Genomic DNA, 72,089 nt, shown 5'->3' with positions numbered 1-72,089 from the left:
TGGTTTCGATCTCGTTATTAATTGCTTGTTTTTATCGTTTACTTGTTTATTTTCTTTCTTAGATTAATCTTAGTTTAAAAATCCCCCTTTAAACATTAATAATAAATAGTCGTGTCGTAAGTCGAGTCTAATTAGTTAATTAACGTAATTTATAGAGTCCTGTGGGTTCGATATTCCGGACTTACTTAGCACTAGTACAATTGACCGGTTCACTTGCCGTTGTTTTGTGTAGTTGAGTCTTAAGTCTAGTTTTTATTACTTGTTTAGTTTAGTTAATATTTAATTGACTGTTTCCACCACATCATTCATACATAACCTGTACTTCATTCATCCATACACATTTATAGCTAGCCTTACGTTATAAAGGGCATTTCACCCTACATACCTCGGATATTATTAGGGTCTGGTACCCTCCATCCTCAGATATTATTAGGGTCCGGTCTCTCTTCATCCTCGGATATTATTAGGGTTCGGTCTCCCTTCATCCTCGGATATTATTATGGTCCGGTACCCTCCATCCTCGGATATTATTAGGGTCTGGTCACCCTTTCTTCCATACCTTTCTATATACTTAATTGTAAGTTTTTATACATACATACATCATCCATTCTTCATATACAACAATTTTATCATCAAACCTTTACTTAGCAGTACATGCAATATCCGAAGATCGATCATGTACCTACAAGCAGTCAATCATACCTTTCACATAAAACATATATGGCATACACTTATCACTTAGGATAAGCGTATTAACTAATCACATCGAGTATGCACACAGCCCCGAAAACATAACAAGGAATGAGGCTAGAAACTCACCTGAAGTCGGTTACGTTGACCACTAATAGTTATTCCTTTCTTCAGCTGAGCACGACTTACTTTATAATAATTACATGCATCAATTAACTATCACTACTCATCTCGCGTTTCTAGTCTAATTATAACCCTCAACGAATAGGGGTCCGGGGGCAGCGCCCCTGGCAGCGGGGTCTAGGGTCGACAGCCCCTAGCAGGGTCCAAGGGGCAGAGCCCCTGGATGGGGTCGAGCTGCCAGGTCAGCTTGGAAAAATTTTATTTCCATTAACTGTCTTAACACATTTTCCATTAGAATTTTGAATCATCATTAAATTTGTTAACTTAGAAGTCCAATGGCTTCTTTGTAATTAAAACATTCTTTTATAAGTCTAGGGACTGTTGTGTCATTTCATAAAACTTCTAGTTCGTTACTTGGTTCTTTAACGAATTGGTTCGTTATAACGAACCGGTCCCTGTAACGAATTGAACCCTCTAACGAACTGGTCCTTCGACGAATCAGTCCATATAACGAACCAGTCCATATAACGAATCAGTCCATGTAACGAATTGGACCTTCTAATTCGTTATCTTTGTTAACGAATGACTATAGCGAATCAAGGGTAATTTGTTATCTTTTCCCTTAACGAATTGGATACGAACTAAAGCTAGTTCCATAATCTTTCCTTTGCGAAACAGCTGATGAATTGCCTCTAGTTCGTTAATCCTCCGTTAACGAACTAGGGTTAGGTCAGAGAATGTCAGAACATTCTCTGACATTCCCTTAACCTCGTATCTTTTCCGGCGCCGTTGCCGGAAAAACGCGGTTTCGCCGGAAAAACGAGTTTTGACTCGTTTTTCACCGTTTTTTCGCCCCGTTCGATCCAGATCTGAGCTAGGGTGATCCCTAAGCCCATCTTAGGTTCGGTTTATACCCGATTTCATCCAGATATCGTGACTTAAACGGTTTAACGGTGTCGGCTCGTCGTTTCGTGACCATATCTAACGGGTTTGGGGTTATACAATATCATACTATCATTACTTCGGGTCGGTGCTCGGTTTCCTTCTTGGTTTCAGCTTAGGTAAGGAGAAGACTGGAGAGAAAGCTTAAGTGTGTGTTTTGGGTGGTGTAAGGGATATGTGTAAATGAGGGATTAAATGGTGATTATGGTTTATATATTTAGGGATTATGGGCTTAAGCCCATGGTCTTTCCTTCTTTCTTTCATAACCCAAGTCTATAACCCATATCCATTTAACCCAACACTAGCCCAATTCATATTCTATTTATCTAAACCGATAACAACCGAACCTTCTTGTCCAATGTTTCAAATGTAGTCTCAACTAAAGTTCAAGTTCATTAATATATTTTATTTCTTCGTTTTCAATTAGCTTTCAAGTCGGATTCGTTCGTTTCGTTTACAAGCTTTCTATATGTCGATCACTTATTAGTTTCTCAATCCGTCAATCGAGGTGAATACTTTCATACCCCATTTTCCATCTTTCGTTTTGGGGTGACATTTCATACTTATCAAAATAAATGCTTTATTTACTTGAATCTTAAACCCACAAACGTGATTGTATACTCTACTTAAATAAATGCTCGATTTGGTGTTCTATGCTTACTTGCTTATGTGTTTATCACTTCTGGATGGTGGAACTATAAATCCTAAACCATTTGGCAACCCCTCTTGGAAAGGTGTCCTTAACGTAATGAAATTAACGATAACTATAAAATCCTAGACTATTTGGCATCCTCTTATATCTAGGTGTCGCTAACTTGTTTAGTGATAACTATTTTATCCAAGTTTATAGCTTTTATTTATTGTTTCGTATACTAGTTTTGTGGATTTTTCTTATTATATATCTATATGTTCAAACTTATGAATTGCTCACCAACATTTGTGCTAACAAACTTTATTTTATGAAATGTTACAGGTTTGACTTTTGTTGACTCGAGGACTTGACGAAAAACATTATCAAGACTATTAGGGTATTAGTAAAACGAACAATATGATTGCTACTTGTTTTCAAATTTGTTTATATGAACGAGATGTGTTGTTTATTGATTTATGAAATAAAATGAGTTGATTAAATATTGTCACTTTAAATAGTGTCTTGTGTATTTGGGCAATCGGTTGCACCCCGGCATGTTCCGCCGCCTTTAGTCGGGTAGTGACAGATTGGTATCAGAGCCACAAGACTATATGATAGGTGGTTAGACGTAACGACCTAGTATAGTCTTTACTTTAGGGTCCTTATACGTGTTGCCTATACGTGTTTACCCTACTTGATTGTTCAATACACATGTCTATTTATATACTTATTTATTTTATCAAATCATAAATATACACATACACACACTTTCATAGTACTCCAATGTATCCTTACCTTAAAACACAAAAACATTAGTTTTTATTGTGTTTTATGGATCACGAGCTTAACTTGGATCCCGTTGTTTCAAATCTCCTTAAAGATTGTCTCATATGAGATTACCACTTTAGGTAGTCGAATGCGAGCGTTCCGCTTGCCATCCTAATTTTCGGTGTCAAAACAATAGAACTGCGGTGGTTCGTGGACTGGCGTTTTGACATGACGTTGTATTCTGATTTATTATTTTTGTTACAATCGTTATTTGTGTCGAAAACATGAAAAAGACGCGGTGGTACGTGCACATGTTTAGACCCCAACATGGTAGTTTTGAAAAAAGGTTTTTAGTGTCGGAATATCAAGTCATGGTGGCTTGTGCGCGATCTTTCCACCTTTAAATCTTAAAACATTATTATTACGTTTCAAGAATTTAAACCATTTTTCCTTCATTTATAAATTCTTATCACAAGTCTTCATTTATAAATGTTATATTTTTCTTATTGTTAATAATTCTTTTATATCTCGATTTTATATGGTAAAGTTTTACACCAATGTACTCATTTTGATTTCACAGGGATTTTTATTGCAAATTTCGTTCATTAAAATCTCTTCATTATACATAAATAAATATATGTATATATAGAGTTTGATCTATTCATAATGATTTATAATATGCCATTTATTTTCATTAAGATGATTTACAAACAAAAATCTTATTATACAAATTTCATCATATTAAGAAGGTTTTATGATAAATTTCACCTCAACTTTTCAAGTAAATTTCCTATTGTATAAACTTTATATTGTCTTTAAAGTTCTTGTACAAAATTTTATAAAAATTTTATTATTATAACTATGAAGTTTATTTTGGACGATCACTTCAAATTTTTAATTATTTAAATCTCTCACGACATTTTTAATTATACTATATTTTATAATATACATGGTTGAATTTTCGTTACCCAAATTTATTTTCATAACAACTTTCACCATGCAATCCTTGGTTCATCATAAATTTTCACGAATAAAATTTGCATCTTACGATTTTTCTCGTTTTAAATTTCTTATGGTAGTTTCGCCATGATTTTTCAAGAAATTCAAAAACTTATAGCTTGTAATTTTCTTGAAATACTCATGCAAAACTTCATGGAAAATTTTCTTTAAAAACAAAAAATAAATAAAAAATTTCATGGACATTTCAAACATTATTTATAAATTATGATATTTTCAATTTAATATTTATTATGAGTCAAAAAAATCTCCCTAAACGCAACCACAAGTTCCCAAACACCCGTATCCCCTCTCAAACTACCGTCTCAAATCAAACCATATTTCCACTGCAAATGTTTTCCCACGTACTCAAGTCTTTCCTCAATATGAATGAAATCCTAAACATCCAAAAGTATACCCTCACCAACTCAAGCCCCATGCAAAATCCAAGATGTACAACATTAACCCAACAATAAGCCTTAAATACCGACAGAATATAGCTTATAAATATAGTAAATAAATATATTGTTAATTTTTTTGTTAATATCCTAACGGTCTTTGATAGCGTTTTCTCCAAGTCTCGAGTCAACCAAAAGTCAAACATGTAACATTTCATAAAATAAAGTTTATCAACACAAAGGTTGGTGAGCAATTCATAGTTTTGAAACACTATGTGTATAATAAGAAATGTCCACAATCTTGTATACGAAACAATAAATAAATAGCAATAATTTGGATAAAGGGATGAGATCGCTAATAGAAATACGTTAGCGACACCTTGCTATAAGGGGATGCCATATAGTCTAAGATTTATAGTTATCGTTAATAAGAATACATTAGCGACACCTTGCTATAAGGGGATGCCAAATAGTCTAGGATTTATAGATCAACCTACCAAAAGCGGTAAACACATAAACACATGAGCATGTAAGCATAGAACACCAAATCGAGCATTTATTTAAGTAAAGTATACAATAGCGTTGTGGTTTAAGACTCAAGTATAAAGCATTTAATTTGGATAAGTATGAAGTGTCACCCCCAAAACGAAAGATGGAAAACGGGGTATGAAAGTACTCACATTCAAGTATAAAACTTGGTTGGTTAAAAGACGGGAAATCGGGAGGATGGAGTCTAACGAGCAAGGCCTAAATAAAAGTAAAAGCGTTGAATTAGAAGGGTTGTTTTGGGAAAGCTTTAAAATAAAAGAAAACAATTAAAGTTTAAGATTTATAAAGTAACTATTTTAGAAATTATAGAAATAATCCTTTAAAAATGTAAGTTTGCTCGAAATCGGTTAAAGTATCTAACCTTAATATTTACTCAACCTATGTTAAGTAATAAGGTGGGTAAAAATGCAAGAATGCAAATCCCTTTAGAATAAAGATACTAAAACGGGTTTTAACGAGTGTTCGGGTTGTTGGTTCGGGTCTTGATAATTGGTCAAACCCAAAGTCAACTTTCTAAAATATTAAATGTTATGAGATAACTCATAAAAATATATTAACACTTAACGAAGTATGTAGTTATATTGTTTTAGAACTAAAAACGCACGTTAAGCGAGTGTTCGGTTTTTTGTCGGTCCAAACTTTGTTATAAGATCAAGTTGGATTCAACATTCAAAGTACTTTAATAAAATATTTCAAATCACTTTGTAGAAGTATTTTTAAATAAAAATACAAGTCTTGATAGCTAAAAACACACTTGTGTGTCTTAGGCGAGTGAAAATCGGTTTAATTCGGTTTGGTTCGGTTTCCATCTCACAATAATTTCATAGATGGGTTCCACATGTCCCAATATCAAAGAACTTGTATAATAACTTATAAATGATGAAAGTTAAGTTTTACAACAAAAACGTTAACAATAAAGTCTTTAAACAAAAGTTTGGTATCCGGTTCGGATCTAGTATCGGGTTAAGACCGAGGTTAGAATCTACATACCCATAACTATAGAACTTATAATAATGATTTTAGAAACTTAAATCCTACATAAAGCATGTTTAGACAATTATTTAACAAAACTAGTAAACAAAGTTTGGTTTACGGTTTGGAGCTATTTACGGTTAAACCGAGGCATAGACTCTTCAAACCCATAACCTTGGAACTTGATAAATAAGTAAGATAAGTATAAGTTAGCATGGTTAGTATGCAATAATAAAGTTAGATGGTTAGATGCGGAAAATATACAACCAAGACTACGAAAGTCCTCCATGTAGCCTTGCCTTACGAGGCCTGAAACTTAACCAAACCGAGGCCGGATAAGTAACTACCAAAGGTAACAAGGGTTGTATTATATATATGTTATGCCGTATGATTCAAGTATTAATTTAGACTAAGATAAACATACAAAAATGTAAAACTTCATCAGTTTGACTTTGGAAGTCAAACTCAACAAAATCATGAAAATAACCTTGTAATGTCTTCGAATTTGAGAGAGGAAAGTGTTTATGAGCAGGGATTAATGTTAGGGAGGGTCTTATATTTATAGGAAGAGCTAAATTTGGTAAAACAAGTGATTTAGTGGGCAAAAACCGATTTTTGGATAATAATAAAACCAAGAAAACATTTCTGGTCTGCTGGTCTGTTGTTCCCATCGTGCCACGTGACTATAGAGTGGTCTCCCCATTGCGTAGCGCAATGAGGGTAGCTAGTGGATTTTTCAAACTTTCAAAATTGGCAAAACTGGCCCCTGTAGTTCGTTTTAAGTGATTTTAACGCGTTTTAAGGCTCGAAAAGGATGTTTTCAAGACCCAACAAGTGTAAAATAATATTGTAACATAAAATCTATCATTTTGATTATATCATAAGTTTCGTTTACAAAATGGGTCGGTTTACGGATCATAAAACGAATATAACGAGTACAAACGGGACCCGATTTTGACGAATGTCACATCAGCCCTAACATGTATGTTAATGGATCAACATAGAGGACCCAACCATGTATAATTAATTCAATCTTAGGTTTATCAGGTCAATTTGCCTCGACTCTGAGTTCGGTCTGATTGTTATGAAAAAAATGATCAATGTGATGTATATGTTGCATATATGTATGTCGCTTGAAGGTAATTTGATTACAATCATTTATCTTGACGCTAATCTAACAACCCGTATAAGTGTTGGAAAAGTTTTTATTTCAATATGTAATGACATAGAGAAGATTAACATGACCCACTGTTACACCATAGGCAAATATCACATTGGCTTTTGCCGTTGATATGAGAGATTCTTGGTTCATACGGAATGTCCTGCCTCACCAACGCATTTTGGGCTTAGTTGTTAATGGCACAGATGAGAACCCCATGGTAAAGCATGCTCAAATGAAAGTGGTATAATGATGGGTAACCTCCTCGGATGTCTTCATCTAGGCAACAAAAAACAAATCCATGAGTTTCTAAATGGGCAATCCATTGGGCACAAAGAGGAAAATATTGTTGGAAAAGGGGTTGGAAATTTCTTGCACAACCAAAGCAATGGAAATGTTGTTAACATTTATACTGTGTACTATGTTTCTAGGAAGTGTTTGTTTATCATCCATTTACTTCATGCATTTGGTTTCGTAACCAGACATCATCATATGAGTAACAAGGAATTGGATTGAGATCAATAAGCCAATAAATGTCACACGCTGATTCAGGGCTAGAAGTATGGCACGAATTGCTACCTGCTTTGTAAATATTTCAGATTTGCGGGTTTATTTTAACGAAAAACGTTAATTACGGAAATATTAATTTACATTGAAATCCCTCGGGAAGTTAATACCCAAATATTGTTTTACAAATATCTATTTCATACGATTACAAGGATTTTAATTAACAAAATCGAGCCATTTTCGTATTGCGATAGCCTAACTTCATAAATGACTCTTAATCCTTGTATATGCCTCTTAATCATAGTTACCTGAAATGTTTATAAAAACGTAGTGATATGCTGGTGAAACGTTGACAAACTCGATAAAAGTTTAATTAATCTTTCGTTAAATACGAATATAGTTTTCTATACAACTCAGCGGGGGATATCTTTTTTCGCCATAATGTGTACCACTGCCCTACACACATAATTCAACGGTCCTAGTTGCACCCGCTGGAGAACTGGTTATGACTAACATAGCGTACCAGCTTAGTCAGTTATGTTTGAGTCTGGGCATACGTATAATCGATCTGAGTTGCTTTTATTTATATCTTGTATTGTAAGTTTTTAGAGATCACGTAATCTCATGTAAAACGTTTGACTAGCCCTTTAAGAAAAACAACATGTTCATCTTATAGAGAAAATTTATTTGACTGTTTGTAAAGGTTTAACGTATTCACATGTTCTATTATGTGGTAGTGACTTGTTGGAAACCTTCTGTGTGACATCTGCCCCGATCCGACTCGACCCAGGTACCCGTTTCTCTGACCCGATCTCTTTCTTTTATGATCTAGTATTTATTTATACTTATATTTTACTTTTAATAATAATATATATTTTCCTTCCCGCCTCTTTCTCTCTCTTTCTTTCCGCCGTCCCGTCCCTCTCCTTCTCTCTTTCCGCCTTCTTTTCCCTCTTGTCGCTGTCCCGCCCTTACGCCTTGTTTCCCTCTTTTTCTTCTAACTCTTTGCTTGTCCTTTGTTCCTTCCCGCCTAAGGTTGTCTGCGCAGCTCCACGCGCCAGACCCCTTACAAGGAATCCTGCGTGAAGACCACCTGTTTCAGCGTTACGCGAGACGAACTCTTCTCGCAGCGCGCTAAGAATTATAATTCTTCTCGCAGCGCGCTAAGAACGGTAGTTCTTCCCGCGACGCGCTAAGGATTTGTAGTTCTTCTCGCAGCGCGCTAAGAATCGTAGTTCATCCCTCGACGCGCGAAGAATTATAGTTCTTCCCGCGGCGCGCTAGGAATTTTAGTTCCTCCCGCGGCGCGCTAAGAAATGTGATTCTTCCCGCGGCGCGCTAAGAAATGTGATTCTTCCCGCGGCGCGCCTAGAAATGTAGTTCTTTCCGCGACGCGTTAAGGTTGGTTCTGTCTGCCTTCGCGCTCGCGCTCTCTTGACCTTCTGTGTCTGCCTTCGCGCTCGAGCTTTCTCGCGCTAAACCCTTTGAGTTTTCTTCTGTTTAATCTAGCCGTTTGCTTTTGTGTTGTCTTATCTTTTGTGCTGTTGACCTAACCTGCTTTATGTCTGAAAAGTTACTTTCGGCGCAGCATGCGCACCAACCCCATTGGTTGGCAGAAAAAGTGACTGACATTATCTTTTGAGATCTGCTTTTTCCATGCCTGACCAGTACCTTTATCTGACCTGCCCATGCCTTTTTACTGTTCCCTGTCAGCTTTTTCTCTTTTTCCCTGCTGCCATATCTTTTGATATCTTTTGCTTTTGGAATCTTTTGCTTTTTGAGATCTTTTTCCCCTTTTCTAGGGATTGTGTTCCCTAGGGTTTCTCTATAAATAATAGTATTATTTTTCCTAACACTACACACACAAAACACTTAATCTCTCTTATTCTCTCTTGCTCCTTGCTCTCTCTGCCGTCCTCCTCTCTGCCTCCGTCTTCCTCCCTGTTCTGCCCTGCTTTTCCGGTAATATATATATTATATATAATAATTTACTTAAGCAAACTTATAATCAAGACTTAAAGCAAATCGTTAAAACAATAATCTTATTTATAGGTTAACTTGTGCTTGTTTAAAGTTGGTTCTTGCTTTATCTTACACCGCATCGTTTATCAAGTGAGTAATCTCGTACCTAATCCCTTTTTGCTTTTAATGTTTTGGGATGTTCATGTGTTCATACAAACTTAGAGTCTTAAACTTGTTTATGAGCTTTAGTCGCGCAGTATCCCATGTGTTGAGGACGTTTACTTGGCTGTTTATTTGTATGTGTGTATCATTAACCGCTTTGTTCGGCCTATTCCGCAGTTTTCATGGATCCATTAGATGAACACGGGAGACCTATCGTTTACGGTTTTCTTTGTTTACACTTGCACAGATGTTTTCTCGTTTTTGTGCTCAATTGGGAGCACCGATTGAACTATGAACTATGAGCTATGATCTATTTAGGCTTGATCACAATCTGATTGCACCCTTGTTAAACACCAGACATACACGTGTTGCGCGCAGATTTATTGTTATCTATGTATTGTATTAAACTTGATTTCTCACCAACGCGCAAGTGTTTGACGTTTATTTTAACACATGTTCAGGTTTGCAGTAGCTGTTTTGGAGCTTGTGGACACATAGGAAGTTTTCTTTATTTTGGACCTAGATTAAAATGTATCAAGACAAGTTTTTGCTGTTCGAATATTATGATTTATGATGATTTATGTTATCTTGTGTTTACCTTGCGCGTGCGCGAATGAATGTATTTATTAAATATTGACACCCAATAGTGTCACGAGTAATGAAACAATATGTGGCGCCCCGATGTATAATCCGCCCTTGGTCGGGGTGTTACAGATTGGTATCAGAGCTCGTTGACTTTAGGATAGGTGGTTAGACGTAACGGCCTAGAATACCTAAGAGTCCCTTCTCGCGCATGAGAGAAATCTCATGTTTGCGCGCTTATTGTTAATTACTCGTTATTTATGAATATGCTCGCGCTTGCGCAGTATATGATTTTATGATTTATTTCGCGATATTTCGACTTTTGCTGAATTTCGATTTTTATTGATTTTTCTTGCATATTCGTTTGTTGGGATTTGAAAATCCGAAAAGTCATGGTGATGCATGAATAGTTGATTTTCAATTTCCATTTACGATCATGTTCTGATGTTGGAGACTTGAAAAGTCATGGTGATACATGAATTGTCAATCTCCAATACTCATTTTCTTGTATATTTTATATTGAAGATTGAAAAGTCATGGTGATACATGAATCGTCAATCTCCAATACTCGTTTGCTCGTATATTTTAAATTGGGAATTCGGAAAGTCATGGTGATACATGAATTGTCGATTCTTGATTCGAATTTGCTACCTTTATTAAGTCTGCATTTAGGGTCATTTATTTTACTTTAACTTTTGATAGTATCTAACTCCGTGAAACCAAGCTTTTCGAGGTTATACTTTGTGCTAAAACCAAGATATTAACTAAAATTAAAACTTTTATAGAATGCCTCCGCTATCTCGTCGCCATCTCAAGAAGAAAGAAGCCGCGCGCAGACGCTCGCAGCAACGTTCCCAGGAAATGGCCGCCGCAATAGCCCAAGCTTTGAGCCAAAACAATACCAACACCTCTGGTTACAACATTAAATCCTTTAACGCGGGTAACCCTCCAAAGTTCACAGGTCTTGAAGGAGCCACCGTGATGCTCCAGTGGCTTGAGAAAATAGAAAACACTTTCCTCCACACCCAATGCCCCTCAGACAGACGAACCCTGTATGCTTCCAGTGTCCTGGAATCTAGAGCGCTTACATGGTGGAATGGAGTAGCTCATGCGCGTGGCGCAGAAACTGCTTCTAGCATGCTCTGGGAGGAATTTAAGGAGATTCTGACGCGAGAATTCTGCCCTCCCAACGAAGTTAAGCGCCTGGAGGAAGAATTTTGGAATCTCAAGCAGTACAGCGGTGAAGCGCGCGAGTACGCGACGCGTTTCCATGAACTAAGCCTGCTTGTCCCTCACCTTGTTACCCCTTCCCGCCGAGCCATAGAGAAATTCCTTGGGGGTCTCCCCATGGAAATTCAAGATTCTGTATGGGCCAGAAACCCAGTAACCCTCTCTGACGCCATCGAGTTGGCCGCTGTGCTCAGCGACAACCATGTCAGAGCAGGAACCCTGTTCCTGCGGGGAACAGAAAAGACCAAACTCACCAAGACTGCCCTTGAACCAACAGAAACCAAACCTGAACCCTCAAACCGTAACAACCTCAAGCGCAGGCGCAAAGCCTATGCGCTTACCAACCCGCCCATTGTCCAGCAACCCATTTATCAACCTCCAGTTTACGCGCCTAACCCACTGTCAACCTACCCAACACCTCCTGTAGTCCACAACTATGCCTTAACCAATCCCGCACTCCCTGCCCCGCCACCTAAGAAACCTTACACAGGAAATCAACCCTTTTGCCCAACCTGTAGACTTCACCACCCAACACAAACCCCGTGTCGACAATGTAACCGATGTGGCCGCGTTGGTCACTCTGCCGAATACTGTAGAGTCCCTCTCGCCAACCCAATTGCGCCAACACCACCAGTCTACCCGCAGAATCCACAACCAACCTACCAAAACCCACGACCCAGATCGTGCTTTAACTGCGGTGATCCCAGTCATTTCCGGAACGCGTGCCCATGACTACAAGTTCAGATTACGCAAGCGAATCCGGTAAACCAGATTTCAAACCAAGTGACGCGTGGACGAGCTTTTAACATAACCGCGCACCAAGCGCAAGCGAATAATGACGTAGTTAATGGTACATTTTTGCTTAACGGATTTTATGCTTCTGTACTTTTTGATACTGGCGCCGATCGAAGTTTTATCTCTCGCGCCTTCGAGCAGAAGCTTGCGCGACCGCGCGATAACTTAAAAGAAGATTTTTCAGTTGAATTGGCTAACGGCGAAACTGTTTTAATTAACTCTGTGATTAAAGATTGCACACTTAACCTTAACGAAAACAATTTTCTGATCGACCTCATCCCCATGCCTCTTGGGAGCTTTGATGTTATTATTGGTATGGACTGGCTCTCGAATAATCGCGCCGAAGTTATTTGCGCCAAGAAGTTGATTCGCATTCCTCGAGAAAATGGTGATCTTCACATCTACGGCGAAAAACCCTCCCGCGGTCTTAAGCTTATGTCTTGCGCCGAAGCCCGAAGACTCATGCGGAAGAAGTGTATTGCATTTCTAGCCCATGTGGTCAAACCTGCTGAAGAAAAGAAGCTTCGCGATATCCCTGTTGTGCGTGATTTTCCTGAAGTTTTTCCTGATGATCTTCCTGGTATCCCTCCCGCTCGTGAAGTCGAGTTCCGTATTGATCTTGTCCCTGGTGCTTCCCCCGTAGCTAAATCTCCTTACCGTCTTGCGCCCGCTGAGATGCAAGAATTGGCAAGCCAACTTCAAGAGTTGACTGCTAAAGGATTCATTCGCCCTAGCTCTTCGCCCTGGGGTGCTCCGGTGTTGTTCGTTAAAAAGAAAGATGGATCGTTTCGCATGTGTATTGATTACCGCGAGTTGAACAAACTCACCATTAAAAACCGGTATCCTTTACCGCGTATTGACGACCTCTTTGATCAACTCCAAGGTGCCTCTTGTTTCTCGAAGATTGATCTCCGCTCTGGTTATCACCAGTTGCGCATCCGCGATGAAGATGTTCCGAAGACTGCTTTTCGAACTCGTTATGGCCATTTTGAATTCTTGGTCATGTCCTTCGGTTTAACCAACGCACCCGCCGTTTTCATGGATCTAATGAATCGGGTGTGTAGGCCTTTCTTGGATAAATTCGTGATCGTGTTTATCGATGATGTTCTGGTGTATTCTAAGACCAAGGCCGAGCATGAGCAACATCTCCGATTGGTATTGCAAAAGCTTAGAGCTGAGCAACTCTATGCTAAGCTTTCCAAGTGTGAATTCTGGTCTGATGAAGTACAGTTTCTTGGCCATGTTGTGAACAAGATGGGTATTCATGTCGACCCATCCAAAATTGAAGCAATCAAGAACTGGATTACGCCATCCTCTCCTTCTGAGATCCGTTCCTTTCTGGGCTTAGCTGGTTATTACCGGCGTTTCATTTCGAACTTCTCAAAGATCGCTTTGCCTTTAACAGCTCTAACGCACAAAGGTAAACCGTATATTTGGGGCTCGAAGCAAGAAGAAGCCTTTCTATCGCTCAGGCGATTGTTGTGTGAAGCTCCTGTTCTTGCGCTACCTGAGGGTAATGATGATTTTGTCGTGTATTGCGATGCATCCAACCAAGATCTCGGTTGTGTTCTTATGCAACGAGGCAAGGTTATCGCTTACGCATCAAGGCAACTTAAGGTTCACGAAAAGAATTATACAACTCACGATCTCGAACTTGGTGCAGTTGTTTTTGCCTTGAAGATCTGGAGACACTACCTTTATGGTACTAAGTGCATCCTCTACACTGACCATAAAAGCCTTCAGCATATCTTTGATCAAAAGGAACTCAACATGAGGCAACGCCGATGGAACGAACTCATCAGCGATTACGATTGTGAGATCCGGTATCATCCTGGTAAGGCTAATGTGGTAGCCGATGCGCTCAGCCGAAAACCCTGCCAACTTAACTGTATCTTGCCGCGCACCCAGCTTCACTTCGCGCCGATTCAAAGCAACCTTGAATCGCGTATTCGTGACGCGCAGCGCGCATCCATCAGTAATGGTAACCTTCGCGCCGAGTTAGCGTGTGGCGCGGAAGCGCATTTTGTCCCTAATCTGGGTGGAATTCTCTGCTATCTTAATCGCATCTGGATTCCCTTTGATGAGAATCTTCGCGCTGATATCCTGAGTGAAGCGCACAAATCTCGATATTCCGTTCATCCTGGCGCTGATAAGATGTACAAGGATTTGCGCATTACTTATTGGTGGCCCGGTATGAAAAAGGATATTGCTGTGTTCGTAGCTAAATGTCTGACTTGTTCTAAAGTGAAAGCTGAACACCAACGCCCATCTGGTTTGCTCGAACAACCAGAAATTCCTACGTGGAAATGGGAATGTGTAGCGATGGACTTTATTACCAAGTTACCTTTGACAGCAAGCAAACATGATAGCATTTGGGTAATAGTGGATCGTTTGACTAAGTCTGCTCACTTTCTGCCCATTCGTGAAAACTACCGTGTTGAGCAACTCGTGCAGCTTTATGTCAAGGAAATTGTCTGCCGCCATGGTACTCCTTTGAGCATCATATCCGATCGCGATGGCCGTTTTATATCTCGCTTTTGGAAATCTCTCCAATCTGCGCTAGGAACTCGCTTGGACATGAGTACGGCATATCATCCTCAGACTGACGGTCAGTCTGAGCGAACTATTCAAACTCTTGAGGATATGCTCCGATCTTGTGTTCTTGATTTTGGAGGTAATTGGGATTCGCACCTGCCTTTGATCGAGTTCTCTTATAATAACAGCTATCATTCCAGTATCGGTATGGCCCCATTTGAAGCACTTTACGGTCGTAAGTGCCGCTCCCCGATTTGTTGGAGCGAAGTGGGAGAAGCTCAAATCACAGGACCCGAACTTGTTCAAGAGACAACCGATAAAATCGCCAAGATCCGTGATCATCTGCTGACTGCCAGAAGCCGACATAAGAGTTACGCAGATCGTAGGCGGAAGCCTCTCGAATTTCAAGTTGGTGATCTTGTTCTCCTCAAAGTGTCGCCCTGGAAGGGTGTTGTCCGCTTTGGGAAGAAAGGTAAGCTTGCTCCTCGATATGTTGGACCATTCAAGATTCTCGCACGTGTAGGAAAAGTTGCTTACAGACTTGACCTGCCGCCCGCGCTCAGTAATGTGCATCCAACGTTCCATGTATCCAATCTCAAGAAGTGTTTAGCTGACGAGAACCTTCACATTCCACTTGATGAAGTTCAAGTTGATGAAACTATGCATTTCGTTGAGAAGCCTGTTGAGATTATGGATCGCGAGGTAAAGCAAACCAAGCGCAGTCGTATCCCTATCGTGAAAGTTCGCTGGGAGTCCAAGCGCGGAGCCGAGTTTACATGGGAAAGGGAAGATCAAATGAAGATCAAGTACCCGCACCTGTTCTCTGCGCAACCTACTTCGAGATAAATTTCGGGACGAAATTTCTTAAAGTAGGGGAGACTGTGACATCTGCCCCGATCCGACTCGACCCAGGTACCCGTTTCTCTGACCCGATCTCTTTCTTTTATGATCTAGTATTTATTTATACTTATATTTTACTTTTAATAATAATATATATTTTCCTTCCCGCCTCTTTCTCTCTCTTTCTTTCCGCCGTCCCGTCCCTCTCCTTCTCTCTTTCCGCCTTCTTTTCCCTCTGTCGCTGTCCCGCCCTTACGCCTTGTTTCCCTCTTTTTCTTCTAACTCTTTGCTTGTCCTTTGTTCCTTCCCGCCTAAGGTTGTCTGCGCAGCTCCACGCGCCAGACCCCTTACAAGGAATCCTGCGTGAAGACCACCTGTTTCAGCGTTACGCGAGACGAACTCTTCTCGCAGCGCGCTAAGAATTATAATTCTTCTCGCAGCGCGCTAAGAACGGTAGTTCTTCCCGCGACGCGCTAAGGATTTGTAGTTCTTCTCGCAGCGCGCTAAGAATCGTAGTTCATCCCTCGACGCGCGAAGAATTATAGTTCTTCCCGCGGCGCGCTAGGAATTTTAGTTCCTCCCGCGGCGCGCTAAGAAATGTGATTCTTCCCGCGGCGCGCTAAGAAATGTGATTCTTCCCGCGGCGCGCCTAGAAATGTAGTTCTTTCCGCGACGCGTTAAGGTTGGTTCTGTCTGCCTTCGCGCTCGCGCTCTCTTGACCTTCTGTGTCTGCCTTCGCGCTCGAGCTTTCTCGCGCTAAACCCTTTGAGTTTTCTTCTGTTTAATCTAGCCGTTTGCTTTTGTGTTGTCTTATCTTTTGTGCTGTTGACCTAACCTGCTTTATGTCTGAAAAGTTACTTTCGGCGCAGCATGCGCACCAACCCCATTGGTTGGCAGAAAAAGTGACTGACATTATCTTTTGAGATCTGCTTTTTCCATGCCTGACCAGTACCTTTATCTGACCTGCCCATGCCTTTTTACTGTTCCCTGTCAGCTTTTTCTCTTTTTCCCTGCTGCCATATCTTTTGATATCTTTTGCTTTTGGAATCTTTTGCTTTTTGAGATCTTTTTCCCCTTTTCTAGGGATTGTGTTCCCTAGGGTTTCTCTATAAATAATAGTATTATTTTTCCTAACACTACACACACAAAACACTTAATCTCTCTTATTCTCTCTTGCTCCTTGCTCTCTCTGCCGTCCTCCTCTCTGCCTCCGTCTTCCTCCCTGTTCTGCCCTGCTTTTCCGGTAATATATATATTATATATAATAATTTACTTAAGCAAACTTATAATCAAGACTTAAAGCAAATCGTTAAAACAATAATCTTATTTATAGGTTAACTTGTGCTTGTTTAAAGTTGGTTCTTGCTTTATCTTACACCGCATCGTTTATCAAGTGAGTAATCTCGTACCTAATCCCTTTTTGCTTTTAATGTTTTGGGATGTTCATGTGTTCATACAAACTTAGAGTCTTAAACTTGTTTATGAGCTTTAGTCGCGCAGTATCCCATGTGTTGAGGACGTTTACTTGGCTGTTTATTTGTATGTGTGTATCATTAACCGCTTTGTTCGGCCTATTCCGCAGTTTTCATGGATCCATTAGATGAACACGGGAGACCTATCGTTTACGGTTTTCTTTGTTTACACTTGCACAGATGTTTTCTCGTTTTTGTGCTCAATTGGGAGCACCGATTGAACTATGAACTATGAGCTATGATCTATTTAGGCTTGATCACAATCTGATTGCACCCTTGTTAAACACCAGACATACACGTGTTGCGCGCAGATTTATTGTTATCTATGTATTGTATTAAACTTGATTTCTCACCAACGCGCAAGTGTTTGACGTTTATTTTAACACATGTTCAGGTTTGCAGTAGCTGTTTTGGAGCTTGTGGACACATAGGAAGTTTTCTTTATTTTGGACCTAGATTAAAATGTATCAAGACAAGTTTTTGCTGTTCGAATATTATGATTTATGATGATTTATGTTATCTTGTGTTTACCTTGCGCGTGCGCGAATGAATGTATTTATTAAATATTGACACCCAATAGTGTCACGAGTAATGAAACAATATGTGGCGCCCCGATGTATAATCCGCCCTTGGTCGGGGTGTTACATTCTGTCTGTGTGACGCTGAACCTATAAATAAATAGGTTTAGGTAAATATCAGAATCGTGTCTCTTGTTCTAGCTGTAATATCACTATTTTAAATTAATAGTTATTAATATTTAGAATACTTTAATATCAAAATTCTTTATTTATATTGATATTCACGTATTTTATATGTTATTAATATTAATTTCATATAATTTTCCAAAAATTAATCATTAATCTTTTTATAGTATACCATGTTCGGGCATTCCTAAGATACTCACCGCCTCAACCGAGTATTCAGCGCTCCTCAGTCGACTAATCTAAGAGAATCCGACGACTTCTATAACATTGTTGTCGTCCAATAAAACCCAAGTCAAACACCTTCTTCGCGATGTCGTTTCACGGGAAGAAAAAAACAATTTCGTTGCAATATTTTTTTTATTTTGTTTCTAATCAATATTCAAGCTGTTAAATATAAAGATAAAATTGAAGACAATATTGCAGTAAACTAAACATGGAATAATGGAATTGGTGGTAAGTTGAATGGGAACTGCTAGGCTTCACGATAGTCCTCTCCATCTTTATTATCTATATATAGTAAAAGCCATGATTGGCATCGTAATCCTTCTATTGGGTCAAGACGTCAAGTGGCAGCTCATTATTGGGTAACACTAATTTGTTTTTTATTCTTTATTTATGGTACCGTAACTAATGTAACGGAGACCGACCGAATTGGCGTACACTCATTGTTTCGATGCTTAGGACCGACAACACTCAGGTTTTATCAACGTGTGGGTTTTACCAACCGAGGCATATCCCATTGGACCACCTCAATTTTTATATTTTTTCGTAATGAAAATCAACCGAAGTTGCCCACCTCGACGCACGGGGCCGACAAAGCTTGGGTTTACCGACGTTTGAGTTTCACCAACTAAGGCTACCCCATCCGTCCATCTCAAGTTTTGTATATATTTTTTGTTTTCATTTTGTTTTAGTTCCAGAATATCATAATGAACGTGACCAAAGCCTACTGCTTCACCGTCTTAATGTTTGGGAATGGCCATGGGTGGATCTAGTTACATGGGTGCGGGTTCACGGGAACCCACTGAGTTTCAGATTATATATATATAACGCCTATATAAAATATGAGAGTGGAACCATATATGAATTATAGTGAATCCATATACAATATGGCATCATGGTCTGATGGTAAACTCCATACCTTATTATTGTGGGAACCCTAGTTCAACTCTCTCTTTCAACATTTCTTTTTTGTCTTTTTTCCCAACTGGTTACTTAATTAGGGCCAGCCCTCTGCAGTCTTCACACATCGGAACAAACACATCAACACTATTGTCAAATCATTAGCACGGAATTTGTTACTTAAAGTTAAATATTATTTGAATTCGCTTTAATTTTAGAGTCTCATTTATTTATTTATTTATTTATTTATTTATTTCATTTTACTTTTAATTTCTACTTTGTTGTTCTGTTTGTACAACAACAAACCTCAAACATAAAGTTACATAACTTAATTTATGACTTGTTGGGCCTTCGTTTGTGATTAGTTCATTGTTACGTAACTTAAATGTGAATTTCCAACCTCCGTTTATACAGAATGTGGCTTTCTTTTCTTCGAAATATACTCTAATTTACCGCAAAATCTAATTTACCACATAATCTAATTTCTACATATTAGTTGTATACTTTATGTTGTTGTGCAATACTTAGTTTTTTATTATGGATTATTAGACTCTAGTTTAAATACAACTATTATGGCAACATGTTTTGGATGGTTGGTTATTACCAATGATCATTTATTAGTATCTCGCAAATGACTCATGGAAGCACTGATGTATTCAACTGATATTGTATTTTATTATTGTGCTACGCCCCTACTTGACCCGATCGGCCTGAAAATTCTAATGTTGGTTCCGAGAATGTAAAATTTGACAATCAAAAAAAGGTGAACCCATTGAAAAAAATTATTGGATCCGCCACTTGGAATGGCAACATTTGGTTTTACCTACGCCCGAGTTTTACCGACCGAGTAAACATCGTTTTAAATTTTCTAACTTTTTATAAGTTAATTTGACGAATTTATTTTGTGAGTTTTAATACTCGGGTTTAACTAACATTGTATATACTAGAGGTGTTAACGGTCCGGTTTTCACGGTTTTTCGTCAAAACCATAAACCAAACCGTTGGTAACGGTTTTTGATTTATGTAAACCAAAACCAAACCGTATAACTTTTAAACCGAACCAAACCAATCCGTTAGTAACGGTTTGGTTTCACGGTTTGAGCTTGTTAGGTTTTTCTACAAAATATCCACAATAAGAATTGACATATTTATGGTGAAGAACATCAAAATTACTATCCAACCAAACTCCAAACTATTCAAACTAATTAGCTTCTAGGTACATCAAAAAGATGTAAAAATACTTCAAAATAAAAGTGTTGCCTTATTGTAGTTTGTGGTTTGTGTTACTTTGAGTTTGGGATTTTCATTAACAGTTTTAGTTTAACACATATGCAACAATATATATATTAAAAATAAATTCAAAATGTATATTTAAATTATACAGTCCGGTCCGGTTTATACGGTTATTTTTCAATAAAAACCGTAAACCAAACCGTTTGGTACGGTTTGATATTTTCAAACCGACCAACCAAAATTTAAGAAAAAAAACCAACCATGAAACCGAACCGATGACCGGTTTGGACGGTTTCACGGTTTTAAACCAACCCGTGAACACCCCTAGTACATACCATAACAAACATAACCGATACTGCACAAATTGCGTTGACTCACCATCGTAACGCTTGGGAATTACTAACGAGCAGGTTTTACCGACGCCTGATTTCAACATTTGGGTTTTACCGACCCATACACCAACCAACTGATTTTGTCACGCAACGCACTGGTAAATAACTAGTTATTATATTATTATTATATATAACAAATGACGATTTTGGTGCCGCAAGGACCCACGATATTGGGCCACTTACGACACCTTAGTGGTCACCGAAAATTTGTTTGTTTGTTTTGTTTCTCTTTTTGTATTTTATAGTTCAAGTACAGTAACGAACATAACGTAAACCGACCAAGTGACAATTTGTTTTCCTTTTTTTTGTAATCCGGTATCGTAACGAACGTGGCGAAAACCGACTGAATTTGCATAAGCTCACTACATTATGTTTTAGTTTCAGCATCGTAGCGAATGTAACGAAAACCGCCTAACACTGGTGACTGACAGCGTTTGGGTTTTACCATCGCCTGAGTTTTACCTACCTGCCCTGACGCAACGCGCCAGGTGAGCTGCTAATTTAATAATATTAACTTTTTAATGCCATATGTAGTTTAGGCCGGCGATTTTACTTTTTAGTCATTTACCAAACGGCAGATCGGGTAAAAGATTTAATTTTTTTTTTATTGCATTTTCAATAACCGCGTTTTATGTTAATGCTTAGAAGTTGCCAAAAAAAAAAAGTCAACAACAAGCTCGACTTTATTATGCAATCCGAAAACACATTATTTACTTTAATAATAACCAAATTTCAACGACTCTTTCTGACTCGTCAATCACCATGGAAATGATCGGTAGCTTGTCTGCAACTCCAGATATCACCCAAAACACCTCATCTGGCTCACTATCAAACTGGGTAGCTAGCTTTTTGATTAATCGTTTTAATAATATCTTTACATTACAATCTTTCTTTCCTCACGGCTCATTAATATCTTTTCTTTTGTTTATATACAGTTTGGTAGGCGATGGACAAAAATGCAGGTTGTGACCAGAAAATTTTTCAAGCCTCTAAGAACAATTTTCACCAAAGAACATAAGATCCGTTGGATAGATGATCCATCTGTTATCAAGGTATAATATCTTTGTTGATCTCATACTGACAAACAATAATGTTACATGAAAGCATAATACTTTGTAAGAGAAAATAATATATCAGTTTCATTTTATATATATGTCTAGTTTTTTAATTTAGAACTTCCTTCAGGACTGTCATAATCAATATAATGCAGCTTTAAAGGTTTCCTCCGATGAAGATATAGATAAATGTTTTACGCGCTTAACGTATACCCTGGTTCACTCGACGCAAGTTGAAGATGTACTTCATGGGATAGAACTCTTGGAAGAAGGTGCATGAACTTTTAAACTGAATCTTGCTATTATGATATTATCTTTAGGTTTTAATGAATTACTGAATTTGTTACATATATAATGGCTTGGAAGTCGTTAAGTATACAGGAATCACATGATTCATAGTTTGAAGTCAATGGATTATGTGCAATGGATGGTTGAGATCTATTTAGTCTCTCTCATTTGAACTCGCATCTATTGATACAGGTTTCTTAAAGAATGACAACAATAGCAACAACGAGCGAATGCCAGATAAAACGTATCAACTAGCTCTCGGATACTATAGATGTGAGGAGTACAACAAGAGTCTGGAACTTCTTAATCGTTGCATCGAGGTATGACCGGACTTTTTTTTTCCAACATCAATAGATTGACTCAATTTCTGCTGCTTATGCTTGAAGCCAATTTGTAATTAGTCAATGTTAAGGAAGTATTATGTAAAATGGGTTAAGTACTCTATCTTGTAAAACCCTAGTTAACAATACAATCCACATGTACACCATCACTAACACAAACTTAAGAGTTTAAATATGGTACCAGAGCCATGGACTCCGTTTCGGTGCATATGGTCGTCACATTCATACTCGTCTATGAAATCCGGTCACAATCATCGGCAGTGGCGGACCTACACTTTACGTGTAGGTGTCGGCCGACCTCTGTGAAATTTTATTTTTAAAGGTATATATATGTAAAAATCCCTACCGACCCTTGAAATTATGACACCGACCTGTGAAATTTTTTCCTTGGTCCGCCATCCGGTCACTCTTCTATAATATCCTTTAGCTATGATGTGTTGTTGTTTTCCTATAAGCTTGTATTCTTTGTTTACGCCTCTTTATGCTTGGGCGCTTCATTGTACGAAGTTGGTTTCATTGAAGTGAGTCCCAACTTGACATCTATACTTGTGACAATACTCCTTTTAACTGGGTCATACAATCTATACGCCTTGCAGTTTAGAGAATAGCCAATGAACACACACTTGAATTTGGATCCAACTTCTTTATGTGTTTCTTGGGTGTTACTGTGTAAGCAACACAGCCAAATAATTGGGATGATCAACTGATGGTTTATCATTTTTCCTTTATGTGTTTATGTGTTTTTTATGGAACGTGCGCTTTACTAACGGTCTGCTTTACGTAATAGAAGATCAGATTACACACACCAAACCGAAATATCAAACAATACTAGATAAAAGGAAACAGACTGAGCATGTTACCAATTAGGCCTTATTCATAATCATAGTAACAATATATACTTAGATAATAAGATAAACTTGAGACTTTGAATGTCAACAAGTTCCAAAACAGTTTAACTAAATACTATGACTGGATTATTTTAGTTGAGCAATATCCCTTACCTGGATTTAGAACATTTCTTCGGTACTAAAATCATGTGATTATGGATTAATTTGCAGAATTCACACAACCACGAAAAGGCATTGACTCTTCAAAAGAAAGTAGAAGCTCAAATTCGAAGAGGTTTGTAATATATGTATATGTGTGTGGTGTGTGTGTGTTTTCATATATGCATTCGTGTTTATAATCCAAACTATACTCATCCAACTAGAAATTAACGATCTTATATAAATAAATACTACTGCAAAGAAGAAATGGATAAATTTCTATGTAATGAAAACTAATTTACTTATAATTTTGTTTTTATGTATGCAAGAATATATGATGGTAAGTTCATTTATTAACAAAACTAGTTAGAGACATCGCGGGGTCTTGTACTTGATTCGTGAAGGAACCTTTACGGCCCCGCCGGTTATTTCGTCAGAAACCCAAAATGATCCAAATTATCTTTGTAGCTGCTTTATACCGGTACGTTGCGATGGGGACACGGTGGAACACGGTTGGTATTCGTACGGTTCATTACAGTACCGTCAAAAAAATATTTTATAACAAAAGTTGAAAGTTTGATGGCCAAAGTATAAAAGGAAAAAATTTAGGTTCGTTTTTATAAGTTTGATGGTCAAAGTATAAGTTTGGTTTTTATTGGTTTTTACAATCCTAATAATCGTATGGAGTTAATCTAACAACCGTTTTATAAGTGCAGATGAATTATTGTGTGCGGGTTGTGCTTGTTTCACTTGTTGTGCTGGAGTTTTGGGCACATATGCAGCCACAGGACAATCAGACAAGCAAAAATACGAGAGGTTGAGGGAGTAATAATTGGCTATAAGGTAACAAGTATATGATGGCTCGCCTTGGTTATATCATTAAGTTGGGCAATTTGTAGGAAAAACAGTGTTATTTTCGTCTCTATGAGATTAATAATATCAAACTATAGCCATATTTGTTTTTGTTGTTGAGCGTAGTATAACTTTTAAGTTGTATATGTTAAGTGTTACGTTTGAACAAGTGAATTCAGTAATCAAATACAACACTCAAGGCACAAACGATACTAAAACACGCGAGCATCTCTTTTCTTATTAATTGGCAAACGAAAAAGATACAATTAAACAATTAAAATCATAGTTGGGTTTATATGATACCCGCAAACATACTTGATTCTAAACTTGAGCCTAAACTAAATTCACAACAAAGATAAAATAAAAAAAATTAATCCCTTAATCTCCTCCAAGTCATACTATGAGAACAAACTGAACCACCCTTATCTAAAAGTATTATACTTGATTAATACTCTCTCTCTCTCTCTCTCTCTACGCTAGCATTCTTCATCATGATATCATAGTCAATTATTTCACCATCTTCACACTCGCCAATGGTTTGGTGAACATATCGGCTTCTTGATAATTTATTTCAATATACTCCAATTCGATTTTACCGTTGAGTACCGTTTCTCTAATGAAATGATAGTGAGCTTCAACTTTACTAACGACGCACACTCTTGAGTTGCCATTGTTTCTGTAATATATTCAGCTTTGGTATGAGACACTTAGCTTTTGTTGCATCATGTTATAGCTCATGACCCCACCAAAAATACATACTCGATTGTTGATCGGCGAGTAGTTAAGTCTCATGCATAATAATTTCGATGCCCACTAATTTGATTTTTGATTCCTTCTTAAACATGACACCGAAACTAGGTGTTCCTTTAACATACCTTAATGCCTTTCAAAATGCTTCGAGGTACGAATTCTTTAGATTTTGCATCAACCGACTTAATACTCCACTCCTACTATATACGCAATATCCGATCTAGTGAGCATTAAATGAGACTTCCGACCAACTTTTGATATATAGTTGTCTATTCACTTTTTTCATTCGTCGAACCAAAGGTGTAAATTGGTCTCTATTGGAATCGTCGACTTACAATTCGCCATTCTGAATTTGCTTAATAGCTCCACCGAATACTTGTGTTGATGCAACAGAATCCCATCTAAATATTCTAGTAAAGGAAATAACTGTAGACACTTGTCATCTTTTGGTTAATTCTCACAATTTTCCCCTCCAAAACTAATATCTTAATTGACCATAATATATGTGTAACATCTCGGGTTTGATCATTTATTACTTTGTAACTGATACTTGACCCATTTCTATGTTCGGGTTATCCTATCAATAAAATACCGCAATTATCGAGTTATATTTACCATTTTAATATTATTGTTTAATATATTTATTTATTAACACAATAAATTTCATATATATACAATTTTGACCCTAAAACTATACTTTAACCCTTTTGTGTTCCCATCTTTATACTACAGGAACTAAATAGCAATTTCTGCTTATTATAACTTCTAAACCCGTCAACCCATCAACCATATCCATACTCGTGACCCATATCACCACCCGTATGCCCAATTATTATTCTTGGACCATCGTAAACATGGAAATTGATCAATGCATTTTGTTATACATACCTTAATCGGCCTCACCGACGAACCAATTTGGTAATAGCAATCAAGTTTGATACGAAATGATTATAATATCAAACTGACATAACTCGTTTAACAATATACCCTATACAAATCATATTAACATAATTAAACCTACACACACGATCCTTTTAGCATGCGGTCAAAACCCCTATAACCAATTAAATTAAGTGTTGTTTGATTCGTGTTCTTGATCCACTTCTGGTCGGCTCCTTTTTTATCAATTTAGCTATTAGTTAAATCGTGTTAGAGGTAATTAATTATATGGGTTTATTCGTATTTATGACAGGAACATTAACCCCAATTTTAATCGGCCAAATGATTAACGATTTGGCCGATTGAATTTCCAGGGTTCTTGTATGAATTGAGTTAATTATATGTTTACATTTAAATTTATGTTTCCATATCTTACTTGAGTTAGCCACCAGCCCAGTTGGCTGGTGCACTATGTTTAAGCATCTGGACCGCAGGGGGGGGGGGGGGGGTTGTTCGAACCCCCCAGCCCAATATTTTTTGGAAACATTTTATTTGTTGGTTAATTAATCATATAAAATCATTAATTAATATTATAAATATCATAAATGATCAGTATCTTTACAGAAACCGACATATTAACTAGTTTTTTCGAACTTTGGTTAAAACCATATATATATATATATATATAATAGTTATTAAAATCGATAAAGGTTTTAATATTTAAAAGGGGTTTTAATTTAAGATATATATTTAAAATTTATCACATTAATTAACATATTAAAATATAGTATAAGTTCAAGTATTTTATAAAAGACTATATTTTATATAAATATTACTATTTATTATCTATTATTTATTATTTACAATATTAATTTAAAAGAGATTTTTATTAATATTAATAATATGTAATAATTTATTATTTCACAAATAACGATCGACCTCAAATCATTATTTATATATATTATTTATTACAACTATAATACTTATTAAGTAAAAGTATTTATATATTAACGCTAATATAATTTTAATAACCGTTATAAAACAAACTTTAAATAAAATATTTTAACTCTCCAATACCCGTTCATATCTCAAGTCCCCTTTAGTCCATCTATTTAATCGTAGTATTTCTCCGACTATCACTCTTGCTTAGGATTTGTTCTTGCTGATTCTCGGGGAGCGTAACTCATAGTATTCATTTTCTTATCATATTCAAATCTCCGCTTATTAATAAGGTGAGTATTCACTCCCATTTTTACTTATTTTCAATGTTTTGGGACATGTGTGTATCATATTATATTTACCTATTATATAGTATTCACATTTGCAAACTGTTTAATCCGTGTGTTTATATCAGTTAAATACATAACTTGCTACATGTTAATTACTTTATTTGATGCATTCGGAGAGGTCCATCATAATCACAATAATAGTATGATCATACGACTGTCGTAGTAGCCAATAGCCACTTCGCAAGGCAACGATTTTACCGACACTCTTTATTTACTCATTGGCTTAATTGTTTGTCTCACAGGAACATTTTTTTACGTTTTTATACTATATTGTATCTCAAATTAATTGATGTTTTACTCACTCAACCTTGTGTTGACAAAACTATTTTATTTTATACGCATATGCAGGTTTATCGTTTGAACTGATATCAGGATTTTGGTAAAGAATTTATAGATTTTTATTGTTAGAATAATGAATTAAGACGTAGTTTTAAATTTAAACTTTTGAATTATCTTGTTGCATTATTTTTAATATTATGTACTTGGTTGTTTGGATTTATTTGAATAATTAATTAAATTTAATAGATATTATCACTTTTTAATTTTTGCATGATAGTACCTTGAGAGTTGTGAGCAATCATCTCACGCCCCGGCATTTCCTCCTTAGGTTGGAGTGTGACAATATGAAATAAATTAATAAGTATTCACTTTTCTTTTACACTTTATTTATACTATATTTATACATTTTTTATAAACATAAATAAAAACATATTATTTCACTATATATTCCAAATATTTTGGGAAATCCAAAAATCAACAACAAACCATATCATTAATTTAGTGTACTATTTATATTATATTGTAAAGAAAAATAAAACTCGAATATGCTTTCATTTTACAAAGTATTTTTTTAATTATTAAATTTTAAATATATGCTTAAAAGTCGATCCATTTTTTTTAAATCAATCCATTTATCTATTATTATTATTATTATTATTGTAAATTGTCATATAAATTATAAATATATGCTTTAAATCTATCCATTTATTTTTTTAGTTAATTTAGTAAACTATACAAATGTTAAAATGTAAGGATAGTATATACGAACCACTTTCAGACATAAAAAAGTTTATCATATTTAATTTCTTACTTTTTTTTATCAAGGATTATTTCGGGATTTTTGTGGAATTTAAATGTGATTTTTATTGGTCAAAAGTTGGTAAATAGATTGTTTGGTACAAGTTAACTACATTTTATGTTAGAATTTGTTACATATCAAAAAATAGGAAAATTGAGTATTTTTTAAAAGTTTGAGAATGCAAATTAATTTATTGTCAAATTTGTTATGGTTTCAAAGTGTTGACTTGAAAATATCAAACGAATGAAAGTTAGAATTTTAAACATGATTCGGGTTTCAAATTTATTTTCAAGGGCATTTTTGGAAATAAAAATGTTCGGGATTTGAAAAATTGACTATGTTTCCCTCGACTATTAAAATATAAGAAAAGATTGCGACCACTTTTGACATGCCACCCCCATGCATATTAATGCTTCTAACGTATATCAAATTTGAAATATTTATGGCAACATTAAATTTTCCTTTAGTTGTGATCAGAACATTGTATGGAGAGCATATCGTGCAAAACTATGCTCAAATGAAACAAAATATTCACATAATTGAATAGGTTAATATGTTATTTTTCTATGTTGTCATTATAACAAAGTCGAGAAGCCCCCTGAAACTTATTAAAATCTTTTTCATGGTGTAGCTCAGAAAAACATAGTTCTTGAAGAACATCTGTCGTTACAATTTAAGTTCTCCTTTCCTTCGATGGGTGGTAAACTAATAAATATATCAATAAAGATAACGTTTCTTCTGTATTTAGACCGAGTAGTTAAAATTACTATCGTATGAGAAGTCTTATTTCCAAAATTGGTTTATAACCAAAATTCTTTCAATTATACATATATGACACTGAGGATGATATTTTCAATAGAAAAAAACATTTTCGGGTACATTTTTGAACGTGCATTTTTTTATTAAGTTCATTTAAAAAAATTATTTTGTGATATAAATAAAATCAATTTATGTACACATAGTATAGATACAAGCATAGATGTAATACATTCTTTCATATACACTATGTAATTATTTGTTTTACTTGTAATTTTATAATTTGAATTATCTCGTGTGTGACACGGGCTATAAAACTAATTTGGTTTATATTTTAACTCCATCCCGAGAAAGTACCTTTGTCTTTCTATAACTTTCATATGAAACCGGATACACAAGTTTTCTTTTCATTGGTCGATTACACTTCTTAAGTCTCCCGTGATAATCTAGTCATTATATAATAAGACCACAGCCACCTTTGTTTTTTTCAATCTGACTAATAGTTAGGTTGGCCTGACCGGTTAATACAATTATGTTTGTTGGTTTGATCGTTTTTCTCTAATTTTAGTGCAAAATCAGGCCTTTAAAGTTTTAAAAGTTCAATCAGGCCTTTAAACTTTTAAAAGTTCAATAGCCTTATGGAAAACCAAATGTTTTACTTAATATAATCTTTTTTCTATCATAATATATTTAACTATAAAACTATACTTTTATAAATCTCATGTTGACCTATTCAACATGATAAGTTAAACTTGTCATGCATGACATAAACAGCTTAAATGATTAAATGACTATTTAGGCATGCTTTCAATCATTCCATTAGTGTATTAACACTATTATGACCCGAACATGTTTACCTTTAAATACTAAGGCTAACCGATATACATTAGTGGACAACCCTCACTAGCAAGTCTGGTGTGGCAGCCACATGGCACTCGTCACATGAGGAGTCTCCCTGGAACACCCCCCCCCCCCCCCCGGCCTAAGTGTACCGACGGTGACCAGTATGGTCATTCCCTCTCGTTTGAGGGTTAACCAATAAAAAAATTTATTTTGATATCTTTTCCTTTTTAATTTTCTAGTATTAAATAATGATATATATGATGCATATCTAATCTAAATAATGATATAGTGAATTTTGTTGTTGAAGAGTGATGCATACCTAATCTAACTCATTTAGCATAACAAACTGTGGTTTATAGATTTATACAAACCAAAGAAAGATGTGTTTAATTACATTTGTAACCTCTAAAATATTTACACCCATTTTGGCGGCAACACTCTTCTTCTCTCTACAACGTTCAGTTGCAGGTAGGTTTCAATTAAGTTCTTGATTTGATTTCATCTGAAAATCATGCCACGACCATACATCCAACTCCAACTCCAACTCCTCATCCTATTATCACCCACCATCTTCATCCTAACATCGTCTTCACTACCAGTCAACCTAACCCTTATCGGGTCAGCCCATTTCACCAACACCTCCATCATCCTAACCCAACAACTCCCCGTCTGCACTTCCCGTTCCTACTCCCCAACGGGCCGGATCCTCCACTCTTACCCGATCCGGTTCTTCAACAAATCATCAAACGCCACCGTTTCATTCTCCACCCACTTCACCTTCACCATCACCCCACCACCGCCGCCCTGCCTCTCCAGCGACGGCATCGCATTCTTAATCGCCTCCGACCCCACCACCTTACCACATTCAGACGGGTTTATCGGGTTACCCGACTCCCATCTCTCCGACCCGTTTCTCGCTGTCGAATTCGATACCCGGTTCAACCCGGCTCATGGGGATATTAATGATAACCATGTCGGCCTTGATGTGAACTCGATTGTGTCCGTTGCCGCGGTTGATTTGAATTCCAAAGGGGTGGTTTTGAAAAGCGGGAGACGGGTTTCGGTTTGGATCGAGTACCGGGATGAGGAAAAGATGATTCGGGTTTGGGTCGGGTATAAAGAGTCGAAACCGGAACATTCGGTTCTTTCGGTTCCGATTGATGTTTCGGTTATTTTAAATGAGTTTATGTATGTCGGGTTTTCGGGTTCTAATGGGCGAGGATCGTCGATCCACTCGATCGAAAAGATTCAGTTTCATACGTTCGAGTCGTTGGACCCGAACGTGCAAATGGAAACCCGGTCGTCAAGAACGTGTTTGATTTGCTACCCCGAAGATCCCGGTTTCGAAGAGTTGGAAGCCGGGATACGAGGGAATAATAATAATCGTAAAGACGATCCGGTACTCGAGTTGGCTTTCGGGTTGGTGTTGTTAACCGCGTGTTTGATCATTTTCGCGGGTTTTCTCATGGTTTATTGTGTTTGTTTAAATAAACGAGAAGCGTTAAGACGACGGTGTCAAGATCGGCCCGAAATGTATCGGCTTCAAGAAACCGAGGTCCCGAAAAAGCTGAAGTTAGCGGATATTCGGTCAGCGACGAAAGGGTTTGACCCGAACCGGGTTATTGGGCAGGGCGCGTCTGCGGTCGTGTACGAGGCTCATATTCCATCGTGCGGAAATGTGGCTGTGAAGCGGTTTAGTAAAGCGAGTCAGACGGGTTTGCTCGGGAACCAGTTTGCGACCGAGCTCGCGACAATGGTGGGATGTTTAAAGCACAAGAATTTAGTCCAGTTACAAGGATGGTGTTGTGAGGGTAACGAGTTGGTTCTCGTTTATGAGTACATGCCGAACGGGTCGTTAGATAAAGTAATGCATAAACGAACGAATAACCGACCGTTAACGTTTGAAAAGCGGTTAAACATACTTCTCGGGGTCGCATCGGCTTTAGTGTATTTACACGAAGAATGCGAACGACAGATTATTCACCGAGACGTGAAAACGTGTAATATTATGCTCGACGCGGATTTCAATGCGAAATTAGGGGATTTCGGGTTGGCTGAGGTTTACGAGCATAATGCTTGTAAACGTGACGCGACACTGCCAGCTGGCACAATGGGGTACCTAGCACCTGAATACGTGTTTTCGGGTGTGCCAAGTGTGAAAACAGATGTTTACAGTTTTGGGGTGGTGGTGTTGGAAGTGGCGTCTGGGCAGCGGGCAGTAAACGAGGATGGGGTGGTAGTGACCGATTGGATGTGGGATTTATGGGAAAAGCGGATATTAATAGCCGCGGCTGACCCGAAGCTGATGGGGCGGTACGATAAGGTGGATATGGAGCGGATGTTGATGGCGGGTTTGATTTGTGTGCACCCAAATGACCGGTTGAGGCCGACAATGAAGGAGGCGGGGCGGATGTTGAGAGGCGGGATGGTACCCGAGCTGCCGGTTAGGAAGCCGGTGGTGATGATTCAGTCGGTGATGCCGGAGCGGGCGGCGGAGTTGGTGGCGAGATTGGGTGGTGATGACTTGGATACACCGTGGTCAACGCCCAGGACTCATTTTAGTAAAGGGAACTAGCTTTGTGTTTTGAAATGTTTGTAAATTGATGATGATTTGGTGAGCTATTTTGGGCCTTTTGGCAAGATAAGTTTTGTATTGTTGATTGTGATTTTTGAAAGAAAAATATAATGCAAATTGTTCTTGAAACATATGAATTATAAATATTAATATAATTACTTTTTGTTCGTGTTTTAACTAATTTAATGGTGTTGTTTTGAAAAAATTGTAAGAAAGTGACCACGTTGGGTTAATATATTATTAGAAATTTGTATGTCAAAAGTTGAACTGGCCCTCTAGAACCGGATGAACAACGTCCCATCATCTTTGGCGCCCTAGTGGGAAATCACACTCGGGTACTGGTGGACCCCTCACCCTAAAAGAGTTACTTTTTTTTTGTACGGTGATTTTAAACGGCATGACAACTTATCACGTGTAATTTCATAGTCTAAACAAAAAAAACACGACTGGTTTGTTAATTGCCATAGATAAATTAATTAAAACACACAATATTTAAACCAATAAAGCCTAAACGGCTAAAAACCAAACTACATTCATATTGTATAGCCTGGGAATTGATCCACCATATAGAATCTATCCAAGAGGGCAGAATGAAATTATAACATGAACAAAAAATACAAATGACAAAGTCTCCTCACTGCATTATTAGTCAACACAAAAATAATAAACGAATATACAACTAACAAAATTACAACTATACCCCTGTCCTTTTCTCATAATTACAATAATTAGTCAATCAAATTGCATGTTACAAGCTACATCAAGAAAAAGAAATGGATGGAGAAATAATAAACACCACCAAAAGTCAATTCCAATGCTTTCTCATCTCATTATTGGGTCAACCAAAAAATAAAATAATAAACACTAGCAAAATTACATCTCTACCCCTACTACTTGGTAAACAAAGGCAGCTAGGCAATCAACCAATCAAAATTCAGATTATTACAAGTCAAATAAACTACTAAAAAGATCCAAATTTGGAGTTGTGGGAGAAATTATATGTGAAGATAAAAGATTCGTAGGACTTGTTATAAATGGATTATTACCTTCCATATAATTATAACTCCTATTATTATAATTATTATTAGGTAACGCAGGGCTTAAATCCTGAAAAAAATCACTACCTAATGGTGAGAAATAATTTGGTGGGACCGGCGGCAGTAACGCCGGCGCCGGCGACAATATTCCGGGAAAACAACTCATCTCCAACCCATCAACACCTTCCACCACGGCGGTCTGCGGCGGTCTTCTACCGTCAGGTGACTTAGCTGCTCGTTCAATGGAAGCAAACCTGGCTGCCGGAGAAACTGCACCGCCGTCGTCTTGGAAGGCTGAGGAAGATGGGCCTGGGCCCACCGGAGATGGGGCCGATGGGCCGGTCAGACGTTGGACAAGATTCATGAACTCGTTGGTGGTTGTGTGGATGACTTTTGGTGAGACTGTGTAGATGATGACTGGTGGCCGGTGTTGTTGGGGTGGTGGTTGGTGGTGGTGGTGGTGGTGGTGGGATGCCGGAGCTACTGGTGGTTTGCGGATCTTGTGGGAGTCTTTGTGGACTCTGAGAGGGGCTGGCCGTGGGCCTTGGAGGGAACGGGGAGACTTGCCGCTAGGGAAGTCCGGCGAGTCCATAATAATAATAAGAAGAAGAAGAAGAAGAAGGGTGGGATTTGGAGATTGGGAAAGTAAAGGGAGAGGTGCTTTGTTGTGAAAGTGAGTATGTAGTTGTGAATTTGTGATATTTAATTAGATAGAAATAATAAAAGAAATTGTATTTACTGCGTCAAATTGGTGGGGTCGGGGGGGGGGGGGTTGGGTTCGTGTTGGGTGGGTGGATCATATACTACTATATTATTGAAGTTTGAAGAAACTACATGTTTAGTCCTTTATTCTAGATCTAGTTGTTAAAAGTGTATTAAGAAAAGTTTAAACTAGATTTGTTGTATGGACTAAACAAGTCTTACGAGTATGCTAAGATACAGTTCAAACATTTTTGCTTAATAATGGTTATACTATGGGTAAAGTAGATAGTAATCTGTTTGTTGAGAACAACATATTGATTTAGTATTTTTGCAAATCTATGTGATGAATTTGTTTACACTATACGTAAAGAATTTGAAATGAGTTTGATGAGTGAACTTAACTACTTTCTTGGTTTGGTTTGCCATTTAAACAATATGATATGATGATGGTATCTTTAACAACCAAACTAATATATTCGTGATATGTTAACAAAGATTGATTTTATAAATGTAAAATCTATTAATACATCTATGGCTACAACCACCACCTTAACAAGGTATGAATGAGAGCTTATTTTATCTAACGGTAAGTAGACCTGATATTATGTATAGCGTGTGCTATGTGCAAGATTTCAGGGAAATCATAAGAAATCACACCATGAAGCCGTGAAATGAATATTTAGACACATCAACGACACCATAGAACTTGGTCTATGGTATCTTAAGAACGAAGGAGTTGAAATGTGTGTTTTACAAATGCATATCTTAGAAGACGCACACTTGATAGAAATAGCATTGGCGGTGTGTGTCAATTCATAGGTTTTGCACTTACATCTTGGCTCTCAAAGAAAAAGCATTCGTAGTGTTACCTTCACTTGTAGACTATGAGGTATCTACTTCTTCTATTCCTACATGTTGTGATAATAAAAGTGCTATAGAATTAAATAAAAATTTTGTTTTTTGTTCTAGAACTAATCATAGTCTTTAGATATTATGTTCAAGATAATAACCATGGTCGATCCAGAGCAACCGTCATCATGAAAAGTAGTAATAATTGAGTCCCATGATCGATTGGAACCGACCGTCCCAAGTAACCGTCAAGGTGACAGTTTCTAATTTTGATGTGTGATTTACAGTTAATCTAGAGTGACCATTAACACTCCAGATGTCAAGACTCGGAGTTTTATGAAACCAATGCATTACTCAAACCTATCCAAACATTACCTATCAGTTTTCAAAGCTTTAAGGCTATGTATAGTGAAGGTGCTACAAATGTAACAACTCAGATTTTAATTATTATTGTATTAACTGTTACTCGACCCGTTTTATGTATGGGAAATTTTACCTAGAAAATATCGCATTATTCGAATTAAAATTTATTTTATTATTATTTTTTTAATTATTTATTTAATTTATATAAATATCTTTTCATATTATACAATTTCAACCCAAAAAAACAAACTTCAACCTACAATTGATCCCAAACCTAATCTCAAGGGACTTTATTGCAAATTATATACAAATTCACCATCCAACCCGTGTACATGTATTCAACCCATACCCGTAACTCGTTTTTGTGAACCCGTATACTCAATACCTTAACTTGGACCTCAATTCTCTTCACCAACATGGAAAATTGAATCAATAGATAGGCTATACATTCCTTAATCGATTTCACCGACGTTCTAATTTTGTTATATCGATCAATAGTGGTTTGTATTTCCTATTATACTAGCTGACTTCAACCCGTGCGTAATATACATGTTACGAGCTCTATAATTCAATTAATCATACAAATTGTATCTCCAAACACTCGCCATCATAACCCCTAAACTTAATTATATTATATATCAATCACTGTAGAATCGCGCTCTTATATTCGTTTTGGCCGGCTAATTGTCTCGTCAATTAACCTCCGATATGACATGGTTTAAGGTAAATATTATATGCATTAGAATCTTTAGTTTGTGTTCTGCAATAGCCCTAACGTTAATTGAACAATATATGAACGGTTTGATCGATTAACGATTCTAGGGTTTGTATTGATCTGGGTTGTTTGGGTCTTCAGGTTATATAACTTATGTTTTGAGTTATAACCACTTAACACCCTAGACCAGTTGGCTAGGGTGGTTGTGTTAAACGTTCCTAACGCTGGTTTTATTTTTGGAATTTATTTTATTAATCATATTAAAAGCATTAAATAATATTATAAATATTATAAAAACCTGTAAATAATTTACATTTTTATAAAACCAACACATTAACTAATTCTTTTCTAAACCTTGTAATACTTACGTGAACATATATAAAAGTAGATAAATATATAATAAGTATTAAATTAATAAATGTTTTAATATTTGAAAAGAGTTTTAATCTAAAGTATATTTAATATAATCTTGTCAATTGACATATTATAATATTTAAATTCAAGTATTTATAAAGATTATAGTTTATACTTTATACAAATATTATTATTTATTATATATTATTGATTATATACAATACTAGATTGAAAGAAATAGTTATTATTAGTAATATACATACATAGAAAAAGTTCAAATAAAAAACAATTGTTTTGTGAGAAGTGTGGGAAGAGCTTTAAAATAAAACAAACCACCTAAATATGACATTATACCATGTAAATATGAAACAATACAATTACTTAGAAACTACAAATCTCAACCACTAGATCATAGATTCAAGGGTTTAGATATATTCTTATTCTTCTCACAAAAATATTGTTTTTTACATTAACCCTACCCTACATACATATATATATATATATATTTATATATATATACACACATTAAGGGTATCATTTATTTAAAAATAAATATCTTAAAACAAATCTCTTATTCTAATCTATCAAAAATTTTATATATATTTATTCAAGTATTTTATTAATTAAAACATACTATTTATTAAAGTAATAATAAATTTATGTAATATTTAATTTTCGCAAGAACCCAGTCGATCATCAATTCTCGGGTCTCTATCTAGTTTTTTGATTCGTATTTATTTCCGTAATTATAGTAATTAGGATTCCCGTCGGTAATTCCCGAAGAGCGTGATTATCGCTTTCTTGTCGTATTCATTCTCGCTTTTGCTTATTTGATCAGGTGAGTATTTCACTCCCCTCTTTTACTTATTTTATTTTTTGTTGACATATGCGTAACTAGCTATTTTTATATTATATAGTATTGAAACTGCAACTGTTTATCCTTGTGTGTATATCAGTTTGCTTAACTTGCTATTTGCTTACTTGTTTTTTTTGAACGCATTTTGAAGATTTTTCTCATTTATAGTATGATCATACGATTATCTTTGGCAACTGATGTCCATTTTTATGGCAACGGTTTAGTCATTGCTTGGTAACCAATGTCCATTTATATGGACATGGTTGAGCCATTTCTTTATGGTTTGATTGATTGTTTATGTGATATGGCTTAACTGTTTATCTCATAGGAGCAGTTTGCACTTTTATTTATTTATTTATTTATTATTATTATTATTATAGTGTCTTAAATCTGGTGTTATACTCATTCAACCTAGTGTTGACAAACCTATTGTATTTTTAACACATATACAGGTTATCGGGTGATGTGATTCTCAAGTTGTTTGAAGACACTTAGGATTACATGCTAGATAGAAGAAACAAGAATTTAGATTTTATTTGTCTTTACTTATTTTATTGATAGACTATGTATTGTGGTGCTTGAAAGTTGGTGGATTATTAAATTTGAAATAATAGATATTATAACTTTAATTATTGTATGATAGTACATTGAGAGCTGTGAGCAATCAGCTCACGCCCCGGAATTTCCGCCTTAGGTTGGTATGTGACAACAAAATGGAGCGATTTGTGTCATGTGGCGTACAGTCAGCAAAATATGGGTTTTGTTTTAGGGGTATAATTGTATTGTAGCCCCATATATATACTATTAAAATAATAATAAGCCAATATGTGGGCGACAAACCCCCCCCCCCCCCCACACACACACACACACATCGCCCATTTGCAGCCTAGGGGGCGGTGTTCCTCCAATTTGTAGTCAAAATCGCCCCTCAACTTGTCCCATTACACATAGTCTAAGAATAAAATCTCTGTTCGTCTATTAACTATATCAACGACTAATGCATTAAGTCAATGTTTTGTTGCCTTTCCCATGTAAAGTCACCGTATCTCTAGTCTTGCATCTCTTTATAATCTTTTTTTTCATACTATCAAACCTCTGCATCAATTTAATTTTCTAACTTTTCAAGAAATTACATTCAAATTTAAATTAAATCTTCAAGCTATGGCCACTACCTTCCTTGATCATCAAGTCATCGCAACAAAGTTATATTTTCTGGTAGGAATATGAATTTTTAATGGAATTGTTGATATGGAAAGATTGTCAGCAGACAATGTGCTAAATCAATTCAACTCTACCGGTTGGAAATTTCTCATACATACATTGTCACACTCTGATTCAGGGCATAGAAGTTTGATCAATAGTTGGTACATGTTTTTGTAAATGTATTAGTGTTTATGGGTTAATTTTAACGGAAGATTTTTAGGTTGGATATAATATTAATTTACATTGAAAATTTGCTTGGGAATTAAATACCCAAGTATTCGTTTACAAAATACAAGTTTATATTACAAGGAATTTAATATTCAAAAGTTGAGTCATCACGTAACGCGCCTCTGACTCCATTACGACTCCAATCCTTGCTACTTCTTATAAGTACTTAATTACCTGCATTGGGTTGGAAAAGTACGTCAGTTATGTGTCGGTGAACACGTATGACTCCAAAAATAATCGAATAGCAGTTACAATACAAATATAGTTTTATGTACAAGCTCAACAGAAGTATTTCTACTTCCGGGATTTGTACCAATACCCTTATAGAGTATAAATATGTTTTGACTGATTGTAAAGGTTAATGTATTCACATGTACCGTCAGTGCGTATGAAACCTTTCTTGATTGAGAATGTTACTAACCTATACATAAATAGGTTTGTATAAATATTTGAATGGTGTTTCTTGATTAAGCTATTACTCTTAAGCTTAAACTTGAAATAGTTTACAAATTTGTTGGTAAATGAAATCACTTTGTTTTATGTGACGTTTGATATAGAATGCTTTGGCTTAATAGGTTCTAACACGTTTGTGAGTTTCTCCATGTAAGTAAACGAGTCCCGCGGTTGATTGAAATTTGTACGAATTACTTTTCCTTAGGCAAGAAACTCACTACTAGTGATATTAACCTTACAGTTTACCACATGTCCGTCAAAATATATATTTTGTTAACATTACTTCATTAAGAAGTAACGTTTATGAAAACTCGTTTGTGAATGTTTATAAAATATGTTCAAGGTTAAAGACCAAAGCCTCGATTAAAGTTTAAGCTATAACTTGAATAATCTTAAACATAATTCCTACCTTAGCACGAATACTCGGAATGATAATATTAAGAAAAGAGTGACGACTTGACGGTAGGATCTTGATCTAACTCGCTTATAAATTTGCACTAACTTCTAGAAAACGGAACGTCGACTTGTCACGAAAATCGGGCACGCTTTCCTAGGCTAAATGTGTGTGACATGAAAGTGTTTTGGGATGATTTGAGTTCAATCCCGCAACTCCCCTTTTATAGGCGGATTTCACACCCATTATGGATATCACGTATCACGCCGCCGCAATTTACGCCGCCTTGCTACATTGTGACACGTGGCCTGTGAAATTGTGCCACGTGGTTGGACACATTGTACTGGTTGCTTAACGAGGTCATAGCGATACGCGATGGTCCTATTGGTTTAGGCCATCGCGTATAGCGAAGCCGCTCAGTCTTTGACTTTTGTGCAAGTCCATAGCGCTACGCGATGGTCTTAATGCTTATCCCATCGTGTATTTTCTGAATTTTCAATTTAAGTCCCTAGACTTTAGAGCTATGGTATAAAAGGCTAAATTCTAATAGGGTATTTTATGCGGTGTTGCAATACACTTGAATGATCTGTCCACACCATCTCTGCAATATTTATGTTGGATTCAAATTTGATAACTATTCACATTCTGTCACTCTCACATGTCAATAACATATGGTTTTAGTCTCTAAAAAACTTTTGTAAAGTGAACTGTTTCTTTTTATACCATTCAAAAATTATCTAAACTTAAAGAGATTATGCAAAGTTCCCATTTCTTATATCACTTCATTAATTTGCAAACCGACCACACCTTTAAACTCCACCAAAATCACACTTCAAGACCTTACAACTGAAGCACTTGTTATACATAACACAAATCTCTTTTCACAACCTCTTCATGAGAGGTCGCTTCTACTCAAATCCCTATGCAATGATTTGCTTTATTGTATTAAGACTTACACTCCATGCACGTAGGATTTACCATGATGATAAGAAATTAAGAATGATTAATCTTCCATTCAAACAACTTACCTACCCTGACAGATGTTAAGTATTGACTTGGAAAGTGTTCCGCAATAAAATGTATTGTTTGAGCCACATATACTCTTGGAATAAAGATTTGTAGAGATGTACAAAACGACTTATTGGCTTTAGTCAAAGTGCAGGCGTTGACAAGGTTACCAGATACTTTGCAATGTATTATTCCAAGTGAGGACTCTTGCATATGATACATGTACTATCCTGATAACTCTCAATGTCGCAAAGCGAAAAAGAAGATTAAGAAAATGAAAAGAGTTGTGTACGCTTTGGCAATTGGATCTATTATATGCTTTATGCTATGAAAAAGGCATGATGTGTCATATACTTTGAGCATGACGACAATAGTTGCCTGGTGAGAAGCATTGGACAACAATCATTTATATCTTAAAATACTTTCGACGAACTAATGATGTGTCGTTAGTTTATGGTGGTAGGAAGAAGAGCTCTTGTAAGTGTTACATTAATGCTAGCTTCAGAGCTTCCATAAAGTTTCGAGATAACTCTCGAGATTGATAATTCCTCACGCTAAACAGAGACACAATTATCTAGAAGAGTTCCAAATAAATTGTATCTCTCGAATTCATTACCTTTGATTTTGCACTTATCGAAAGTGATGAAGTCGACGTTATGACTCCAAGTATGAAAATACACAATTAGCCTCACATAAATGACATAACATGTTTTGTGTTAAAAACTAACTGGGGCTCTAGGAGTAACTTTCACAAATGTTTGAACTAAATTTGAAATTTGTAAAATCTGGAGACCAAACTTGAAATGACTAAAAAGCCACAAGGACCATTTGTGATTTTTCTATTTTGATTAAGTAAATATCATTTTAGTATTAATATTCAATGTTTTAAGTATAAAAATTATAATTTACTTTTCAGTAATACATATTAAGAATCAAGTTATTATATAGAGGGAAACAAAAATAAAAATGAAGAAAAGAATTTGTAGCCGCACATAAAAAATTAATAAAAAAAGAAAAAAATAAAACACACAAAATTTTTCCACAGTCTTTCTCGTTCTAAAAAATAAAAGACACAATGATACGTGATAAAGATCATTGTGTCTTTTTATTTATCATTGTGTTTTATGTTTATTTTTGTCATTGATTGTGTGTCTTTTTTTCTTAATATTGTGTTTTTTTTTATATTGTGTTATATTACTCAACATTATTCTATATTTTGTTCAGCATTGTGTTATATTTTGCGATCTATTGTGTCCTTTTTTAGTTATAATTGTGGTTTTTGTTCATTTTCACCATTGTGTCTTTGATCTTGGCATTGTGTCTTTTCGTCAATTTTTTTTTATTTTTTATATATTTTTTTGAACAGGAATGATGGCGGAAACATTTTAGTTTTTTAAATTTTTTTTGTTTTCTATTTATATTTAAAGTTATGACTATTTTTATTATTTTTATAGGGTTTTTTTATATAATCATAAATATTTCTCACACTTCTTATTTTTATCTACATTTATATTTTAACTTTACCCTGCATATTAATAGACTATTTCTTATTTTGTAAACGAATAATGAAAGAAAGCGTTATCTTAGAAAATCTCTAATAAAAAGCGTTCAATACGTCGTGGTAGAAAAATGGGGGGATTTGTTTAGTTATTGTAATTATCTATTCCAATCAATTTTGTCGGGTAATAATATAAGGACAAAATCAATTAATGTTTTGGGAGAACATTGGTCATATTTTCTATTTATTGGAGGGTTTACTATTATATTTTTTAATGCTAATTTATACTGTATATAATACATGAGACATGGACAAATTAAGACATTTCATTTTTAAGTAATTTACAATTTTTAATGCTTAAGGTACATCTTACATAACATCCAAAATAAGAACAAGCTTGTTCATTGGAAAATATGTCTTAAAATAGTTAAACATTGTCTCCTTAACTTTACTCAACTTTTGTAAATTATAGAAAATAATTACTACTTTGGACCTTCATATTTACCCATATATTTCTTTTAATTTTAAATGTAGATAACTTCTCACCAACGATTTGCCAATGGCCATAATTTTTTCATACGTTAATATTTTTTATAAAAAATTGCACCATAAAAATGAGCATTTTATTGTCTTTAATTTGGGTATGGTATTGTTATAACTTTTCAAATAAAAAAATTAACATATTACGTATGAGTGTTCACAATTCGGTTTTAACTGTTTTCCAAGTAATATCATGAGCCAAACCGTTGGTTAGATTTTTTTGTTATTGAGAACCGAAATTAAACGTTTGAAACCTTAAACTGAATCGTTACTAATGGTTTGATTACACGCATTGAGCTTCAATAATAAGTCTACCTTCCGGTTTGCTTTTATATGGCCATTTTTTTGTATAAACCGTAAACCAAATCGTTCGCTATGGTTTGAATATTTAGAAACCGGCTGACCAAAAGTGATGATTGGTTCAAACGTTGTTCGTTAATTGTTACATGATTACTATAATTTTTATTACCCGTCGTATCGCGCAGGCACCCGTCTAGTATTTAGTGACATATTTCTGTAGAAAGTTAAAAGACAATATGATCATCATATTTTCTTCCGAAGTTTCTTATTCAAATTAAACATGTGCCCATTAAACGTTTCTGAATGTTTATTTGATGACATTTTAACTATTATGTAATAATTAAACAAACTGCTTGAATTCGGGTTGAATCTTGAAAATTAAATAAAACATATCTTGTAAATTAAATAAAACAAATTGCTTAAATGGGTTTTAAATTTGAGTTCTCGACACGTCATAATTGTAATACAAAATGTAGAGATTTGATTTTGGTCGAAGTGGCTCTTTAGTTGTCATCGAATCCATTATTCCATTAAGAAGTTAAGCTAAACTGTCGTATGCATGTCACATTGATGGGCTCATCCTAGAAAGGTTTTGAAGTCATAAACTTAAAAGAGATTAGTTATGCTACAATTTTAATAGATAAAAGAGAAATATCAATCATGTTTCTATTTAAATGTAATTGTTATACAATTTTATATATACTTATACTTTTACTATAGTATTGTCACTTTAGAAGATCTAATACATATTAAAATAAAGAGTTGCGAGTTAAAGAGCTTGTGTCTGCCTTAAACTCGTGTCGTGTTGGATTCTTGTATATGGCACAATTTCGGTTTCATGGCATTATTGTCTTTAGCTAATGTAAAATTTTCAAAGTTCGTGGTGGGTTTTACCATCCAACCTGTGAGGCCGTAATTACTCAAGTTTTGAATAAATTTTAGATAGCTTGCTCGAATAAACTAATTAATAAATCAAAGTTGATAATTTTATGTTTTTGTACTTTCATAATTTGTTTACAAATACTGCTTGTTAGTATTAACCTATAACCATGATTATTAAACCTACCTTATTAAACCTTGTTTGGGATACTTGAAACTATCTGCGAGACCGGGTCACAATTTGTATCAACTAAATAAATTGTTGGAATTCCCAATGTTCCGTTGGTAAAATATTAGGGCCTCGCAATCACTATTTTATCTTATACCTTTATTCGCTCATATTCTGTTGTAATCTCATATGATTAAATCAAGTTAAAATGTTAGACAAGAGTTTGTCTTTTCAAGTACTAATTAGGGTTCAAATCCTGTAATTGACAAAAAAAGATCGTTTATACATAAATTTTCAAAACCCAACAAAATTGCTCAAATAACACCTCTTAAAAAGTAAAATAACAATATTTTTCTAGTATCACGGAATTATATTTTTTAGTAACATTCAATCCAAATCTAGTTTTCAGGGATGACATCGTTGAGGACTTATAGTGATGAGTCGAAACACCATATATGTATTTTATTTGTATAAAGAAAATATCAACATTAAATTGGTGTGACCACAAAATGTCTTATTTGACTAATGTATCTAAACGAGTGAGAAGAGTTGACAAAATATAAATAAGTACGTAATATAGTTGTAAACTGATTAAGTGAGCCACAAACGGGGTTTAATAAACGAGTTTATTGTGTAAAGTGGTCAAGCTTATAAAATTAGTATTTTAAAAAAATCATTCTTTAATGGATTGAAATGCTAGTTATTTTCTGTTGAGTGATAATTAGCACCTCTGTTTTTAATCTTTTGATATTAAAATTTATTTTGAACTTTAAGACAAATGTAGCAGAATGTGTTCAAGTAATTGTCCATTTATAGTTTTATACTCAAAGTAGCAAACTTCTAATTTTTTGTATTTGTATACCATTTTTGTATTTCATTAATAATAATCAAATTTGCTCTAATGAGTTAATGACTTTTTAAGAGTTCTTTTGTTCCACAAATGAACCAAAATTATATAATAAACTATAAAATAAACAAGTAATTATATAAAAGGTGTCAGTTCGCAACTTGACTTTCCTTTGGATTTCTCTTAAACATATAATAAACTATAAAAATAAAATATTCAGCCGGTTTCGTTTGCCAATGAATGTTTGAACACGTCAAAGGTTACCCGTTCTTCATACCCGGTCCCTTTTCAACCCGGTAGCCAACCGGGTTAATATGTATGTCAGCATGCGATGGTTATTTTTTAAAAAAATCTTAAAATCGTAAAAAACTAAGTACTAAGAGCATTCACAACAAGCTCCATCTTCTTAGGTTCGGATCTACGTGGCGGACGGCAAACTCGAGAAAAGCCAAGTTCACCATTGTAGAGAGAGGTCTTTGAGAGGAAAATTTATTTCTACAAGCTTAAAACAAACTTTATATGACATATTCACTCTATCTTTCTGTCTCATATACAAATATATTAAGAGTGGCAAATACAACCTAAATGGATTGTTTTGGGTCAAGATGGATAAACTTTAAAAGTAAAATAGGTTAGGATGGATCATAAAAATTTTCAAGTGGGTCAGGATGGGTTGAAAATATACAAGTGAGTTTCATTTATTGGTTAAAATGGGTCAAAACGAAATATCCAAGTTATCCAAAATTTATCTAATTCAAAATACCCAAACTATCACGTGCGAAACAAAACTCATCCTAAACCCAAAAAACGATCAAAACGAAACAAAAACCCCGAACCGACTAAAACGAAACAAAAACGAAACTGAACCGAAATAGAAAAACGACCAAGACGAAACAAAAAAAAAAACGGGAATGAAACCGAAAAACTGACCAAAACGAACAAAAAAGCGAAATGCAACCGAAAAGCTAACCAAAACTAAAAAAAACACCGAATCGACCAAACCGAAACAAAATTGAACCGAAATAGAAAAACGACCAAAACGAAACAAAAAAACTCGATATGAAACCGAAAAGTTAACCAAAACGAAACAAAAAAACGAAATGCAAGTGAAAAGTGAGCCAAAACAAAAAAACCCCGAACCGACCAAAACGAAACAAAAATACCGAATCGACTGAAACAAAACAAAAAAACCAAAACAAAACTGAACCGAAATAAAGAAACGACCAAAACGGAACAAAAAAAACGAAATGCAACTGAAACCTGACCAAAACAAAACAAAAACACTGAACCGACCAAAGCGAAACAAAAAAACAGAAACGAAACTGAACCGAAATAGAAAAACGACCAAAACGAAAATAAAAACACCGAATTGAAACTGAAAAACTGACCAAAATGAAACATAAAAGAACTAAATGCAATTTAAAAACCGGACCAAAACGAATCAAAAACACCGAACCGACCAAACGAAACAAAAAAACTAAAACGAAACTGAACCGAAATAGAAAACGACCAAAACGATAAAAAAAACGATATGAAACCGAAAAACTGACCAAAACGAAACAAAAAAAAACGAAATGCAATCAAAAAGCTTAGCAAAACGAAACAAAAAACTGAAACGTAGCCGACCAAAATAAAACAAATGAATCAAAACGAAACAATAAAAACAAAATGAAACCGAAAAACTGACTAAAACAAAACAACACTGAAACCGAAAAAACTGAAAAATCAAAACCGAAATATTGAAACCGAGCAAATATCGAAACCGACCGAAATGAAAAAAAAAACCCCGAAAAACTCGAACCTGAAACCGGTAAAAAACGTTTTTTTATATGAACAAGGATGATGGGGGAAACATTTTAGTTATTATACATTTTGCGTTTTTTATTTATATTTTGCGTTATTATTTTTTTAATAATTTTTTTCAATATTTTTTTGAGGGATTTTTAAAACCCTTTGTATGTCAACCTTCACTTGGGTCAAGATGAGTTAGTTTTACCCATCTTGACCCATATCCATCCTAACCCTCTATTTTAAAAATTCATCCTGACCCATACTCATCCTGACCCATCATCCAAATCCAACCCAACCCACTCTCATTGCCACCTCTAATATATATATACACACATTATATGTATATAACTTTAATAATTTTTTAATAGGTTTGTAGAGGTTTGTTGTTGTGTAAAAAAATAAAGTTTTTAGAAAAAGTTTTGAATCTAATATATATATACACACATGTATATAACTTTAAAAGTTTGTTGCTGTGAATGCTATAACCCTGTCTCTCTGAGAAATATAAAAGTCGATCCTCAACCCAATTATGTCACCAATATGCTGAAACCTTTAGCCCACAATAAAAACAACTAGCTGGCCCAAAACCAGTATCTTCAACATAAGTTTGATATTAAATTGACGATTGATATATACATTTGATATTGAAATAATCCATATATTTCAACACACTGATAATTGTCATTGTATGTGAAGTTTTTTTGTTTAATTGTTTCATCTTTTACCACTTTAAATTTGGTTCACTATTTAGTGTTATTTTATTCATTATTTGTTATTTTTGACCGACTCATTTTAACCCGACCTATATTGAATCGACCCATAATTTTTGCTCCCTCCCTACCGAAAGTCTGTAGATGAAGCATTTTTAAACAAATAAAATAACGTCAAATTTTATTGGGGCGTTCTCTCATTGGCAAAAACATGTAACGAGATTAAGTATGAACTACCGCTTACAAGAATAAAACCCGCTAGACTATTATCCTTTTTAGGTTCATTAGAATTCTTTTTATTGAAACCTTGACGTATTTTGATAGAAATTTGACATCTTTTCTTAGCAAATTGTTTTTTTGTTTACTAGAACTTGTGATGTCTTCATGGGGTGACATGCCTTTTCGTAGTTACTATTTGTAGTTAAAAATTCCATGGAACTTTGGTGGTGATAATGTTCGATTTGATAGAAAAGACGGGATAGTGTCATTTTTCTTTGATGATTTCCTAAGTGTTTAATAGACGTGAAAGGAACGTTTGGCATGCCCTTTATATCAATACCCGGGGCTGTTCAGTTAACTCGTATTACTCCAAGGTAAACAAAACAAAAACTATTTTAATTCACACACGATGGAACGAATTTAAACATTATGATCAAACAACCTTAAAATATCAATCTATAAGTGTTTTGTTGTAATAAAAATGACCTCAATAGCACAACAGGTTTAATTTCCAAACCCTTAAGCGAAGCAATTTCGTTCAAATATTTAACTGGCTTAAGTATTTCAGTTTAAGTCATGTATTAAATCAGAAAAATTTTATCATATAAGTATATTTCTCTTGGTTAAACGAATTAAAAATATTACACAATATATAGTTATTTGTTTTCTGTAGCACTTTATATAAAAAGCAATATTTAGTAAATAAAACACGTGAGTTTAATGGCATGCATGAGTGCATAACTAAAAACCTTTGTTCTTATGATCTTGATTTTGAATTCTATGATTTTATTGTATTGGATTACATTATTCAATACTAGTGTTTTGGATGTTAGACGGGTCATTTTTGAAGCCCAATAGTAGAAACCGGATCCTATATGTCTGATAAACTTACAAGATAATGGCCCAGGTTGAATTAAACACGAGAATATTTTTGGCACAACTCATCAATTTTATTAATCAAGAAAATAACTCAAAATTTGATCAATTCTCTCTTAACCGTTTCATGAATTCTTTAGGGTTATATAGAGGCTCGATTACAATTAGAGTAAAACACAAACTCCTATTTATCTATTGAATAAAATTCTATTTCTATATAATAAATAAAATAGTTAATTATCTCTAATATCAATAATTAAATAATTAATGAGATCAATCCATTAGATTGAAGCGGCCTCACCTTCCCGACCCATAACTTAGTTCGGGAATTAACTCCAACACAAGACGCTTGTAACTCTTTTAATATTGGGGCCCGCTTAGCCCGGTGAGCCCATGTAGAAGCACTTTTGTTTACGAAATAGTAAATCAGTGGTATTTTTCTTTCGTTTAGAGTAAAAATAACTAAATCTTATGGTACCGTGACTCTGTGAGCGAGTAAAAGAGAATAAAGAGAGAGAGAGATTGTTAGGAAGAGAGAAAACAGGAGAAAAGAAATGTAAGTGTTAGTATAACTACAGTGTTATATTATTGAAGTCTAATGACTCTAGTTATAGAAATTAGGGATGAGTAAATTCGGTACCGGTACTGAAATCGGTATCGATTTGCTACCGTTGGTACCGAAGTTTTGAGTTTCGGGATCGGTACGGTACCGCTTTTTCCCGAATTTTTACCTTCGGTACCGGTATTATCCTGGTACCGTACCAGTACCGAATCAAATATTTCGGTACCGGTACCAAGAATTGGCAATTTTCGGGATCGGTATTTTCGGTACCGGTACGGTACCGAGTTCATCCCTAATAAAAAGTAAATGATTACTTAACTTACTAGGATATAGCCCGTGTGATATATGGGTGGTTAAAGAATACGACAAAAAAGTTAAATTTAATATTATACATAATAACATGCATTATGGAATAATAAAATAAAAATAATGATAAACAAAATTTCACAGTTCATAAATCTCTATAAAACTCTTTAAATACACACTGGATAGTGACCGTGTGACAGGGCCGACCTTGGGGGGTGGCATGGTAGACGAAGGCCGGCCACATGCTCGGCACCTTGCTAGGCCCGATTTTAAAAAAAAAATTATATGTATTTTTATGAAACAAAAAATGTATAATTAATGTTTCAACACAATTACATAACCACTAGCTTGGTTTAGTGGCAAAGATGTATAACATCCAACCAAGAGGTTGTGGACTTGTGGGTTCTAGTTTTATTTGAGACATTTTTATGTTTATTTTATACAAAAAAATTTTACACAACTCAAATAATAACTAAGTAAGTCTATTTAAAATTAAATTATTTAAACCCAACAAAATGTTCCTTTTACCTAAGGCCCAAAAAATTTTCGCCTTTGGCCAAAAAAATATTCTCCTTCTCGGAGCCGGCCCTGCCGTGTGATTAGGATAAATGTTAAGATCATGATATTTAAACATATTCAAAGGTTAACTTATAGCATACTAATAGGATATTTAATTAAATTGTATATGTACCCATTCATCTAGAATATTTCTATAATTTATTTATTGAGATTTCCAAATATAACATAATTGATTGGTTTGATAAGGAAATTGCTCACATAACATGACATCCTATTTGGAGGCCCATGTAATTGATGTCATTTAGAAAACTCATCTTGCTTTAAGAGTATAGGTTGATAGTTAGATATGAACAATTATACTACAAAAACCATGATTATTACATCATTTTTTCTTGTAATTAGCAGAATTTGCACATTAATTCTATCAATGAAGGAAGAACGAGATCTTTGTGATCTCTGGTTTGATTTTGAGGGCGTCCGGTTTTACCACCGATGGGTCTTTGAACGGGTGAACTTTTCCCGAAACCGGACATAACTTGAAAATGCTTAAGGGTTTCGCATTGCTAAGTTCGGCCAGCTGATAGTGGTATTTTGCCATTGAACCACTCCATACATAATACCTATAGAATTCCCTGTTTGTTTCCGTTTAATAAAATCTATCAATAAGATTATAATTGATATATATCCATCCATAAGTCCTGATATCCCAGCTGTTTGCATGTCTTGGTGGCTTACGTTTGGTTGTTTTTAATTTATTGATGGATGGCCAAAATGTAAATAAAAAACCAAGAAAATCTTTAAAAAGGTGGTCAAAACAAATAATCAGGATGCATGGGTTTGACCCTTTGCCAAGTGCAATAACTCCATCACTCATGAATGTGCTGACTTCAAGAATGAGATATTATAAGATTTGATTAAATGAACATGGAGAATGACTTGTTCATAACTCCATCCCAACCCACTTTCAGATTTCACTTCACTTTTAAATTAATACTAAGTTGAACAAACTTAATTTAATTTTCCTAACCTGGTTTTACTGATCTAGCGTATGTATTTAGACTATTATACATATGTGAAACAAATTAAATGGTCTTTACTTTAAAACTAGTAACAGTTTACTTTTTGATCTTTGATTATTTTATATGTTTCATGAAAAGTCAAATCAACTATTAAATTATTTCTTTTGATTTTAGTTTTTACCGCTTTGGTTATTCACACACCCATTAACCTATTATCTATGAATTTATAATACTAATCAAACTTGTTTCTGTTGAATAATAAAAAATAATCTAATATATTTTGTATCATACATAAGATCTAGAGTACTAAAATATTTGTTTTGCCATATTTAATTTCATATTTGTTGTTTAATAATTTGAACTATTTTCAATCTTTAGGAGATACATAAATATCATCAAGATAAATAATCATAATGTATTTGAATCCAAATATGTATACAATAGACACAATATTCTTAATAACTTACTTTACATGATTTTGACAATTTAAATTCTTTGTGAAATTTCATGTAAATTTTGATATGGAAGTGATACATTACATCCATAAGACGCATATAAATTCACTCATGCATTACCGGACTAATTACATATTAGAAAGTCATTGCATCCACCTAAAAATGTCTCCTCATAATCTATTATTAGTCTTTTGCAAAGGAAAAAAATATCCTTTTGCCACAATTTTGCCTTTTCATTTTCCACATCATGTTTTCACAAAAAGGTCCATTTATATCAAACTTATTTTACAACTTCAAATGTATAGACTATTATTTTGCACCTATAGTTTTCCATTTCACTAGAGAACTTAACTCTGCATTATTTGCATTGTTTCCAATTTTGGCCCATAACTTCTACATTTTCATTTATATGTGGATATTATTTCTTGATCATCGCCATTTATCATTTATGGGCCTACATTATATACAAAAGTATAACCAATGTAGATTTTTTTTTGACTCACGTTCCTAAACAAGATACAATTTACTAAGAGCTTTTCAGTTTTAGTCTTTTAGATACTTGAGCTTTGAGGTATTTTGAAACCATCATATATAGTGTATCTTCATGAGACCTTTTACTATTAGAAAAATGGTCTCAAAATAAGCAAAAGTCATTATGTTCGTCGATAATCATCATTTGTCGGCTGAAGAGGTAGGTCCCAGCAGAGCCCAGTTGGACCCGCAGGACTCACCTTGAAGAGAGACGTCTGCGCAGAAACCAACTGGATCCGCAGGACCCACCATGCTCAGAGACGTGACGTCCTTACGCGCAGTACGCAAGCTGTTCCCGCAGGAAATGCCTCCCAATGGTGAAGTACTCCGCCTGTTCCCGCAGCTGCGGATACAAGCCATCAGGGAAGGCCACCCGCGCAGCAAGGCTACACGCACAAGGCACTTAGCTCTCAATAATTCAGTTCACCTGAATGAATGAGCAAAGCCGGGAACAATCCCGCACAAAGGCGGGAGGGGGAATACTCCCGCCCAAATAAGCCAGTCCGTACGATACGGGAAGATCTTCTGTACTGTACCTGACGAGGTATGGGCAAAAGATCTGACCAAAGATACGACAGCTCATTGACAACAGTATGGCGAGCAGCATGCTCTTGTACTGTGTCACTATTAGCCGCCGCCTACTCACCAACTCCTGTCATACCACGTGCATAGCCGGCAGTTGGTGGAAAAGGAATAGTACACAGCAGGCCTGGTCACTGTCAGCCGCTGCCTACCCACCAACTACCAGCATGGCACGTGCGTAGGCCACAGTTGGTAGAACAGGAATACTATTCAGCCGGCTACACCTTCTTGGAAACCTACCTTCGGCTATAAATACCCCAAATGGTATGATCATCTCATCATCTTATCATATACTATCTCGTATTACATGTTATACCTGATATCTGCTCTAGCAATCTCTTAATATACATTTATATTTAAGAGCAATCTAGTCTGATTCTCACGCCGGAGGGTGGTCACAAGGAGGAACCCCCCCTTCTCAGTGACGAGCTCACAGTGTCTGTTTTGCAGGTTATCAGAAGAACCATCTTTGCCGGGTCTAACCCCTCGTGGGAAACAACCTATCTAACCCCCAGGTTATCCGTAATCTGCCCGGGGTCCGATTAGTGTTTCTTCATTGGCGCCATCCGTGGGACCAAAGCTAGAACTTCATTTCTTTTCAGTTTTTTCAAACTTCTGGAAAGATGGTTAAAGAAACTCCGGTAACCACAACCCCAGCTACTGGGGGGAATACCGGCGACTACACAGTTTTTACGAACACTACCCCGGTTACCCAAGCCGGGGCAGGTGCAGTAAATTTTACGAACACTACCCCAGTTACCCAAGCTGGGGCAAGTGCAGTAAATAATCGCTCACTGGGATTCACCGATACCCGGTTAGAGAGAGAACGAACGAGGCTCCCCCGCCAAACACTCGATGAAATTAAAGCGTGGGCGGAAGCACGTCAAAAAGAATTCCAAGCTGAGTTGGATGAACGCTTACGTTTACTCCAACAGGCTGATGAATTTGTATACTTTGACGATGATTCGGAGGAATCCGATAGTGACGCAAACCCTCGTCATAAGGCGAAAGGGAAGCGTAAGGAAACGGACTCCGAACCGAGAAGGCGTTTTGAAGAAACCTTCAAACCAAAAAACACAGGTGGAAATCCACGTGACTTCTCGAAAGCATTTACACCAAATGCTGCAAAGGCGGGAACGTCCAAATTTGCAAAGGACATTGCGGAAGCAATCGTCCCGAAAAGTGCCAAACAGATATCCAACATCGGCACTTACGATGGTATATCTGATCCAGACGATCATTTTAACAGGTTCATAGCGGGGGCAACCGTCAGTAGTTGGACGGAACCTACGTGGTGTTACATGTTCCAAATGACGCTTGTTGGGCCAGCTAGAGCGTGGTTCGATCGTCTACCGGTCCACCACATCTACGGTTGGGAAGACTTCCAGCAAAAATTTATCCAACACTTCAGCCAACAAAGAAAGTATACCGAAGAGCAATGGACAATCCTCAAATGCATTCGAGAGGAAGATGAATCTTTGCTAGACTTCATCACTCGCTTCAACTCAAAGAAGCTAAGTTTGGGTAATATTAGCGAAGATCTTGTTCGCGCTGCTTTCATCTAGGGCGCGAACGACCCAGAGTTCATCCGCACCTTAACGGGTAAAGATGGCATGCCATCCACATGGGATGCCATCATGACAGCAGCTAAACGCTTTGCGGAAACGGAGAAGCAACTGGGTAGAGATCTCCCCCAGAGCACAAACCTCTACACCCAGAAAACAAGAGAAGACAACGTCCTTACCGCCCGATTAAACAAAAAGCGGAAGCTAGGCATTTGGCAGTCAAGGGTAAACTTTGACACCTCATCCGGCTTGCAATATCGGTTAGGCGGAAGGGATAACGTACAGTCGAACCAGAACTCCAGATGGACGCCACTCACCAAAAGCGTCACCGAGATATTCGCCACTGAGGAGCTCCCATGGCCAAAGGCTCCAATAATCCGACATCGTCACAATGCTGATCGGAGCAAATACTGTGACTTTCACAGGACAAAAGGCCACAACACTGAAGAATGCACAGACGTAAAGGACATGGTCGAAGCATTTGTCAGAGATGGGACGCTCGCGCACCTCGTGGCGCAATGAACGCTGAGCAGGCTGATGCGTGTAGAACCCCAGTTGGGGGAAACGAATAAAATTGCAGCTTCAATGTTGGAGACTACATACTGCGTAAACAACGAGATCCCGAACCAGGTGCATATCGGCTCGATGGCACTCCCATCCCAACAACATGGAAGGGAGCTCAATTACACAGTTTGCATGTAGATCAATTCCAAATTTGTAAAGAAAAGGCCCAGAGCCACTTCTAATGGAAATGATTCTCCTTAGAACATCGACGCTGATGATTTTACATTTATACTTATGAACTTTCAACACTGATGCCGGTTTTCACCGCATACATAAGTGTGAAAGTCGTTGCGTGGGGAAGGCGGCAAAACCCGCATAAACCCAAAAAACGGCAAACCTTCACGCAGGTCAGTTAAGGGTAAAGTTCAGTCATCCCACTAAATGAAAGTGCCGGTCTATCCGCATGAATCATGATAGAAGAAACTGAACACTAACCTATTAACAACCGCGCGTCGAACGGTTAATTTATTTAACACGGATATACCGGTTTTCACCGCATAATTACGTGGAAAGTCGTTGCGTGGGGAAGGCGGCAGAACCCGCATAAACCCAAAAAACGGCAAACCTTCACGCAGGTCAGTCATAGGTAAACTTTGGTCATCCAACTAAATGAAAGTGCCGGTCCTAACCGCACAAATCATGAGAGGAAACCAAACCTATTGACAACCGCGCGTCGAACGGTTAACTTATTCAAAATACTTTAGAAAATTTCTAACAGAAGGATGAGGAAAACCTCCACGCAGGTTAGATGTAGGTAAAGTTTAGCCATCCTACTAAGTGCAAGTGACGGTCCTACCCGCACAATCACAAAAGAGGAAGCAAAACTTCAACCTATTATCTACCACGTTCAAAGGTTAACTTATCCTAAACACTTAGAAATTTCTAAAAAGATGAGGAAAACCTCCACGCAGGTCAGATATAGGTAAAGTTTAGCCATCCTACTAAGTGCAAGTGACGGTCCTACCCGCACAATCACGAAAGAGGAAGCAAAACTTCAACCTATTATCTACCACCTTCAAAGGTTAACTTATTCTAAACACTTGGAAAATTGCTAATTTAAACTAAAGTATGCATGAGCAAGTCATATAACGTTTATAAAGCAAGGAATCCAGTGAAAGTAGCGGTCTTACCCGCACAAAGATTTATATTTCATAATATTCATTACAAGAATGGCCGGGTAACTACCCGCCTACAAGAATATAAATCTATAAAAGCTAAACCTATCCTAACAGTGGGAAGGGATCTTCAGGATCAAGCTTCAGGGCCACTCCCACTTGGACCAGCACCATCAGTAGAGCGTGGCGGTTCAAGGAAAGCTTTAAGGATAGCTAGCCCATCATCAGCAGCAGCAGCTTCATTCACCTTCTCCACCACCGGATGCGGGAAGGCGGCATACTGATTCACTGCTTGGTCGTATACAGCTTCAGTATCCACATCAAATAAAGGGAAGTTGGAAGGTGGGATGCCTTTCTCAACGAACCCTAGACCAAGCAGGAAGCCGGCCTTTTCCCCATCCTCATGAGAAGCGTTGAGGGCTGCGCTCATAGCATCGTCATAAGACGTATCCGCGAAGACCCGATGCACAACCTACAAAAGAATACAAGTATCAAAACCTTTTCTATTTACAAAGAAAAGCGTGAAGATATAATGAAATTAAACATACCTGAGACAACGCTTCTCGAAGAAGCCATTCCTTGGCAACCAGAGCCTCCTGGAGGGCAGCTTGAGCTTGGTTACGGGCGCGTTCGGCTTCACTTTTATTGAGGTTGGCAAGCAACACTTCTTTAGCCGCAGCCTCTTCAACGCCCTTTAGCTTCCGCTCAGTATGGTCAAGCACCCCCCTCTGGTCCAAGATCTCTTGGAGCTTCTTGGCGTCTTCCATCGCCAAGGCATCATGAGCCTGTTGGAGCGCCTCTAGTTTAGCTTTGAGTTCCTCATTCTCGAGGCGTAAAGGCTCAGCAACAGCTTCAGCCTTGGTGGCCCTCTCAGTTGCGTTCTGTGCAGTTTCCTTAGCCAGCCGAAGCTGTTCGTTAACAGCTTGGGCAGCCTTGGAACGGGCCTCGAGACGGGCCTGAACTTCAACCTCGAGGGCCTTGAAGGCCTTCTCCTTTTTCGCAGCCACTGCGGTAAGCCTTACGTTCTCCTCCCGGACAGCCCGCGCCCGAGCTACTTCTTGAATGCGAGCTGCTTTTAACTTGTCGTTTTCACGATAAAGCAGCTTGACGCGCGGCTGCATCCGGGCCAGGAGAACCCGAAGCTCATTGGTTAGCCTACCCTCCTGGTAGCTAGCCATGGCTTCCCCCAACGCACCACTGGGAGCTGCGTGACGAGCCCACTCCACGCACTCCACAGGTGTGCGAAGGGTTGTTCCTCGGCGGATGTTCCATCGTGGAACATACACTTCATTGGAATCCGACACTGCAAAAAACAAAAAGCAGTTAGGTAAAAAAAAAAAAGAGGCCAAAAGAACCCTACGCACCTGTAGGGTCAACAACAGGCCGATAGCCGCCAAACCCATCACCTGAACCCAAGGGAAATCCATCCAAGAGGTCAGGCAGATGGGAAGGAGGCAGAGGTTGGCGAGAAGCCCCAAGCATACCTGAAGGATCGGCTGTAGCTGCCGACGTCGGAGGCATGGAGGCCGCCGCGGTAGAAACCAACGGAGGTGAACTCACCGGATGTGAACTCACAACCGTGGTCGCCGTTGCGGAATGCGCAGAAAAAGTAACCGCCGGCTCAGTGAAAGATGCGGTAAATATGGCACTGACAGCCGGCGGTGATGTCATCACAGCTGGAACAGTTGGCTCAACGGAGTGAGCAACTGAACCAGCGGAAGCAGGCGCAGGCGCAGCCACCTGGGTCGTCGCCTCAGGTAGGCTGACCAAGCCTACCGTCATGGGTCCGGAGGTACTCCTCCCCGCTCCACCCTGGAATGCGTCAACATCCACGCCTGCACAAAGAAGATAAGTATTAATGATGGAAAGCTATAAAGTTAAAAATAAAGTTTGTACTTACGGGTTTTCTTGAGCCTAAAAGTGCGGACAGGCGGGGATGAACCCGATGGAGCCGGCCTCTTCACGCCGCTCACCGTTGTCATCCTGGGCTCTCCGGAGGTGACAGTCGTCGCAGCCTCCGGAGCAGTGGTCTTATCACCACCGGGGTTCCCCGCCACCTCCTCGCTCTCGGCCTCTGAATCAGACCGAGGCACCGGATCGGCAGTGGAGGCCACCTTCTCCTTCCCCTTCCCGCCGGCAGCCTTCTTCTTCCGCACCAACGGAGGACCATCTGCGGATTCCTCATCAGAACACAAGATTAGAGGAATTCCAGCAGAGGTTTCAGCATTGAGGGGTCGAGGGTTGAATAACGCCTTACCTGGCCGCCTGGCGCTCAGGATCTCATGGCCTGGTGGGTAGACCTCCACGAACCGATCCGCCGTCTGTTCAAGGATGGGCAACTCGTTCTCATCTAGAGCGCGAGTACCCATCCGAGCGGGACTGTCAGCCTCCCGCGGATACAAGAGCGACTGCAAGTCGTTCCCCTCTGAAATAAAAGAAAAACAGTTAGAAGACAAACCTATATAAACAAAGTAAACAGAGCATACCGTAAGGAACAGAGTTCAAACCGTATTCGAGGACGATCGGGATCTTTCGCGCATCCGCATCCTTCCACACCCGGCTCATCCCGAGCATCACCATCCCGGACTCCGCAAAGACGGTAAACCGGAGATTGGACTCGGGATATCTTCGAGAACCATTCCGCCTCCTGGTAGTTGGAGGCGTGAAGGTTGGGAAGTGCTTGCCCATTCTTGAACTTCATGGCAAGGGGGATGGCGCGAGCGGAGATAAAAAAGAACTCCCGCTTCCATGAGCGAAGACTGCGCTCGGTTGCGCAAATCTTCAAACCCTTGATCCGGGTTATCAGAGTATACCATCCCTGGATGCACCTCCCAGAGTAGAAGGTCATCAGGCGGTCGACGAAGGGCTCAATGCCCAGAATCCGGCACACCCACTCGAAGTGGCGAATCTTCGCAATCGCCATCGGGTGCACCTCGGTCAGGTGTACACCGTGCCTCTCTAGGACACGGTACACAAACTTTGTCAAAGGGAACCTAAGATTCCCATAGACAAAGAATGCAGCATATACCCCGATCTTGCCTCTGGGGGCATCATACACCGTCTGATGAGGTTCAGGAAACTCAGGCTCGAGAGACTCGAGCATGAACTTCCTGACGATGTACTGATATAGATCGACAGGCAGAGCACACTGGCACTCGCCAGCAGTACTCTTGTCATCGGCGTACACCCCAGCCTCCTGGGCTGTAGCCTCAAGATCATGAGAAGACATCTTGCAGGTATGAAAGAGAACGATTTCAAGAGAATGCTCGACTGAAAAGGTGAGTATTCGCCGGAAATCGTTTTGAAGATGAAGAGAAAAGTGAAAGTGTGGATTACAAAGAACCCTCTCCCCCTTTATATACTAATCGCAATTAATGCGATGAATTTAATGCGGAAGAGAGAGAAATCGAAGGTGCAATGAAACTATGACACGTGGCAAAAAGCAAGCTGGCAACAGCTGTTGAAAGGACGCGTGCCACTAATTTCGCGGCCACGCGCCCGAAAAATCACGCCCACGCGCCTGAAAAAGCGTCTGGAATGACCAGGTACTGTCACGTCACCATAACTTCCTGCACGTCCTGATACAGTCAGAAGAAACCGTCGCACGACGTTTCAGCAGTTTGGACTGTTCTTATCCTTTCACCAACTCTTCGAATTTCAAAAAATTTCAAAAAGATTCAAAAGTAAGCGGGAAAATACCCCTTACCTTGGCAACCAAGTAACTGTAAGACAGGTGCGGGTACAGTGTTAAGGCAAAACCCTTCACATACTTAGCACCTGCAGGGAATTGAAGCCAAGAATACCTCGGCAACCAAGTAACTATAAGACGGGTGCGGGTACAGTGTCAAGGCAAAACCCTTCACATACTTAGCACCCGCAGGGAATTGACGCCAGGAATACCATGGAAGTAAAGTAACCGTAAGACGAGTGCGGGTACAGTGTTAAGGCAAAACCCTTCACATACCTAGCGCTCCGCAGGGAATTGAAACCAAGAAGGATCTTCTGGGCAATGCTTGCGGAAACGGGAATAACATCCCCGCATAGCGGGAACGTCGAGAACTACATTGTTTGAAGCTCCAGGATGGAATTGGTGGTTTTAACATAATTGATCACTATGTTCAAAACTACCAAAACCTCATGGAGAATCCACACAAGTGGGACTCAACGCTCCTGACTTGCGAGGAGGTTACAGACCTACCCGCATCATACCCAAAGATCAAGCAGGAAAGTCGGGAATTTCTGCAAGTGACATAAGGACTTCCGCGGGAAGAATCCCCATGGAAAACCTTAAAACTAAACCCTTTTCAAAACCCTTTACTTAAGTCCAAAAGTTCACCTCACTTTATTAAACATTTATGAGAAGAACATTGGACTGGGGGGACTTGAAGAGGTAGGTCCCAGCAGAGCCCAGTTGGACCCGCAGGACTCACCTTGAAGAGAGACGTCTGCGCAGAAACCAACTGGATCCGCAGGACCCACCATGCTCAGAGACGTGACGTTCTTACGCGCAGTACGCAAGCTGTTCCCGCAGGAAATGCCTCCCAATGGTGAAGTACTCCGCCTGTTCCCGCAGCTGCGGATACAAGCCATCAGGGAAGGCCACCCGCGCAGCAAGGCTACACGCACAAGGCACTTAGCTCTCAATAATTCAGTTCACCTGAAGGAATGAGCAAAGCCGGGAACAATCCCGCACAAAGGCGGGAGGGGGAATACTCCCGCCCAAATAAGCCAGTCCGTACGATACGGGAAGATCTTCTGTACTGTACCTGACGAGGTATGGGCAAAAGATCTGACCAAAGATACGACAGCTCATTGACAACAGTATGGCGAGCAGCATGCTCTTGTACTGTGTCACTATTAGCCGCCGCCTACTCACCAACTCCTGTCATACCACGTGCATAGCCGGCAGTTGGTGGAAAAGGAATAGTACACAGCAGGCCTGGTCACTGTCAGCCGCTGCCTACCCACCAACTACCAGCATGGCACGTGCGTAGGCCACAGTTGGTAGAACAGGAATACTATTCAGCCGGCTACACCTTCTTGGAAACCTACATTCGGCTATAAATACCCCAAATGGTATGATCATCTCATCATCTTATCATATACTATCTCGTATTACATATTATACCTGATATCTGCTCTAGCAATCTCTTAATATACATTTATATTTAAGAGCAATCTAGTCTGATTCTCACGCCGGAGGGTGGTCACAAGGAGGAACCCCCCCCCCTTCTCAGTGACGAGCTCACGGTGTCTGTTTTGCAGGTTATCAGAAGAACCATCTTTGCCGGGTCTAACCCCTCGTGGGAAACAACCTATCTAACCCCCAGGTTATCCGTAATCTGCCCGGGGTCCGATTAGTGTAGATCGTGGCCTAAGCAATGACATAGATACTAGCATGGAATCCGATAGTAATTGCCAACAAAACAGTGACCATGTAGTTTTACAATCAATTTTCACCTACTAGCCATGGACATCGAAAACCGTCCATCAGTTATGTGCTTTCGTTTAGTAGTAGATGGCCGCGTGGGTGGATGGATCTACAACAATTAAAAACGTAACACGAACTAAATGATCCATTAACCCTCACCTAACTTATAGTGCAAAAGCTTAACTAAAATCAAACATTGTCTGCCCTTAACCTAGGTTAACAATTCGATGAGGTGTTCGGTTCCCGTTTGCACCATGAAATCGAGTTCGGATATGAAAACGTAGCCTTTATGTGTGAACAAATTAAAATTAACGTATAAAGGAAAAGTAAAAGGAGGGAAAATGGCCACGTATGTGGGTCCGCATGTGCAAGGCAACATGTGTTTGTGACGTTACAACTTCATGGGCTTTGTTGATCCCTATGCCTTTTAAATTTTTTTCTTTTTATTATTTTAATGTTACTTGTTACGAAAGTCTGATCTTCCTAGTGCCAAACATGAACTTCCACTCAGGATTTTAGTATTACATTTTATAATACATATATTTTTTTAACAGTTAAGGACCGGACTCTCGGGATCATTTTGGTAAATAGATTATCCTTCCATTCAAGGAATAAAACATGGTGACCAAACAACCTACTTAGGAGGAAATCCGTAACTAACAAACCCCGCCGCTTAACCCTGAACAAACTATTTCATGCGAAACTCGAACACACGATCTTTTATACAGAAAGTTATGAAATTAGCGTTAGACCAATTGGTCTTTGGATTTTTTACTACGTTGCCTCAGGATTTTTTAGAACGCTTTTCCTTTAAAAATGAACTATTTTATTTTATAATATTAATTTACTATTGTAGCAAGTTTAACACAAAACCTTTCTTTAATATATTCCTTTAAACTATTAAAGAATTTATGACTGCTCAGGAAAAAATTAACATACAAACTAAATTAATATACTAACTGTAATAATCAATTAGTGTGATTATATATAAGTAGTGTAATTATATTACATAATTACACTACTTAATTTTCACAATTAACACGTTAATTTAACTTACATTTGATTCAAACCCTACTTTTGTAATCCTTTATCATTTTTCTCACTCAAAATATGATTTATTTTCACATGATTTTACGATGTTGAGCAAAATAAAAACTTATTCTTATAGAGAATGTATATTGAGAAAAATTAATGTAGGTAGTAAAAGTTAAAAGTCCAAATCTAAAATGAAAAACTAGAGCAAACGTATGAACAAATCACAAATTAAATCCACAATTCATGACTTTTTATAATTAAAATTACAGAATTTGGATTGCATTAGTTATACTTAAAAATTGAGTTCCAAATGAGAGAAATTCTATTCGAAACACAAGCAAACGACTTCCTTTTTTGTGTATGTTTTACCGTCCATGCAAGTATGCAACTCTTCGCAATTCGTAAGTTATGTTCGTTTTAAATTGGTCCAAATAGGAGTATGATTCAGATCAAATTATTTCGCTCACTATTTAAACCCATTATTTTACTTTAATGCTTAACACCAAAAAACAATTTTCTGAACAATATATATATTTATAAAAAGGAAAATAAAACTGGACCTAGTAGTAGTAGTAGGTAAGAAGAGGGTAATATGGTAATTTACATAATAAATGCCAACTTCTTAATGTTTGACTCGTAAACATCGTCACTATCCAAAGTACACAACAAGCATTCCAATAACTTAAATCAACAAACCCAAGATACTAATGCACAACATTCAATGCATGCTTTACAACTCCATGCAACAACGTAACATTCTCTGAGCCGTAAAAAACGATCCATACCTTTAAATTTTATTTTATTTTTCTTTTTTAGTGGCTATTTTTTTTTAATATCCATGATAAAAAAGGACCAACTGAGTTTTACCAGAAACACCAAGTCAAACTCGGATGCCAGCGTGGATCCTGATCATGTCAACATAGTTGGCCTGAGTGGGGTGGCGGGGCACGACATGTTCACACAGTGAGATAGGTTAACTGTGAAAGTCACCATTCGAAAAAAAAAATGATAAAGGACCTATATATGCTCAGTTAATCAAATATATTTTCAAATATGTTTATCAAACATTATATAATTAGCGTATATTCAAAAATTATTAAATTTAAAGTCAATGATCCTTAACTTAGTTGACAAATACTAGTTAACCGGTTAAGTGTAAGACAATGTGGATGTACTAGGTTCGAAGTTCGAACCATGCATTTGGCAAGAATTATAAGGGAAAAGCTTTGCCAGCCTGGTTCAATTTCAATAAAGGAGAACACCATTGTTTTAGATTTCGAACAAGGGTAACGTGGATTGTATTCGGGTGGTAAGCCTTCCCCAACAACTACCTACACTAAAGCCGTTTAAAGAAAAATTTGCAACCGAAAAAATAATTATACAATTGTTAAATTTCGAAAATTATGTTTATAGGCACAGAGCAACAGTTTATAATTACTCATTTTGTCAATAATAATTATATTGTTTTCTTATAACTTTTCATACAAAAAATGTTTTTGATACCCTCACATTTTGCTAGCCTAAACAACCGTTAACTTTAACCTCAGAAACACACAATATTGTGTGAAAATAATATCAAGATTTAACGCCCTTCCTTGTGCTTAACGGTTCCTGAACCGCCCACACTGACACACCCCTAACCTACCCACCTACGGTAACCCCCTCCCCCCCAACCAACCCACCAACTCTCTATATATCTTCACTTTTAACCCCACAAAAACACAAAAGACTTTCTCCCTCTATACACCCCACATCTCTCTAAAAAAATGTTTGACCAAATGATGATACACTATCCACAAAGGCCAATGGAAAATAGGTGGAAACCTAGTGTTGAAATTGCACCAAATTGTCCAAGATGTGCCTCATCCAACACCAAGTTTTGCTACTATAATAACTATAGCTTGTCACAACCTAGGTACTTTTGTAAAGGTTGTAGGAGGTATTGGACTAAAGGTGGGTCGGTTAGGAACGTTCCGGTTGGTGGTGGATGTCGAAAGAATCGACGATCAAGATCAGCTAGATCCCCTCAAACTGGGAGTGGCGGCTTGGGTTATATTAATAACCCAAGCTTTAGTGGTGACTCAGTTAATGAGTCACATGAACGAGCTAATATTGATCTTGCTGATTTGTTTGCTAAATTTTTAAATCAAAATTCAGATCAGCACAACCATGAGGTTGCTGGCGATGATTCTTCTAGTGGGAATGGTGACTCGTCAAATGGCAATGGGATGCCGTTATGCGATAAGGGTGAAGAATTCGAGTTGCAAAACATGGTGATTCCTTCGTTTACAAGCGAAGATGGTCACATTGATGAATTTATAGCTCAAAACACAAACCTTATTGAGCTACAAGACATGCTTAACGAAGAATTACCACAAGATGTATATTGGAGCGATGACACTACTACACTTCCGGGTATCGCGTGGCAACATGATTTTGAACCATTCGTATGCAACAACGACGATTTTAACATCTCTACCGACGTAGGTACCGAGGATTGGAGCTCGGATCTACCACCTGTTGGAAAGTTCTTCCAGAGCTTTTGAATTATTGATCATCATTTTTTTGTCATAAGTTTTATTAGGAAAAGATGTTTATCTTGGAAGTTAAATGTCACATTCCAAGAAAACTATACATACACATTTATACACATGGAGTTATTAAATATAGTATCATATTCAATAAAATCAATTTAATTCTATTTGAGTTCAGTTTTCATAATATTATTTTAGTTCATTTATATTATATATTTACATACATATTATTTAACGAATTACACCTCCTTTATTGTTAAAAGTCTGTTTAAATGGCGATTAAGGTTAAAATAACAGTTGACCACGAAAATCAAATAAATAATAGTCATAAAATTATTGGAAGACATAAACTAAAACTTCTAAATTTCAACATAAATTATACTCTTAAAAATCGTATATTAATATAAACGGGTAGTTGGCTCAGTGATAAAGAAGTATATCTCTTGATGGGTAGTCCCAGGTTCAATCGGGCCATGTGCATTGAGATAATTTAGAAAAAATTGTATAGTTTAGAAGAATGTCATGTTGAAAAAGAAACTAGAGGACTTATACTCTAGTGATATAAAGGTAGGTTGATGGTTATAGTCTTATTATGGATATTAATATAGATTTAGATGCAATTTGTGCGTAGATCGAAGTGTTCAAAAACTAAAAATAAAATTGTACCGTGCAAATGAAATCTATATAGAAACTGTTTGGGTTAGCATATCAAACCAACTAGCTTACGTACTTCCTAAAAAGTCATCTCGATCACGTGCTACCGTAAGACACTTTTTAAACAATTAATAAGTTGAAAAAGAAACGTTTTAGTAATTTTGGGTGAGTGACTTTAAAATAGATGATCTGTTGGTGCTCCATGGCAAATGTGAATATATGATTTTAGATGAGAATTCTTTCTAGACTTTTCACGTGTTGTCACTTGGGAAAAATTAGGGATGGACTTTTGCCGATGAATATCGAAAATGTTTAGTGTTTATAATCCCAGTGCCTCTCTATTTTTTATTCTCGACCACGTACGTACTACTCATTGCAATGTTCATTGATATTACATGATGTTGATGAATTTGATGATCTCAAGACAAAATTTTTATCAATTATTTCGTTGAATACCTTATATATAGGGGCAACGTTACATGTGTGCTTAGCGGTGCGAAGTTAACATTCACATGGATGTATAATACTCGCACAATTTTAATTTAATTTCTTCTAGAATGTGTGTGTGTTTATGGAAACCGATGGAACACAACATTGGCTTAAGTTTATTAGTAAGCTTTGGAAACAAACATTTCTTAGGATGTTTCCCGGTAAACAGAGCTACTAAATTATGTAATGTAGTATTTATATCTTTGGATATATCAGAGCATTCCCAGCTCATTCTCTAAAGTTGTAATTTATGGTAAATTTTGAGGAAAATCATCAAAATCACCTCTCCAATTCATTCCTTATTATATGAATGAGTTATATAACAACTAAAGTAAAAACTTAAATATAAAGACTCACTTTTGATCTATATCATTTAATATATCAACTATCTCCCAAATCATCATATACTATATAACAAGACAAAAGAGAAAAAAATTAATAAAATAAGAGTTTATGGATATGAATATGGAATAGAATGTGGAAGATTTTTGTAAAATGATAGATAAAGTTATGGAATAATGTTTTTTAACTAAATTATAACAAAAATATATAGAATGGACTGAGAACACTCTCAGAGCCTAAGATGTGCTCTTAGTTATCTAACTTTAATACCCTAGTTAATTGTGAGAATTATTTGCAATGGAATAGTAGTTGATCAATTTTTGGAGTTGACTAATTCATTGAATAGGATTACACGAAAGAAAATCAATAACAAAAATAACAAAAAGAAAATTGTTTAAATTATGTTACCGAAATTAAACAATTATAAAAATTCAATATTTTTTAGTAACTTTTTTGTTCAGAATTATTTTGGATTCCAACTTAAACAGAGCATTCATGTCCTCATCTCTAAAATCAACGTACCCAACATCTCATTCTCTAACTTCTTTTGTATTTACATAGACCCAAAGTCACATCTCTATAAATTAATAAAATAAGTATTTATGAGTATGTCAAAGACAAAGAATGAGACGTGATAGGTTTTTTTTGTGAGAAAAGTGTATGTTTATTATGTTCAATTATATAGATAGAGAAGAAGAATGAGGTGTGAATAATCTAAATAGTGGTAGAATTAAATGTTGATAAAGTTAAAAACATAAGAAAGATCCCTGAAGCAAGTCAACTTTTGTTATATCCACCAAATTTTAATCCTATGAAGAACTATCATCTGACTCGGTTCCAATGATCAGTTAATAGGATCATCGGGTAGGAGATCGTTTGAGACAATCTGAATTAACTAATCCGATGTGTTGAAGAAGATCAACTAATTGGTGCAATCTCTTATCAATAATTCCATTGATAGTCTTTAGCTTAGGACTCCATTGATGGTTATGAGTGTGATTCCTCAAAATTGGTAATTTTGTTGTGAAATAATTTGTTGTCTAGTGTGACTCAGCACTCATGATGTTAATTAGAGTTGTAAGTTGTAACCAATTGTGATGAGCATTTGATGTTGTAGTCAATACACCAAAGAATTGTGAAATTGATACAAAGGAATTCAATTAAGTTTAATACGGATAACAATCAATTGATTATACAGAGTATTCAAGAAAACGAATTACAAAGAAAGAACTAAGTAAATGAACCCTAAAACAAACTATTATCCCCAAATTGGGTTAACAGAATATTAACAAACTAATTTTCCATTTGGTCCTCCATCTAATACAAATGTTTACTTTCTTCTCTTAATATTTCAAAGTATGAAATATTGCATAACTAGCTCCTGCACTTGAGCAGACTTTAACTATCAACAATCTCCACCTTTAAAGTCATAAACTCATGTCTTTAACCAATTCCTAGCCCGGCAACACAAAACTCAAACTTTGAACATGGCAAACACTTAGTGAACATATCTGCCATGTTTTCATTAGTATCTACCTTTTCAACTAGAACTTCTTTTGCACTTATTATCTCTTTAATAAAGTGCAGCCCAACATTTATGTGTTTAGTTCTCTCATGAAACACACTGTTCTTAGTCAGCTATAATGCACCCTGATTATCAAAAAAAATCATTGTGGCATTTGACTGTTTTACCCCTAATTCAGAAACCAGACCTTTAAGCCAAATACCTTCTTTAACAGCTTCTGTAAGTGCCATGTACATTGCCTCAGTAGTAGACAATGCTAAAACATGTTGTAATTGTGCTTTCCAACTAACAACATTATCAAATAGTTTGAACACATATCCAGTGATTGACCTCCCCTTATCAAGATCCTTTGCATAATCTGCATCCACATATCCCCTTATACAATCTTGAACACCCCCACACTGATCAAAGTTCAAACCCCAATTCTTAGTACCTTTTAAATACCTAAGTACCCACTTAGCTGCTTGCCAATGTGATTTACCTGGAACTGCAAGATATCTGCTTATCATACTTACTGCATAAGCCAAGTCTGGCCTTGTGCATACCATAAGATACATCAAGCTACCAACTACATTTGCATATGGTACCTTCTCCATATATTTAATTCCTTTTTCTGTAGTTGGTAAGTCAGCAGCAGAAAGTTTGAAGTGTGAAGCCAATGGAGTCTTAAGTGCTTTACAATCATCATCATCCATAAAGTAGTTTTTGAGGATCTTATCAATATAAGAAGTCAGTGTAACTCTTAACTTCCTTTGGTTCCTATCTCTTGTTATTTCCATCCCCAAAATCCTTCTAGCTTCACCCAACTCTTTCATCTCAAACTCCATCTTCAACAGTTCCTTAGTTGCAGTTATTTCATCTTTATCTTTACATGCCAGTAACATGTCATCAACATATAACAAAAGATACATGAAATTACCACTGTAACATTCTCTGAAATACACACAACTGTCATATGAACTTCTTGAGAATCCATGAGTTAACATAAACTCATCAAATCTCCTATACCATTGTCTAGGAGATTGTTTAAGACCATACAATGATCTTTTCAAGAGACACGCCTTCTTTTCTTTCTCATGTTCCACAAACCCAACTAGTTGCTTCATATATATATTTTCATCCAAATATCCATGAAGAAATGCTGTTTTCACATCTAGTTGCTCCAACTCAAGATCATGAACAACAGCAATTGACAATATTACCCTACAACTCTTAGATGACTGCATTTTTAAGCTCTTACATCTAACTTGTCTTGACTTATATGAGAATAAGCCACAGACCCTACAACTCTTAGATGACTGCAATTTGGTTTCTCACCTGTCCACATTTCCATAGGAGTTTTCATGCCTATTTCTCTAGAAGGCAACCTGTTTATTAGATAGGCTGCAGTGGTTACTATTTCACCCCAAAAACCTTTGGGCATTCCTGCATTCAGCCTCATACACCTCACCCTTTCTAATAAAGTTCTATTCATCCTCTCAGCTAAACCATTTTGCTGAGGAGTACCAGGTATTGTCAAATGCCTTGCTACACCATACCTTTTACAAAAAAAATTGAATTCATGATTGTAGAATTCTAATCCATTATTTGTCCTTAACTTCTTAAGCCTCTTCTATGTTTGAGTTTCAACTAAAGCTTTCCATTCTACAAACTTGGCAAAAGCATCAATTTTATGCTTGATTACATATACCCAAACCCTCCTAGAGTAATCATCAATGATAGATAAGAAATATCTAGCACCACCAATGGTATTTACCTTTGCAGGCCCCATAAGTCAGAATGATCATAATCCAATATGCCCCTTGTGGAATGTATACCCTTACCAAACTGTACTCTCTTCTTCTTTCCTAACACACATGTTTCACAGAAGCCTACATCATTGACCTTAAACTCATCAATAATCTGTTGTTTTCTTAACTCTATAAGTCCTTGCTCACTTAAGTGACCAAACCTCTTATGCTATAACAAGGCACTATCTGTTTTTGATACTGCAACATCAGCAGTGTCAACAACACTACAATCTAACATGTAAGTATTGTTTTCTTTCCTAGTCTCAGTCAGAACTACTAAAGACCCTTTAATTACTTTAGCCTTACCATCTTTAAGACTTATTTGGTGCCCTTCTCTCTCAAATGTTCCTAAAGACATCAAACTTCTAGTGAGCGTAGGAATATACCTTACATTGTGTATATCTACATCACTGCCATTCTTTAGCCTGAAAACAATGGTACCAACTCCAACAATCTTGCAAGGCATGTCATCACCTAACTTTACCTCACCAAGATCCTCAATCTTCAAGTCTTTAAAAAATGTCTTGACTGGTGTCATATGGAAAGAACATCTAGAATCAAGAATCCAACCTTCCTTTACTAAATCTGATGTGACATTCATAACATCTGAACTATCATATCCATCAGAAACACGTTCCGCAACATGAATATTATGTCCCTTTGAAAAACCTACATCATTGCCCTTCTTTTTTCCTTTCTAGGTAATCTTTCTTCAAATGTTTTTCAGAATTACACACATAGCATCGCCTTTTCCCTTTTGATTTGGATCTTGATTGTGATTTTGACTTGAAAGTACTTTGTTCAGACCTTCCCCTCACAAATAGTCCATCATTAGACTCTTCTTGAACATCACTTCTTTTCTTTAAATCTTTTAAATTCATGGCAACAAGAACTTCTTCCATAGAGAGAGTTTCTCTGCCATACATCAACGTGTCAACGAAATGTTCATAGGAATTAGGCATGGAAGTTAGGAATATGATGGCTTGGTCTTCATCATCCAACTTGACATCAATGTTTTCTAGATCCAACACTAATTTGTTGAACTCATCAGTGTGGTCTTCAAGAGTCTTATCACTTGCCATATGAAAAGTGTACAGACGCTTCTTGAGATACAGGCGATTTGCAAGCGATTTTGTCATATACAGACTCTCTAGTTTCGCCCAAATTCCAGCGGCAGTGATTTCTTTTGATACCTCTCTCAACACTCGGTCACCTAGAGAGAGCATTATTGCACTGTGTGCCTTCTCCAACAGATCTCTCTTCTCCTTGTCGGACATATCAGCCGGCAAATTCGCTTCTCCGGCGAGTGCTGCCTCCAGCCCCTGATGAACGAGCAGGGCTCGTATCTTAACTCTCCAAAACCCAAAATCATTCTTCCCGTCAAATTTCTCTAGATCAAACTTGGTGGACACCATGACTGATCTTCAATTTCTTTTTCGATTACCGGAATCACCAATTCTTTTATCGAGAGCGTAACGAAGCTCTGATACCGATTGTAGTCAATACACCAAAGAATTATGAAATTGATACAAAGGAATCTAACGAAGTTTAATACGGATAACAATCAATTGATTATACAGAGTATTCAAGAAAACGAATTACAAAGAAAGAACTAAGTAAATGAACCCTAAAACAAACTATTATCCCCAAATTGGGTTAACAGAATATTAACAAACTAATTTTCCATTTGGTCCTCCATCTAATACAAATGTTTACTTTCTTCTCTTAATATTTTAAAGTATGGAATATTGCATAACTAGCCCCTGCACTTGAGTTGACTTCCAGTTGACTTTAACTATCAACAGATGTGCATCATTTTCTCACATTAAGTATTTCATTCATTAATTGATCAAAAAGAATGTGTATAAGTTCATCTGGTAAGTGAGAGAATGTAAGAATGAGTTGAGGGTGAAGTTGATATCAGACTGTATGTACTGGAGGTATTGGGGGCGCTTAACATGCTGATGTGGATGGACTTTTAGCTAAACACCACTATGCCCACCTCCTTTTTGTGTGTCAAAGGCTTTGTCCGCCAAGCTTTTAACGACGCCAGGGGTGAAAAAATCATTCAACTGCACATTTTTTGAAAATTGGTATATTTTATTGATTATATCAATTACAAATTTATATAACAATTAAAGACTTTAATTTATAAAGAGGATGTTTTGGGTTCAAGTCTCACTTAAGATATAAAATAAGGGGCTCAAGTTGGGCTTGAGCGTTTTCTCACCTATAGGTGAGTTTCTTTATGAGGACGGAATAAAGATGATCGGATAGGTTAGTGACCTATCACTAATTCGAATTGACCATAAAAAACAAAGATTTATATAAATTGGATTTGTATATTTTATTGAAGATATCATCATCTAGAGAATATATATCTATACTAGTTTTTATCCCTCATATTACGCGAGTTGTTTTATATTATTTGTTTCTAATATTTATTTATTTTTTGAATTTTTATTTTTTATTGTATGAAAGTTAATAATATACTTTTGGTTTGATGATAAATTGTTTCAGAAATAAATGAGATTTTATAACCTGGTTTAAAAGCTATACGAGTTTGATGAGATCCAAGACTTATTTATTTTTTTATTATAAAATTGGTTTTTAATTATAAATAA

At 36.7% G+C, this 72,089-nt stretch overlaps 3 protein-coding genes and 1 pseudogene across 3 annotated transcripts; 3 read left to right on the top strand and 1 right to left on the bottom strand.

Moving 5' to 3' along the window:
* The first annotated feature begins 21,491 nt into the window (after nt 1-21,491).
* LOC143634911 (mitochondrial fission 1 protein A-like) lies at nt 21,492-24,484 on the top strand. Its single transcript, XM_077102868.1, has 6 exons — nt 21,492-21,601; nt 21,700-21,816; nt 21,950-22,091; nt 22,300-22,427; nt 23,507-23,570; nt 24,151-24,484. The coding sequence occupies exons 1-6, from the start codon at nt 21,527-21,529 to the stop codon at nt 24,261-24,263; spliced, it is 639 nt and encodes a 212-aa protein (XP_076958983.1). The 5' UTR covers nt 21,492-21,526; the 3' UTR covers nt 24,264-24,484.
* A 5,796-nt stretch (nt 24,485-30,280) lies between these two features.
* On the top strand, nt 30,281-32,584 carry LOC143634909 (L-type lectin-domain containing receptor kinase S.6 pseudogene; annotated as a pseudogene).
* Nucleotides 32,585-33,291: 707 nt separating this feature from the next.
* LOC143634908 (protein MKS1-like) lies at nt 33,292-34,189 on the bottom strand. Its single transcript, XM_077102867.1, has one exon. The coding sequence runs from the start codon at nt 34,083-34,085 to the stop codon at nt 33,399-33,401; it is 687 nt and encodes a 228-aa protein (XP_076958982.1). The 5' UTR covers nt 34,086-34,189; the 3' UTR covers nt 33,292-33,398.
* Nucleotides 34,190-63,834: 29,645 nt separating this feature from the next.
* Nucleotides 63,835-64,749, top strand: LOC143634907 (dof zinc finger protein DOF1.2-like). Its single transcript, XM_077102866.1, has one exon. It carries the CDS (start codon nt 63,898-63,900, stop codon nt 64,675-64,677), a length of 780 nt encoding a protein of 259 aa, XP_076958981.1. The 5' UTR covers nt 63,835-63,897; the 3' UTR covers nt 64,678-64,749.
* Nucleotides 64,750-72,089: the final 7,340 nt, after the last annotated feature.

Source organism: Bidens hawaiensis, unplaced genomic scaffold (assembly GCF_021521415.1).
Source record: "Bidens hawaiensis isolate Kalapana, Puna unplaced genomic scaffold, B.hawaiensis_p1.1 tig00007270_1, whole genome shotgun sequence".
NCBI lineage: Eukaryota > Viridiplantae > Streptophyta > Magnoliopsida > Asterales > Asteraceae > Bidens > Bidens hawaiensis.
The sequence above is the reverse complement of the archived record's forward strand: the minus strand, read 5'-3'. Positions and strand labels throughout refer to the sequence as shown.

Coding starts and splice junctions, on each gene's coding strand:
- LOC143634908 (XM_077102867.1), bottom strand. CDS start 34,085: ATGGACTCGCCGGACTTCCCTAGCGGCAAGTCTCCCCGTTCCCTCCAA.
- LOC143634911 (XM_077102868.1), top strand. CDS start 21,527: ATGGAAATGATCGGTAGCTTGTCTGCAACTCCAGATATCACCCAAAAC. Junction 22,092..22,299: donor GATAGAACTCTTGGAAGAAG/GTGCATGAACTT, acceptor CTATTGATACAG/GTTTCTTAAAGAATGACAAC. Junction 22,428..23,506: donor TTCTTAATCGTTGCATCGAG/GTATGACCGGAC, acceptor ATTAATTTGCAG/AATTCACACAACCACGAAAA.
- LOC143634907 (XM_077102866.1), top strand. CDS start 63,898: ATGTTTGACCAAATGATGATACACTATCCACAAAGGCCAATGGAAAAT.